Source organism: Marmota marmota, unplaced genomic scaffold (genome assembly GCF_001458135.2).
Source record: "Marmota marmota marmota unplaced genomic scaffold, marMar, whole genome shotgun sequence".
Classification (NCBI taxonomy): domain Eukaryota; kingdom Metazoa; phylum Chordata; class Mammalia; order Rodentia; family Sciuridae; genus Marmota; species Marmota marmota.
This window is the reverse complement of record NW_026000093.1, coordinates 15132285-15199086: the sequence shown is the minus strand read 5'-3', so window position 1 is coordinate 15199086 and position 66802 is coordinate 15132285. Positions and strand designations below refer to the sequence as shown.

The 66802-nt window shown below is 36.5% G+C and overlaps 1 pseudogene; it reads right to left on the bottom strand.

Moving 5' to 3' along the window:
- Positions 1–11558: 11558 nt before the first annotated feature.
- Positions 11559–51261, bottom strand: LOC107142267 (annotated as a pseudogene).
- Positions 51262–66802: the final 15541 nt, after the last annotated feature.

The window sequence follows — 66802 nt, the reverse complement described above, 5'->3', positions numbered from 1 at the left end:
CCTCTAAGCTTTCTTTCTTCAAATCTTCCTCTGTCTGACTAGCTTGAGAGACCTTCTCTTTCGCTTGACCTAACATGTTTTCTACCATAGTCTGGACCTCTAACAATTTACTTAACAGTCTTTTGGTTTGTTTTTTACTAGTTTCTAATCTACTATAAAGGTAACGCAACCCAATAAGATAGCATAAAACAAAACCGAAACAGAATGAAATAAAAACCGAACAAAGAATAGTTGTATCAATTTTCTCTTTCTCAGGGCCGAACAACTTCAAACCTTGAGCCAACCATTTTTCCCAGTTTGCCTGAGAAAATTCTAGGGATAGGCAGCTTGAAACAAAAACAAGATAAATCAAAATGAGAACACATTGTTTTTTGAAATGGTCACCCATTTTGTTGCCTTCCCTCAGGGGCGAGCAATTTTACTCACCTCCAAGCTTCAGGCGTTCCCCGTGCGGGCCACCAGTTGCCGCAGTCTGGCTGGGCACAAAATCACGAGCCACTCAAGCAGGAACAAAGTTTATTTTTTGAAACTGCCGCCAATATCCGGTACCGCCCGGGAAGAATTTTTTCCACCCACGCGGCCTCCTCTCGGAACCGCCGAGAGCGCTCCTCCCCCGGAACTCCCTCCTACTGTACTTCCCCAACCAATGGGAACTCTCCAGGAGTCCTGTAGCCGGCCTAGATGAACAGCAGGAATCCAATATCCATATGAATGCAAATCTTAACATAATCATATCATCTCAATGGCTAGCTGGTGTCACCTTTCGACCAAAAATGCCATGCATCATATACTTGGCTCTTAACAAGGATGGAAATAGTAAAGACAGTGGAATGAATCAGACATAACTGTCCTACGTTAATATATGAATATACAACCAGTGTAACTCCACATCAGGTACAACCACAAGAATGAAAAATCATAGTCCACGTATGTATAATATGTCAAAATACATTCTACTATTGTGTACAACTAAAAAGAACAAATTTTAAAATATAAGATAAAAATAGGCCTTATGAAACCTTCAGAAACTTCAGATATATATGAGTATGTATATAAGCAGGCAAAGTTAAAGAGGCATCAAATAGACATCAGGCATCCAATGACATCACACTATTGGTGGGCACTCTGTAAGTAAGTATTGGTGGGCAATCTGTAACACTGATTTTCTCCACTGTAAGATAACAATCCATGACAGTACAGTATGTCATTACAAAACAAATTAATTAACAAATTGGTAAGTATTTCTTCCAGTGTATTTGTACAATAATGAATACAGTTGACCCTCTGTATACATGGGATCCACAATTTTGATATCAACCAGGCTTGGATCAAAAATATTACATAACACATTTCTTTTGTACTGAATAAATAGACTTTTTTCTTGAGATCATCATTCCCTAAACTATCCCAGTATAGCAATCATTTGCATTTCATTTACATAGTATTAGGTATAATAAGTAGTCTAGTTGATTTGAGATGTACAGAGGATGGGCACAGGTTATCTGGAAGTATTGCACCATGTTATATAAGGGATTTGAGCATCTGTGGAAATTGGTATCTATAGGGTTCCTGGAAATATTTCCCCACAGATACCAAGGGATGATGACTTGTGTCTAGTTATTTATTATACATATGAATCATCAATTGAACTAGTTCCCTAACTCACAAACAGGTAGACATTTAAACAGTTTTGATGAATTTTTATTATTCTAAACAAAGCTTTATGAGTTTTCAAGGGCTAGCATATCAAAGTACCACAGACTGAGCGGTTTAAAATGTTAGAAATGTATTTTCTCACAGTTCTGTAAGCTAGAATTCATAAGTCAGGGGATCACCAGGGTCATGCTCCCTCGGAGACCTGTGGGGGATTCCTCTTTGCCCTTTCCTGCCATCTGCAGGCTTTCTGACAGTTTGGAGGATTTCTTGGCTGGCAGTTTTTAAATCTCTGCCTTTGTCATCACATGGAGTTTTAATAGTGTGTCTGTCTTCACTATCTTATAATGATACCAGCATCTTATAATGACACCAGTCATGCTGGATTAGGGACATACACTATTCTAGTATGACCTCATCTTTACTAATCATCATTAGCCCTCTTGATCAGTGTGTTCTATGTCCTTAAATTCTACCAATTATGGGTCAAAAATATTCAAAGAAGAAGACTTACCTGTACATGGGCATTTTTTCTCTTCATTCTTCCCTAAATGGTGCACAACAGCTGTTTATATATTTATATAAATATATTTCTATACTTAATACAATTACATGTAGTCAATAATATAAGCATATAAAGATGATAAATAGTAGGATGTGTTTAGATTGCATACAAATTCCACACCATTTTAATATAATACACTTGAGCATCTGAGGATTTGGGTTTCTGTGGGAAGTGCAGGTACCAATCCCCCATGGGTGCAGAGATCTGATTATTTTTCTACAAATGAGGTCTCATTCTGAGATATTTGGGTATCAACATATCATTTTTGGGAATGACACAATCCAAACCATAGAAAAAGCAAATCTTAAAATAGATCTGTATATGTTGTAAAGTTAAATAGAAATAGAACACATTTAATTCCACAAGTTGTTTGGCTCTTTGGTCAAAGTGTTTTAATTTCTCTAAAAGTCCCTGAAAGAATGAATTTTTCCACAATAATTGTCAACCTTCCCAATCTGAAACTAGGAGTTTATCTGGGCAGAAAATATTTCTAAGCAACAGGAAATAACTTTGGGATTCTCACATCTCCCAGAACAAGTTATTTATGAAATTGTTGAGCACAATGATATCTTGAGTCTTATGTTTTTTAATCATGTTTTTAAGGGCTGCCTGTGAGGGCTATCTTCTTGATGTGATCTTAATAAGAAAATCCTGGGTAGCGATTAGAGGAGAGTGTTTGTTTAGTCCTTTCAAATGTGTAGTTAAAGTTGAATGAGTATTTTATTTTTAGACAGTTTATTAATTTGGAGTATTTGGGTTTTGATTTGCATTCAGTGTCTTTTTTGGTATCTTTCTTGGAAATATAAATACTATAATAAAAACTTATTATCAAAAAGTGGTTAAAATTCCAAGTAACTGAACAATGGGACAGACATTTGTGTGAATAGTTTTTTTTTTTTTTAACTTCTGAGAGAAAAGCATCAGATTATTGTTTTCATCTCAAAATCTAAAGAGGAATGGAACAGAACATTCACCGTGTGCTTATTTAATGTGCTTTCTTATTGAACATTCCCATGCAAAAGAGTCTGAAAGTCTGAAGAAAAAAAAAAAAAATCAAAGCATGTGCGACATAGACCGTTCCCTGCCTGACACTTAGTGGTAACTGCAGAGAACTGCAGCTTTTGACCTGGGAGAGTTCTGCAGGAAAACTACCTGAGAGAAAAATATGTTTGAAGTTTATTGTTCTCCACATCCACATGAGCCTTGCCTTATTTAATAACCTAAATGGATTACCAAGAACTGGCCATAGAAATCTGAAAGGCAAACTGTGGTAACACAGCCTGGAAAGTGTCTGATTCCCTATAGTGCTGACATAAAGACACCCACAAACAGGGGACAGAAAAAAAATAGGTTTTCCTGTTTGCTCTTTGCTCTCACTTTTCTTATCCAAATATTTTTGAAGAAAATAATAAAAATTAACATAGAGCTTCACAATGAGGAAAAATCAGGGCAAAAACTGAACAAATGTTGGGGCTGGGGATGTGGCTCAAGTGGCAGCGCACTCGCCTAGCATGAATGAGGAACTGAGTTCGATTCTCAGCACCACATTAAAAAAAATGAAATAAAGAACTGAACAAAGGAAAAAAGAGATGGAGTTATTACCTGAAACCCCCTTTTTGGAGACTTACTTGGTAATTCAAATGAAAATGTTTCTGTAAAAAATTGCTTCCCCATTCAGAAATTTCACTTCTATAAGTTTATTCTGATGAATCAATCATTCCTGTAGTTAAAATATATCTAGGATTTGTATAGAAAGATGTCCATTATTTCATCATTTGTTAGCAAAATTGGGATGGAAAGCCAACAATGGAGATAACATGATGCCATTGTATTTTCATTAATGTTTTTAAAATAATATATGAGACTATTTACTGAAAGGAAAATATTAATATGTTTTTAATTGTTTACAAAAATATGAGCCAAATATTGTAAGAAAATATATATGGAATGCAGGCAGAAAAAAAGACTAAGGAAATATAAATCAAAATATTAACAATTGTTATATCTAGAGAGTAATAGTATAAATTGAATTGCCCTTATGAAAAGGAATTCTTTTATAAGGAGGGTAAATACCCAATAAACTATATTTTCTTAAAACAGCAGAGCTTTAAGAATATTGCCAAAGGGTAGTTAGAGTTGGATGGTGTTATGGTTTAGATATGAGGTGTCCATCAAAAGTTCATGTGTGAAACAATGCAAGAAAGTTCAGAGGTAAATGATTGGGTCATGAAGACCTTAAGCTAATCAATACATTCATCTGCTGTAATGGATTAGCTGGGTGGTAACTGTAGGAAGGTAGGGTGTCACTGGAGGAGGTAGGTCACTGGGGATTCACCTTTGGGGTATATATTCCGTTTCCTGATGAATAGAGCTTTCTTTCTCTGCTTCCTGATTACCAGGTCCTGATCTGCTTTCCTCTCTGCCACGCCCTTCTGCCATGTTGTTCTGCTTCACTTCCGGCCCAGAACAACTGGATCCAGTCATATATGGATTGAGATCTCTGAAACTGGGAGTACCAAATAAGCTTTTCCTCCTCTAAAATTGTTCTTGTCAGGTCTTTTGGTCACAGCAGCAAAGAATCTGACTAGAACAGATGGATAGGAGAAATTGGTTATAAAAGCACAAAACTACAAATTCAAAGACGTCTCATTTCAAAAGTGAAAAGAAGAAATACAGTTGAATCCCAATAATTTAAGATTAGGAAGGAAAGTGAAAAGGCAGGAATTCCAACTCATTTGTGGTGAAGCCATATTATATTTCAACCCAATTGACTGTTTAAGTGATTTTCCCATTGTTCTTTAATTAAGACAGCCACCAGGGGGTAAACTAGCCTTAAGTTCCCATTGCTCTGTGACCAAGACAAGTTTGTTAAGTATTCTGGAGTTTACTAGCCCAGTCTGGAACAATCACAACCTCTCAGATCAACTCAAAGTGTATGGTAAGAATATAACAAATGTTAAAAATGCATTAAAAGCTCCAGATTACTATACAAATGAAGGATCATAATGTGGCCTCTTAAGTTTCCCTTATCTTAGAGCAGATGAGCAGAGCAGGAAAATCCAGAAGCTCCCTTGTGTTGTTGACAAATTGCACAAACACCCTTAAAGGAGAAAGGAATGAGTACACTGCATTAGAGCAGAATGTTTTATGAGATTTTCTAACCCCTTTTCTTGGTTTAGACTAAGAAGGCTAGAGAGTGGGTAATCTTGTTACTCAATCTGTAAAGAGGTCTTGGGCCATCTGTGCAGGGCTTATCAACATTAGCCCCTCACCAAAAGCCAAGATCCACTGCCAGAATGATGTGGGGGAACTTATATGGAATGAGTAATAGGAATGTAGTGCTTCCTCAGAGCCTCAAGCCAAGCATGAGTGTGTGGGTACCTCTGGTGAGATGAGGAAGATAGGTATAGTGGCTTTCAAGACCTGTTTCTCACCTTAGAATGTCTACATTCTGGAAATACCCCTTATTGAACAAGGAGAGAAGACCATACTTTCAGGATTTGGGGAAAAGCATTAAGGAATCCCCCTGCATCAGAATGGACGTGAGGGTAAGTAGGTGTACCAGAACTCAAGATACCCAATTGCCACTCCATGGTCCCCACTAGAGACCCGAAGGGTACCACAAGCAAAGAGCCTTGTAATCTTTGTTCCACAATCTTAACTTCCATTTGAGCCCATACTACTCATTCTATAACTGATTGAAAATGACATATTTTCCCCAAAGAGTGGACACCTTTGTGAAAAAATGAATGCCTTCTGAATTCAACTACTAATGATTTTAGAATTAGCCAAGGGGTTAGCCAGTCCAAATTGTAGTGAGAAAGAGTGCCGCAGTCTGGCTGCAGCAAAATAACTGGGGGGTGACGAGCAACTTGTGCACATTGATACAGCAGGAATGGAAGCCGTTTATTGTAGGACAACAGAGGTATTTATACATTTCACACAGCTTATCTTAATTAACATAAACTAGATACATCAGTCAACCAATAAGAAATCTCCACACTTAATGGCTTGCTGGTGTTACTTCACAAACCACTCCCTCTGGCATTTTGCCAGGCGCCATCCAGACTTGTTTACAGACTCTAACATTTCTCTGGCAAAATGCCAGGCGCCATCCTGACTTGTTTACAGACTCTAACAAAAGAGATGCTGCAATGTGGAGCGGCTAACCCATTTCTCAGATCCTACCTTCAGTAAGTCTTAACAGAATGCCAGGTGTGCTCCCAAACACACTTTATTGGCAGATTTGTTGGACATCTGTATTTTTATTTTAGTGATTATCTTAGAGATTTCAAAATGAAGCCTTGACTTATACTGTCCACCTTCATTTAATACCTTTACCCTGCAGTCCTTACACCAGTTCAACTTTACTATTTTAACTTTTGTTATTGTTTTTGCCATACATTGTATCTCTTTATTTACTTATGATAAATCTATCATAAACTCCACAAGACTATTATTTTAAGCAGTCAATATTTGTTTATATTTATCTACTCTATTTTCTCTGTAGTCCTTTATGTCCTCCTGTACATCCGTGGTTTCCATATAGGATTATAGTCCTCTCACTTGAAGAACTTGTTTAAATATTTCCTTTACTATAGATCTACTAACAATAATTCTCCCAGTTTCTGTCTGAAAATGTCTTTATTTCACTTTTATTTGTTAATCATATTTACCTTGATATAGATATTCTATTGTGTTCTAGTTTCTACCATTTATATTAAAAAGTCAGCTGTAAGTTTTTTTCTACAATTTATGTTCAAAAGTCGGCTGTAAGTTTTATTGTTGATCTTTTATAAATAGTGGGGTTTTTTTACCTATTCTTTAACTGCTTTTATGATTTTCTTTCTTTGTTTTAGCAGTTTGGCCCTGATATAATTAATATTTAAACAAATACAAGTATAGTTCTTGTATTTGTTTAAATATTATTTCTGGAATTCACATACTAATCTGGTTCAACAGATTCCATATGTATTTTAGGCTCCTTGCTGTGTTTCATTCTTTTTTTTTCTTCTAATGATCTGACTTCTACTTTTCTAACCTTTGACTCTTAATTGTCTCTTTAACCCCATTTATTAATCTTTATTTGAATATTGTATATTTTAATTCTAGAATTTACATTTGGTTTATTAAATAGGTGCCACATCTCTTCTTTCTGTTTCTTTTTTTCATAAAATCCAGTACTCCATCTTCTCTCCTATTTTCTTGGTTATCATGGTTATTTTAAAGTTCGGATATAACAACTCTAACATTTGAATCACCCATGGAAATACTTTGTTCTTTCATACGCAGCCCTGTTGTTTTATTTTTACGACAAGTAGTTTTGTATAAAATGCCAAAAATTCTATATGAAAAATTATCAGCATTAAATGATATCCTCTACTTCCAAAGAAGGTACATTTCCTCGGTAGGTATAAAGAGTACAAGTAGGACTCCTTAGTCCTTTTAAGGGTTGTTTTTGATGTTAGGCTACTCTGTTTCAATTCTAGTTTTTACTCCTATGCTGTGGCTTTTCTGGGATTTCTACTGAAATGTCTGCTGCAACAGTTGGAATTCAGACCTCTGTTGCTTCATCCAGTGGAACTGCTTGGTCTTCCCCTGAAATTTAATCCTCCTCTTCTAAAACAGATGATGCTTTTAGGGAAAAATAACCTAGGAGTGAATGTAATCCATACCTCAGTTCTTCCTTCCTCTCTGAAGCCAAAGCTCCATGTCCTTTCTGTGTTGGTTACTCCCAAAAGCCTTCAAACTGTTGTTTTATTTATCTTCTCCAACTTTCATAATTGTTTTCAGTGGGAAAATTAGATCAATATGGCCACTCAGTTATGGCTGGCAGCAACTGTCTTGAAACAGAGGCATATTAAAGCAGAAAAGGAGAGTCTGTCAGAAGTCTGGGGAAAAAGTCAAGTTACAAGCTGGTAGGAAGGCTTCTTGGATGGTAGCAACTAATGCCAATGTCACAGACCCTGATCTTAGCTGAGCATAATAAGTGAAGGCAAATATTTCAATTAAGGTGGGAACCTATTATCAACATACGAATTGAAGATTGACTAAAAGAAGCCAAAGCCATATTAGGAAAAAGGAAAGGACTTATGAGAGGTGAAGTGTGAGGAAAGAGATAAGAGTGGGGGATGCAGACAGTTTTCCCTCAGAATTCAAAGGACAATAGTTCCAGGACTCCCACCAACTTCAGAATCTACAGATGCTAAAGTTTCTTGTATAAAATAATGTAGTGTCGGCAGACATCCTCTTGTATACTGTAATCATCTCTAGAGTGCTGACAATATCTTAATGCAATGTAAATGCTACACAAATAGTTGTTACACAGTGTTGTGTAGGGAATAATGGCAAGAAAAAAGTCTGTATATGTTCAATACAGTTTTTTACTATGCACTGAACCCAGGGGGGGCTTGATCTCCGAGCCACATCCCCAGCCCTTTTATATTTTATTTAAATATAGGATCTCACTGAGTTGCATAGGGCCTTGCTAAATTGCTGAAGCTGACTTTGAACTCATGATCCTCCTGCCTCAGCCTACTGAGCCACTGGGATTATAGGTGTGTGCCACTGCATCTGGCACAATACAGTTTTTTCTTTGAATATTTTTGATCCAAGGTTGATGGAATCCATGGATGAAGAACCTGAAGATACAAAAGGCTGATTGAACACACTTTTGCAAGAGGAACAAGGAAGAGGAAAGTTTTCCAGAGAGAAGTCAGGGTATTATTAAAAAGAGTAAGAAGTGTGTCCTTAATATTTGTGAGAGTGGCTTCACTAAACCTCTTCTAGTTGCAAATAACAGAAGCAAATCTTTAACTAATGCAAGCAAAAACCTGGAATCATTTAATAGAGAATAGAACCAAAAACTTGAATGCTGACTAAAAAAAAAAAAAAAAAAAAAAAGCCCAAGAAGCTTCTGTGTGAGTGTGTGTGTTTGTATATTTTTACATTTGAGTAACTTTCAGAAATGACTGACAAACATATTTAAGTCCAAATGTCAAACTTCATGGAGATAGACTCAGAGTGTTTTTTTGTTTGTTTGTTTGTTTTGGTGCTGGGGATTGAACCCAGGATCTTGTACATGCAAGGCAAGCACTCTATCAACTGAGCTATATCGCCAGCCCCAGAGTATCCTCTTCTACTTGATTCTTCCACTAGTTTGAGCAGTTTGGCTGGAAGATCTTGTCTAATGGGGCAGGAACAACAAAATGCCAAGAAATCATTGAGAGATGGGAAGAGATTTAAAATGTGCTGAATTTTGGGGCCCAAATGAATATACCATCTTCACTAAACAAAGATTTACAATACAAGAGGATATAACTACATACCTAAAGAGATCCTTTGTATAAAGCCAAGCCAAACCAAAATCAAACTGAGGCCACCATGAGCAACTCCATGGGACTTCTAATACAAACAGGGCTGTTTCATCTTGTGTCAGAGAAGAATAATAAAGTCTTATTGCTAAACTAAGATTCAGGACTGGGGATGTAGCTTAGTGGTACAGCACTTAGTATGCTAGTATGTGCAAGGCCTTGGGTCCAATCCCTAGCATCACACACACACACACACACAAAATCCAAAATGATATAAAATTCATGGCAGAGATTTCTAAAAACCTCCCAAGTGGTAACATGCAAAAAAGTGAGAAAGAAGGAAATTTGTTTTGCCCACCTTCCATAAGCCCTGTCCCCTGCGGGTAGTGATGCCTCCTGTGAGATTAAAGTGGATATGTTAGGGATAACTTTGTAGATATTTCCTATGTTGGTATAGGATACATTGTGTCCAAAGGAAGCACTGAGAGCATAAAACTTCCAGTTTCTCCCCACACCTCTCTCCTAGCATATTGGAAGGCAATAATAGTAACTAGGCAAACTTATTTTGCATACACTATATACATGTTGTGCTTTACATGTAGACATGCATTCATTTGTCACAAAAACCTTGTGATGTAAGTACTATTATTATCTCTAACTTATAAGTGAAAAACATTATTGCTTGCTGATTTTCCATTCCAAATTACATGTACTGCCTGGAACCAAGTAGAGAGTCTTCTTTGGAAAAGAAATGCCTAAGATTTTGTTCCACCTATAAGATCATACTCCCTAGGACACTAATTTTAATCATGAACCACCTTCTAAAATTGAATCATTATTCTTAAACTTATTTTTGCTCTCTCTGATTTATGGGGGATATTCCAGAATTTCTACATCTTAATCATCTGACTTCTGAAAAATCTATTAATGTTGGAAACTTTATGTAATTAAGTGCCCAAGCTTTCCAGGATTATAGAGTCACCCATCCCCATGGAAAACTCAGACATCACCCTTAAATACTTGCAAGAATTCTTAAGAATTTATAATTCCCAATTCTCTTCACCAGTTATCCCCTTTGCTCTGGTCAATTGCCATGTTTTATTTTATGATTTCTTTTTCCCATTTTCCCACTTACTCATATATTCAGACCCCAAGTATTTAATAAAAGTGTATCCCAAATATCCTGACCACACAAGGGAAATGGAAGCAAAATAAAGAAAAGCCTGAAGCTTATTACCAGATATCACTGCTCTATTGTCCATTATTTTTGCCCTTTCAGGTGAGTTCCTTTATTGTTCTTAAACTCAGGTCAGTATAGTTGAGAACTCCTACCTTAAAATTGTAAGAACTCTTGAGGCCGTGGTTAGCTCAGTGGTAGAGTGCTTACCTAGCATGTGTGAGGCATTGGGTTTGATCCTCAGCATCACATAAAAATAAATAAATAAAATGAAGGCATTGTGTCCTTCTACAACTAAAAAAATTTTTTTTTAATGTAAGAACTCTTAAATTATAAGACCTCTCCTAAATTCTAGGACATATCCAAATATTTTCAGGGTTTGCCAAAAATGATGAGCTCAAGTAGGTAAACTCTTTTGAAAATTTTCTTCTCCAAAATTAAGATGCAGGATCTTATTGGCCAACTGACCCAAATTTTACCATTTCCAAAGTGATATGTCATTTAGTCAAGTGGCCCATGGCAGTACTTTCCCCAAAGCTTACAGCTATATAGATTCCAGAAGGATTAAGAACACAGCCTCTTGCAAAAATGAGAAATGGCACAAGTGTTGAGGTTATAGTTTTTCTTAGAGCCCATGCTAATTCCCATGCAGAGGAATTGGAAAAGGATATTTCTTCCTTCCAAAGCTAATGCTTTTTTCTCCCCTCTGTTAATATTTGTAATTTTTTAGATTAGATTATCATCCAGTAAATATAGAAGAGAGACATGGAAATTATTTACATGATGAAAGACTTCAGAACTTTAGTGGAATGGATAGCTTCACACAATGCCATTTTAGTAGTGATTTATTTCACTCTACAGATTTTCCAAGAATGTCCCCATCTCTAAAGAAACAATCCTTTGGTGCCTCCATGTTTGGGCAGAAGAGCTTCATCTCCCACTGTTGCACTTATTATTTGGATCTCCCTTCCCTTTCCTTTAGAGCCTGATCCCACAGCTAATCATTGTAGCTTACAGTACTTTTCCTCCAAATTTTTCTGGAAGCATAATGCCTCCTTTGGTTACGGTTTAGCTGCACTCCTTCCAACCAATACATGTTCAAAGAGTGAAAGAAACTTGCCAAATGCTCATCCTGTCTTGACTCTCCTCACCACTGCAAGGAGACACCTATGTTGATAATTTTTAACAGGCATTTATGTTTCATTTCACAATATGATGGATGAAGTGATACGATACGAGTTATATATGCACATCAAAGATGTTAGATAGCAGTAAAAGTTCTATAAGAAAGTTGAGAATTTTCTTAGAAGCCAGAAAAGATAAGAAAGTCTGAATCCATAGGGATAGGTAAAGGATGGCTGATCCTGGCCCCTGAGATGTTTGCTGATTTCTGGTGGCCTAAAGTTAGACTTTTTATTTACCAAGTGTGGAATGGAAGACAAATCTTAACAAGCAGGTTATTGAAGTTTCTCCCATGAACTGGGACAATAAACCTATCCAGACAAACAGTGGAATGCATGCACTAAAGTTTTTTAAAATAAGAAGTAAAACTCTAAAAACATCATCATCTTTCTGCACCTTTTCCCTTCCTCTGCCTTTCTAATTAATCTCAGCACAAGTTCTTCACCCATTGGCTCCTGCCCCCACCCCCACCTCCACCCTGGCAAAAAAAGCAGCCCAAGCTAAGGTATTTTGACTAAGATAAAAAGTATTCGAGCAGCTTGTCCTTGTCTGGTAGAAGCTTGATCATTTGATAGGCCTTCTGGAGCCTGCACTGCCCCAGCTTCTCCTCCTTGCTACAAATTCAAGCTGCCCAGCACACCTTTATTGCTCTGAACTCAGCTATCCCTCCCTAGTCCAGACCCTCAGCCCAGAACTCTTAATATTTACTCTTCCTAACAGTGCTCCCTGACTCTAAAACTGGAGACTTTCTGTGATATTTATGGTAGTTCTTTCCAAAGTGGATTAACAAAATGAAACAGTATGGGGATCTATGCCCCAGATAAACTCATGTGTTATTTGGGATTCTTTAAATTGCAAGTGACAAGAACTCAGTTTGGAGTAGCTTAGGAATGGGAGAAGTTACTGCAAAGAAGATCTGGCAGAAGGAGAAGACTGCTCTGATGGATCTCAGGATATCTGGAAAGAGGAACCTCAATGCCAAGGAGATTCTCTTCTACTATTGCTTCTAACACACACACCTGCACATGAATGCACACTGTTGTGGTTTAGATCTGGAATGTTCCCCAAAGGCTCATGTGTTGGTGGCTTGGTCCCCAGTGCAGAAATGTTCAGAGGTGAGGCTTCTGGGAAGTGACTGGATTATGAGGGCTCTTGATCTCATCAGTGGATTAATAACTTGATAACATTATTGGAAGGTGGTGGAAATGTCAGGAGGTAGGGCCTAATTGGAAGAAGGTCACTGGGAGCAAGCCCTGCAAGAGTAGATCTTGCAAGGGCCTCTTTCTCTCTTTCCCAGTCTATTTTGTGGCTGCCATGAGCTGAGCAGCTTTCTTCCACCTTCACCCTTCACCCTGATGTTTGTGCCTTGAAGCCAGTCAAGCACAGACTGAAAGCTCCTCCAAAGCCAGGAGACAAATCTTTCCTCTTTTAAGTTGTTTTTCTCATGTATTTTGTCCCAGTTTTGAAAAGCTGACTCCTCCCTCTCTCTCTCTCTCTCTCTCTCTCTCTCTCTCTCTCTCTCACACACACACACGCACACACACACACACATACCTACCTCTGCTTCTCTGCTTCTCTGTGTGTCACCTCTGCTCTCTCCTCCTGGGAACTGCCTTCTTTTGCTCAACAGTGACCACAGTCACTCTTGGCTTCCAGACTCGTATGTTTCCAGATTACCTACCTTTTCCATTACCCTAAAGGAACTGCCATTGTTCCCTTAGTTTCAAATATAAATACTCCAAGCCCCCAACAAAAAGGACTCTCAGAAGACTCAGGGAGGTAAGAATCTCTCAGAAGATTCAGGTTCCAAGTTCCTCCCAAAAGAACATTATTAAAAGAACATTTCTTAGCAGAAAAAGATAGGGGTGGAGAAGGGATGGATTCAAGCAAATAAAACAGTAGCTATTCATTTTGATATTCAGAATATATTTCCTGTCTGATTATCACACAATTCCTGAGTACTAACTACCTGCTGGATTTCCCATCACTATATTCACACCCCCACTCCCACCCCTACAGAATCTGGCTTATAATTAGGCTTGTAAATCTTTAGATTCCAGTTGAACCCTTGGCTACTTCTCCAGAGCCTGATGCAGTCTCTACAGCACTGCTTCTCTCAGGTGTGTGTGTGTGTGTGTGTGTGTGTGTGTTTTCTGGAAGATCCTACCTCGGCTCTATCTTGGATCCTATTCTGAAAAACTCACCTACCTAAGACATCTTCTCAAAACACTATTTCTTATCACTGAATCACCAGAAGATCACACTAAAAGTTGGTGTGATATTCTTCAGTGGCAGTAATAACAGTTGCTTTTTACTGAGTTACTATTCCATGGCAGATGACTTAGGTAGGTGAGCTCCTCAGAAGCAGACCCAAAACAAAGATCTGAGCACAAGTAATTGATTTGGTAAGTGATTCTAAGAAGGATCATAAGCGATGGGGAAGTGAGACAGAGAAGGGAAGAAAGCCTATACAGGATGTGTTAATGTGCAGGGTACAGGTGTAGAATTGGGACTGGATCCCACGGGGATCTCTGTGAGATGGTATGGAACACATCTCAGTGTGGTTCAACCCAAGAGTCAAGGAAGTTGGATATTCTCCAACTCCTTCCCATCACTGGTTAAATGCATCCCTGAGAGCATTAGCCTTCCATGCCAGCCTTCCCTCTGTCCAGAGAGCCTTGAGGCACAGATCCCTGCAGTGAGAAGCTATTGGCATATAAGGGAACATAAGGACCAATGGGATGTGGATGATGTCTCACCAGGATCCTGATACCTTAGGCATTAGGCATTTGTTGCCTCTACTTTATGATGATGATCTGAAAGGACAAGATAAGAACCCCAAAGGTCACAGAGCAAGCAATTGTCCAACCCAAGAGCCAAAAGTTGAATTCATATCTGCTTCTCACATTCATCATTACTTTTCTTCTGTCATGCCTCTTTTCCCACTCAAAAGGGATATGCTGAGAGAGCAAATTTCAGGTTATAGTTGACTTGGACAGGGGGAAGCCTGGGAGGGGAAGTGGTGATGGTAGCACAGAAAAAAAAAAAAAAAAGACTATCACTGAGGTCCAGAGCCTGAAGGAGGAATGGGAAAAGCATTCCAGTCTTGAGTGTAGCTGGTACTAAATGCTGAGGATGTCTGAATAAAGGAACAAATGAATAACGGTCACAGATGCTTGGGCAAACTCAAGACATCTACATTATACTACGATTGGTAACACTAAGGTGGATCAAATACAATGACATTTCTATAGCAATTCATTTATTTGGCAGGAACAACCAAATAAACCAAGAGGATACACTGGCTTTTCACATTAACAAATATTGAAAATTTGTGTCAGTGTGTTTTAAAAGTCATTTTATTTGAAAATTTAAAAATCAGAAGTAAAAAATGGAGAGAATAGCTGAATAGTAGAGTTAATTTACATACACCCATCATCTACCTTTAACATTGATTAAAATTTTTCCATATTTGTACCTTTCTATTGGTTGAGATAATTTCAAGCCGACATCAGATATCATTATTTTATCCATAAGTACTTTCACAAGCATCTCTAAAAATACATTTTCTTAAAACAATATCTTCATCATAACTAGTAGAATGAATAATTGCTCAATATTATGTCATACTAAACCACATTTAAATTACTCTAATTGCCTTGAAAGTTTCTCTTTCCTGGTGATTTGTATGAATAAGTATCAGAAACAGGTCCACACATTGCATTTGTTTGTTATGACTCCAGTTATTTAAACTTATAATTGCTTCCCCCATTCCTTTTTTTTTTTTTAAAAACTCTCTCTTTATTTATTTTAGTTTTTTTCGGCAGACACAACATCTTTGTTTGTATGTGGTGCTGAGGATCGAACCTGGGCCGCACGCATGCCAGGCGGACGTGCTACCGCTTGAGCCACATCCCCAGCCCCCCCATTCTTTTTATGCCATTGTCATTTAAGGAGACAAGATCAGTTTTCCTAGGGGCTGGGGATATAGCTCACTGGTGATATAGCCAAGCATGCACAAGGCCCTGGGTTCAATCCCTGGTCCCACAAAAAAGATCAGTTGCCCTGTAGAATATGGAGAAACTTCCCAAATTCTGACTATGTTATATCAACATGCTTTTATCACAGAGACATCCACTGACCTAGGCTTTCCATTGTGACTTCTTGGTATAGCCACAGAAATCTCAGCCACATGTTTCTGCAGCCTTATGCAAGCCCCAGGTTGATAGATGATAGCAGGAAGGACAGAACTAAAGTAGATGCAACTACAACTAAGACCTAAGTGTGTTTTGTTTACATTTATGTCTGCATTCAGCACCTTTTTATTGGAGAAGATCAAAAGAGATTTGCACAAGGACAGAGTCATGGCTGGAGCTTTGGGGGAAAGCCTGCTTCTCCATAATACAGTAATGCAATTTTCATCTTTATTTGGAGTTTGAGAAATGCTACTTTTTAAGGTCCCAAGAGTCAATAAACTTAAGAGATACCAAAATGACTTAAAGATGCATCCATATCAGACATTTTAAAACACTCCCATAATTGGGGCTTCTAAGCTTCTAGTGGAATGACATAATCTATTTTTCTAACTTAGTCTAAGATAACTCAGCTCAGCCTGTCTGAATCTAAAGGAAAGGGCTTTCCTGCCTTCAAAATCTCACTCCACTAGGTATCCAGGTCCTCACTCACTTTTCAACAGGTTTATGTGCTCTGGTGTTGAGAGAGAGCCTATCCACGGTTGGTTACAAAGCATCCCTTGATAAGATGCTTGGTGTTAATGAGTTGAATGTCTCTCTGGACCCTGAGATACTAACGCACAACAAAAGTCCCTGGTGAAAAATTTAGCATACTATAGTAACACAGCCATCAATGTTTAAAGCAGCTCAATTCACAATAGCTAAACTGTGGAAGCAACCTAGATTCCCTTCAATAGATGAATGATAAAGAAACTGTGGTATATATACACAATGGAATATTACTCACCATTAAAAGAGAATAAAATTATGGCATTTGTAGGTAAATGGATAGAGTTGAAGAATATCATGCTAAGCGAAGTAAGCCAATTCCAAAAAAAAAAAAAAATGAAAAAGAAAGAAAGAAAAAAGAAAATCCAAAGGCCGAATGTTCTCTCTGATAAGTAGATGCTGATCCATAATGGTGGGGGGTGGGGGGGAACATGGGGAAAATGGAGGAACTTTGATGGGGCAAAGGGAAGGGAGGGATGTGGGGGTCCACAGGGGCAGGAAAGATGGTGGGATGAGGTGGACATCATTACCCTAAGTACATGTATGACTGCACATATGGTGTGATGCTACATTGCATTGTGTACAACCATATAAATGTAAAGTTGTGGTGTAACTGTGTACAATGAATCAAAATGCATTCTTCTGTCATATATACCTAATTAAATTTAAAAAAAATAAAAACAGAAACTAGTATGAAAGCATTACAAGCCCCTGAACTTGTACATCTTAATGTCCCTCTTGTTTAACAAAGGACATCCACCAAGTCCCCATCCTGATTGATCCAGCTGTATCTCACAGCTCTCTCTCTCTTGTCTCATGACTTGTTGCCTCTGGAATGATGTTGCCAAGAGGTGAGGCCTCAGAGCTTGGGACCTGACTCACAGGCTTCTCTCCAACACCCCTAGTCTGGAGAAAGTCCCTTAGTCTAGAGTGTGAGGGTAAAACCCATTTTCCTTACTGCTTGCCTAACACATTGTGTCCACACCACTTAATTTTCCCTTTTCCTTCAGTGTTCTAATCCCCAATATGAACTACTCTCTAATTGCAAAAGTCTTTAAAAACTCTTTAAACTAAAACTCCCCAAATAGCCTTATTCTTCTTCCCTCAAAAATGGAGGAATTTACATTTTGATTCCTTTTAATGTAGAAAAAAAAAGGAAGGAAACATTTTCATGTGAAAGTAAATCTGAAAAATCTCTGTCTATCCACACATTCCCTGTGTTTTTCTTCCTGTTTCTTGCCAAGGAAAGTTAGGGCTATAATCCCTACCCTGGTGATTTGGGCAGAGGCTAACTGCTCCCTTGGAAAACATCTCATGAGCTTTGAATCAACTCACTGTAGCCACAATTTCACCATGCTCCTTTGGGAGGAAAATTTTACCTTCCCCCATCCAAGTTAAGAAAGCACAATCTTATTCACTATACCTAAGTTTGTGAAGTTATCTTGTTTTGTCTTTTACCCAAAATTAGAAATATGGTGTAACTTTGCTGTAAGTCTTTAAGTTTTCTGTGATTGCTTTTCTACTTGTCAAAATGAAAGAATTATATCCACCAATTTAAAATTATTGTTTCCTGCTCTAAAATAATGTATCTGGAGCCCTGCCAACATCCACAGAACACAGGCAGGCCCAGGACAGCCCTGCCAAAATGCAGCACGGAACCCGCACTGGATCCAATCTGCATCTTGAATACATTGCTAAACACCACTGCCTGGCACCCCCACCCAACCTGACACTCCATTGCTGAAATCAGCTGCCTCCATCTTGGGACACCACTGTCGCCATCTTTAGTTGTGGCAACTCCCAGCTTGGAATACTGGCTTTGCAGGACAGGTATTGGAACCCTGAAGGGGCACTGTAAACCTAAAGCTTAAAAAACAGTAACACTGTGGATCCTCAGTGCTAGAAGGAAAGACACACAAACAGCATGAAAAAACAAGGGAAAAAAGGTGCCCCCCAAAATCAAGATACTACATTATTAGAATCCATGGCTAGCACAGAGGAGTTCAGGATGAACATAATTAAAATGTTCTGTGACTTAAAAGATGATGTAAGAGAACAAATACAGGCAGCAAAAGATCATTTTGATAAAGAGCTACATAAGCAAATATAGGAAGCAAAAAATTACTTCAATAAGGAGATGAAGGTTCTGAAAACAAACAAACAAACATAAACCCTTGAAAAGAAACAATAAACCAAATTAAAAGCTCAATAGACATCACTACCAACAGATTAGACCACTTGGAAGGCGGGGCCTCAGACAATGAAGACAAAACATATAATCTTGAAAAGAATGTAGATCACACAATGAAGATGGTAAGAAACCATGAACAGAACATTCAAGAAATATGGGATAACAGTAAAAGACCAAATTTAAGAGTTATTGGGATAGAGGAAGGCATAGAGTTCCAAACCAAATGATTGAGCAATCTATTCAATGAAATAAATTCAGAAAATTTTTCAAACATGAAGAATGAATTACAGGATGCCAAACGTACAAAATCACAACAGATCCACATGAAGTCACATTATAATGAAAATGCCTAGCAAAAAAAATAAGGAGATAATCTTAAAAGCCACCAGAGAAAGGAATCAGATTACACATAGAAGGAAGCAATTAGGGTATCAGCAGATTTTTCAACCCAGGCCCTGAAAGTTAGAAGAAATTGGAAAAATATATATCAAGCTCTGAAAAAAATGGATGTCAATCAATAATCTTATATCCAGCAAAATTAAGCTTTATATTTGATGATGAAATAATAACCTACCATTATAAACAAAAGTTAAAAGAATTTATAACTAGAAAGCCTGCACTACAGAACATCCTCAGCAAAATATTCCATGAGGAGAAATTGAAAACAACAATGAAAATCAGCAGAGGGAGATATTACACTAAAGGGAAAACTAATCTAAGGAGAAACCAAATCAGTTAAATACCAAAAATAAACAAGAATGGCTGGAAAAACAAATCATGTCTCAATAATAAACCTGAATGTTAATGGCTTAAACTCACCAATCAAAACACATCGACTGGCAGATTGGATTTAAAATTAAAAAAGACCCAGTAATATGCTGCCTCCAAGAGACTCATCTCACAGGAAAAGACATCCACAGACTAAAGGTGAAACGCTGGGAAAAAACATACCACTCACATGGACTACAGAAACAAGCTGGGATTTCCATCCTCATATCAAATAAAGTAGACTTAAAGCTAAAGTTAATCAAAAGGGATAAACAAAAACATTTCATATGCTCAAGGGAACCACTTTTCAACAAGACAAACAATTATAAATATATATGCCCCAAACAATGGAGCATCTATGTTCACCAAACAAACTCTTCTCAAGTTCAAGAGTCAAATTGACTACAAACAATAATTCTGGGTGACTTCAATACACCTCTTTTACCACTGGATATATCTTCCAAACAAAAGCTGAATAAAGAAACTATAGTACTCAATAAAACAATCAATAACTTAGACTTCACTGACATATACAGGATATGTCATCCATCAACGCGCAAATACACTTTCATCTCAGCAGCGCATGGATCCTTTTCTAAAATAGACGTAATATTATGCCACAAAGTAACTCAAAGCAAATATGAAAAACTAGAGCTACTACTATGCATTCTATCAGATCATACTGGAATGAAATTAGAAATCAATGATAAAATAAAAAATAGAAGCTACTCCAACATATGGAAACTAAATAATATGCTATTGAATAAATAATGGGTTGCAAAAGACATCCAGGAGGAGATTAAAAAATTCTTAGAGGTAAATGAGAACACTGATACAACATAACAAAATCTCTGGGACACTATGAAGGCAGAACTAAGAGGAAAGTTCATTGCATGGAGTTCATTCCTTAAAAGAAGAAAAAGTCAACAAATAAATGACCTAACATTACATCTCAAAGCCCTAGAAAAATAAGATCAAATCAACACCAAAAGCAGAAGACAGCAAATAATTAAAATCAGAGCTGAAATCAATGATATTGAAACAAAAGAAACAATTGAAAAAATCGACAAACCAAAAAGTTGGTTCTTTGAAAAATTAAATAAAATTGACAAACCCTTAGCCATGCTAACAAAGGAGAGAGAAAACTCAATATCCATGATGAAAAGGGAAATATTATGACAAACATACAGAAATACAGATGATAATTAGAAATTATTTTGAAAACTTGTACTCCAATAAAATACAAAATATTGAAGGCATTGACAAATTTCTAGAGTCAGATGATTTACCCAAACTGAACCAGGATGATATACACATTTTAAACAGATCAATTTCAAGCAATGACATAGATGACACCATCAGAAGCCTACCAAAAAGAAAAGGATGAAAAGGATACACAGCCAAGTTCTACAAGACCTATAAAGAAGAACTAACACCAATACTTAAATTATTTTATGAAATAGAAAGGAAGAAAGACTTCCAAACTCATTCTATGGGGTCAATATCAGCCTGATTCCAAAACCAGGCAATGACACATCAAAGAAAGAAAACTTCAGACCATTATCTCTAATGAACATAGATGCAAAAATTCTCAATAAAATTCTGGCAAATAGAATACAAAACCACATCAAAAAGATTGTGCACCTCGATCAAGTGGGGTTCATTCCAGGGATGCAAGGTTGGTTCAACATATGGAAATCAATAAATATAATTCATCACATCAATAGACTTAATGATAAGAACCATATGATCATCTCGATAGACACAGAAAAAGTATTTGACAAAATACAGCACCACTTCATGTTCAAAACACTAGAAAAACTAAGGATAACAGGAGCATATCTCAACATCAAAAAAACTATCTATGATAAGCCCCAGGCCAACATCATTCTAAATGGAGAAAAAAATGAAAGCATTCACTCTAAACACTGGAAAAAGACAGGGATTCCCTCTTTCACCACTTCTATTTAACATAGTTCTTGAATTGCTAGCCAGAGCAATTAGACAGATGAAAGAAACTAAAGAGACATGGATAGTAAAAGAAGAACTCAAAAGGCACTATTTTCTGACAATAAGATTCTATACATGGAAGATCCCAAAAATTCCACTAGAAAACTTTTAGAACTGGTAAATCAATTCAGCAAACTAGCAGGATATAAACTCAACACCCATAAATCAAAGGCATTTCTGTATATCAGTGGCAAATCCTCTGAAAGGGAAATGAGGAAAACAACCCCATTTACGATAGCCTCAAATAAAATAAAATAGTTGAGAATCAACTTAACAAAAGAAGTGAAAGACCTGTACAGTGAAAACTACAGAATACTAAAGAAAGAAATTAAAGAAGACTTTAGAAGATATAAAGAGCTACCTTACTCTTGGATAGGGAGAATTAATATCATCAAAATGACCACACTACCAAAAGCACTATATAGATTTCATGCAATTCTAATCAAAACCCCAATGACATTCCTCATAGAAATATAAAAAGCAGTAATGAAATTCATCTGGAAAAATAAGAGACCCAGAATAGCTAAAGCAATCCTTAGCAAGAAGAATAAAGCAGGTGACAGCACTGTACCAGAGCTTAAACTATCCTACAGAGCTATAGTAACAAAAACAGCATGGTATTGGCACCAAAATAGACTGATAAACCAATGGTACAGAATAGAGGATACAAAGAATCACCCTCATGAGTGTTATCTTGTATTTGATAAAGGTTCCAAAAACATATATTGGAGAAAAGATAGCCTCTTCAACAAATGGTGTTGGGAAAACTGGAAATCTATATGCAACAAAATCAAATTAAACTCCTACCTCTCACCATGTACAAAATTCAACTCAAAGTGGATTAAGAACCTAGGAATTAAACCAGAGACCCTGCACCTAATAGAAGAAACAGTAGGCCCTAATCTCCATCATGTTGGATTAGGCCCAGACTTCCTTAATAAGACACCTATAGAGCAAGAATTAAAATCAAAAATCAATAAATGGGATGGATTCAACTCAAAAGCTTCTTCTCAGAAAAAAAAAAAAACAATCAGTGAAGTAAATATAGAGCCTACAGAATGGGAGCGAATTTTTACCACATGCACATCAGATAGCACACTCATCTCTAGGATATATAAAGAACTCAAAAGTCTTAACACAAAAAAAATCCAATCAATAAATGGGCCAAGGAACTGAACAGATGCTTCTCAGAAGATGATATACAATCAATCAACAAATATATTTTAAAAAATGTTCAACATCTCAAGCAATTAGAGAAATGCAAATCAAAACTGCTCTAAGATTTCATCTCATTCCAGTCAGAATGGCAGCTATTAAGAATACAAACAACAATAAGTGTTGGCAAGAATGTGGGGTAAAAGGCACACTCTTACATTGCTGGTGGGACTGCAAATTGTTGCAACCAATCTGGAAAGAAGTATGGGGAATCCTTGGAAAACTTGGAATGGAACCATCATTTACTCAGCTATTCCACTCCTCAGTTTATACCCAAAGGACTTAAAAACAGCTTACTACAGTGACACAGCCACATCAATATTTATAGCAGTTCAATTTACAATAGCTAAATTGTGAATCCAACCTAGAAACTCTTCAGTAGATGAATGGATAAAGAAAATGTGATATATATATATATACACACACACACACACACACACACACACATACATATATACACATACGTACATACATACATACTACACAATTGAATATTATTCAGCATTGAAAGAGAATAAAATCATGGTGTTTTCACATAAATGGATGGAGCTGGAGAATACAATGCTAAGTGAAGTAAGCCAATCCCCAAAAACCAAATGCTGAAAAAGGAGGCTGATTCATAATGGGGATGGAGGGGAGCATGGGAGGAACAGAGGAACTCTAGATAGCGCAAAGTTTAGGGAGGAGAAGGAATGGGATGCGGTAGGAAAGACGATGGATGAGACCGATATCATTACCCTATGTACATGGATGAAAACATGAATGTTGTGACTCTACTTTGTGTTTAACCAGAGACATGAAAAATTGTGCTCTATTTGTGTAATAGGAATTGAATTGTACTCTGCGGTCATATATAACTAAGAGGAATAAATAAAATTTAAAAATTTTTAAAAATAAAAAAATCTATCTGTGCTATATTAAATAGCTCATGCCACTTGTCCTGGAACTACACAAAAGGCAACCTCTACAATGTGTGTGCAAACACATGCACATACAAACATATATGCACATACATGCACACACACAGAGCTCCTGAAAAAAAGTAAAATATAACATATTTAATCCTCATAAATTTGCTATTTTTCTAACAGTTTGATTTGGTTTTTGAAAATTATGAACTCTTAACACCCAAAGACTTTCATAACCCTATAAGGTATTAAAGTAATTGGAAAGAAACTTGCCAAAAGTCAGACAAAATCACTCCCTGTGGAAGAAGCTTCATTAAAAGCATGAATTTGAGTTAATCTCTAGGTAATAATTAGAAATTATGCATGTCTTTTAGTTTGACTAATTTCACAGGCTTATCATTGCTGGCACATTTTATAATTTAATTCAAACTTGTCCCATAACCCTACTATACCAAACAAATACTTCATCAGAGAATTACACCTTTACAAACCCCACAGTGCTTCAATAATGGTCCTTCTTAAGTAAGTGAGAGAATTGTAGAATGCCCGTATTCACTCATCTCCATACAGTACAAGTTGCTTACTGGGTTACTGATTTTCTTGAAACACAATAAGACTTCATTATATGAATTACTGCCTAAACATCAATCTTAGAAATAAGCTCCACTGGGCATTATTTATGAATGTTGAGGTCTTAAATGATTCAAATACAGCTTTGCTCACATCCCTGATAATTGTTACCACCAAATAGAACACTTTTAGAGAACAAGATGTTAAATTATGTTCTGAAGAATTTATAAAATAAAATCTGTGTTGCTTTCTTCCACAAATTTCTTAATGAATCATTACAGACTTCTAATGACCTCATCAGGAAACTTCTGTTTGAGGTGAGGTGTGAACTTAGGGACAAATTATAGTGATATGTGGCATAATATTTGAAAAATACAGAAAACACCGTTCTATTGCCCCATTCTAAAGGCTTAATGAATGTCAGGAAATGTTTCAAAGCACAATTTATATCATCCTCTGAAAGCATGGAAGAAAAATGTCCCTTTCTCCACTCCATGTACACTTGAACTCCCCTTGTAAATCTTAGTAGAAGCTGTACTGCATATACTCAATGTACATTTATGTATTTGCAAATCTGGATTAGATAAGGGGATTGACACAGAGAACAAATTCAGGCAAAAGTGGTGATCCAGTTGTTTAAAAGGCAGTACTTATGAATAATTATTCATATGCCAGCTAGAATTCAGTAGGTTCTATTAGCAGATGAGGAATTCAATAGGTTCCATATGTCAGATGATGAAACTGAGGCAAAGGGAAACCAAGTAACTTCCCAAAGGCCACATTCATCAAACAGGCTCTAATACATGATGAATCACCATGCTCACCTTCAGTCATGCAATAGAGAAACCATGGTCACTTGGGCCAGGGGGTGGCAAGAGAGATGGAGAGAGATTGAGAGACTGAAGATAGGTTTATGTTTACTTCATTTGCAGGAGCAACATTTGGAAACAATGTAAAATTTCCAAATTAGGGGTTTTATTTCATAAGTTTTAGTATTCCTATATAAAAGAACAACGTATAGCTACTCAGAATCATTTTTCCAATCACTTTAACAACAAGTATGAAAGGTATTGTTTATTTTTGACTAAGACTTCCATGTATAAAATACACATTTTGGATTATTTCAATTTTGATAAATGTGCACATGCATGCATGTGTCTACATTTTAAAAATATACTAAAAAGAAAGTCACACAAAATGGGGTAATACTGAGATGCATGGCTAGGAGCTGGCAATCTGCATGGCTTATATTTTCTGTTTTTTATCTTTCTTTATTTTCCAGTTATTTCTACAAGAGAAGGCCCTGTTTCCATAATGAGAACAAAAGTGTTTGGGGAATAAAAAGGATAACCAAACCACAGTTCAATCATGAGAACTAAAAATAACAGTGGATATTTGGGACACGGGTGGACAGGATGAGAGCAAGACCATAGGATTCATGCCAGGTCATGAATCCTGCAGCTACAGGATCCTCAGGGTGTCTACCTGGCATGGTCAGTGCTGCTCTGGGCTCCAGGTGAAACTGGACTTGCAGCAAAGTAATCTTCAGCACCTGCACCCAGAAAGCACTGCAAGCCACAGTGACAGAAACAGAAGATAAGACACACAGGGCCCCATAGAGGACCAAGAAGTTTGTGCATTAAAAATGGGGGCAGGAGAAGACAAGGAGAGAAGGGAGCAAGAAAGGACAGGGACTGGAGTAGATAATTCAAAGCCTTGTCATTTATTTCTCTCCTGGCTAGAGAGCCTTTATCATATTTGCAAAAAGCTACAATATGCACTAGTTGCAGTCAAGACCAGCAAGATGAGCCAAAGGCACAGATGGAGGCTCTTTGGAATCCAAAGTCATCAAAGGTAAAGGCCCAAAGTTGGAAGAAACTATTAGAGGAAGGAGTCATGAAGGTTGGGTAGGATCTATACTGAAAAGATGGGCAGAAGAGAAAGCAATTTAGCACTGCAGTGAAGAGCAATTTAAAAATTGAAGCTCAAGGTGAGATCTAAATAGATTTTTAAAAATCCAAACTATTGAGAAAGCAATATTTTTAGTCTGAGAAACTCTGAGATGTTGCCACTGAAGGTATGGACACATTAGCACAAAGATGATTACATTAAAATATCACTATCCATAGATGCTCTCTCTTCTTCAAAGGTTTTCCATGTGCTCCTTCCCAAACTATCAGCCCACTGATTAGATTAACTTTTGGGGACTGGTATCAAGTTCAGACTCTCTTTTGCAGCATAATTAGAATTCCAGTAAGACACAGGTGCTACGTAAGGGGCCACATTCTCCAACCTGAGCTCCATTGAGCTACAACCCCACCCACCCCTGGCACCTAGCCAGACTACTTACTGTGTCCAGAGAACCTGGAAAAACTGATAAAACCTTCGTTCATCATTTCAAAGGTGTTAAGTTGGGACTATGCTCATTTCTCCTGGACTGGATTTGAGCAAAAATGTCTTTCCCCACACAAATGCAATCTCTAGTCAATTTGCATGCTGTTAGCCTGCCTTTTTTTTCTGCAGAGCATTTTATCGCCAAGCACATTCCCATGATTTATTAGCTAGTCCTTCATTAAAAGCCAAAAAGTTTTTATTTCCTCCATGTTTATGGATGATAAAAAGAGCTAGAGATTCGTTAAGTATCTTCCATAAGGTGACCCCACAAGTTTGAAGGACAGAGCTGGGGTTAGAATGTGTGCTCCCTGACTCGCCCCACCTGAGAGGTGCACTAGGCCACACTGCCTCTCTGCACGACAACATAACATGCCGTCAGGGGCAGATGTTGCCTGTCACCCTGACCATCCATCATGCCCATAAGAAGGTGCAATCACAAAGAGTGATTAAAAAAAAAAATAGCTCTCATCCAGGTGGCTAAAATCACTTTACTGAAATAAAGGCTTAGAAATGATTGTTTTTTGAGTAGTGGTCATATTTTAATCCCCACTATCTTCCTCCCTGCTAGCCCCCCACCCAGCATGGATCTGAGACACCTTCCCCTGACATTAGTGACAGGTACTCAAAGAATGAAAAATAAGATCTTCTGAATATTTGTCCAAGCAATTAGGAAAGGGAAACATGGTGAGGAGGAAAAGCCATCTGCTAAATTACAAAAAGCAAGAAACAAGATTAGGGTATGATCCACCACCCCAGATCTTTCAGAGCCACTTCTCAACCCTGCTTCCCCCTCTCTGTCCTCTTCCTTTGTTAAAGAACCATTTATCATGGGTGATTGGGAAATGACTTTAAATGTCACTATGAAAAATATGCCATATAATTGATCTAGAAGAGGACAGCTACTCAACTCTTTTATCATAGCAGTGAGGAAACTGAAAAGCAAATTCCTGAGGATTATATGGTGAGTACCAGATGCATCAGGTCTATGGCAAAGATCCTTTGCCTGTCAGCCTAGGGTCTTTTCTACCACACCCCCCAGATACAACTGTATTATCACAATTCAATCATTCATTCAAGCTCACCTACTATGTCTTAACACAGCCTTTGCTTTCAAAACATTCAGTCTAAAGGACTGACTGCAGTATACCATCTGATAAATAACGTAACAGTTTTCAAATGCTACCATAGATAACTGGGCGAGGGGATAAAATCAGTTTGGGGCTGTCTTAAGAGACCTCTTCTGTTCCTAACAATTTCAAATTACGGGGAAAACATCTCTTGGAGAGATGCACAGGGAAAAGGAATTTAGCACAGTGTGTAAAAGCCCACATCCTAATCATTTGTTCTTTTTGTTTATTTGTTTCATCTATAAAATACTTGAAAATTTTTTACCTACAAAAATTCTATTGAATGGATAAATGAGTCAGGTAGAAAGAAGTTTATCAACAATAAATGCTATGTCTATAGAAATAAGGAGAAATAAAATATAAAACTGAAAATATTCAAGAAAATTAAAGGGTAAACTCCTTTGGCATATATTTTAAAATAGAAAAGTAGGTACACATTATTCATAAAATATTACCAATAATCCATAGAACCATAATATGGAGTGGGGTGGGGGTGGGGGGGATAGAGTGCTTTGTGCTTGAGGCTTACTTTTCTTTCACTTATAATGAAGTTCTCTTGCTTAGCTTCCCCTGTCTGACTTCAAATTTTCTTTCATGGGCATATAAGAACCAGGGTCTGGAGCTTCATCTCCCCACTCTCCTGTGTCAGTTTGAAGACATCTCCATTGTCCTGACACATCCTTAGACTGTTTATGATTACAGTTTTCATAGAGACTGCCTAAGTCTCCTAATTTCCTGCAGGGGAGTTGTGAGTGAGGTGATGAACTTCCCAGTTAATGTCAGCACACACATCAGTGACACTCCCCAGGACCACCCACCCAATGGCTTTATTGGCAGAGATAAATGGTGATGATTTGATATTTCTTGTTTTTAAGTATTTAATGATGATTTCTACTGATTATTATTTCCTTTGCAGACATTCAAAATTCACCTTTTTTAAAAAAATGTTTTAGTTGTAGATGGACACAATACCTTTATTTTTATTTATTTATTTTTATGAGGATTGAACCCAGTGTGTCACAAGTACAAGGCAGGCACTCTACCACTGAGCTATAGCCCCATCTCCAAAATTCACCTTTTAAATAATTTATTCTAGCATTTTTCTGGTGATAGAATGAAATTTCATCAGTACTTTCAAACACACACACACACATGCACACACATACACATTTCCTTTATTTAAATGAAGAAAGTATTTTTTTCATCTCAAACAAACATTTTTCCTTGACCTTAAAGATTTGCCATGATTCCTAAGATATTCAGTAATTTTTCCAGGATCACCTTTTCAAGTGTTTTCCACTACAGAGAATATAAATTGCCTAAACTTGGGTTGCAATTCCATAGATGTTTTGGTTTGTTTTAGCCATTGTAGGATTTAGCCCTTATCTTCTTTATTCTCTTAACTCCCTGATATTCATATACCTCTGTACCTTCAGGTCTTGTGTGTATGTCATATGTGAGAGAAAAATCATGGGGACCCATTTCTCATTCAGGAACTAATTCCCTTGGGTAATCCTAATGTGAAGGGTAATGACTTCTATTAAGACAGTTGCTCCAAAGCAAAAGAGGTGACAACTCTGGTTGAAGGCACTGAATGCCTGTGTGAGTAGCATTTCTCAAGATTTACAAATTAAAACAGCAAAGTAAAACCTTTTTTCTCTAATTTTCCAAGAAAAATAGAAAGCACTTTTAAGAGCATGTATCCTTTGACCCACACATTTCATCTAAAAACATTTATTACCAGAATCAATTGGACAAGTATGAAAAAGACAGCTATACAAAAACATAGTCTCTAGCATATTGAACAACATCAGAAATTTGTAAATAGCCTTAAATTTCAACAATTGATAAATATAGCATGGTATTTACAAATTATAGAATGTCATGTATAATATTAAGGTGCTGATATGAAAAATATATATTGATATGGAAGATGTTCATATATACATATTATGCATATATATAGATAAGTGGGGAAAATAGTTTACAGAAAACAACTTTGTGTTATTGTTTCATTTATTTCTATGCATGTGGGTAAAGTATATATAGAAATAGAAATGGAACACTATGCCACAATATTTAATATCTAGAAGTATAATTATAGTAAAATAGCTTTCTTTTTACTTATATGCCTTTACTATTTTTTCTACAAAAACTAAAATTTTGTACTATAAGATCAATTTTCTTTTAATGAGGAGGAGACAAATGAAAACCTAACATGACTTTTGAGTAATTTGATGCAGGGAAAAAGGTTGACTATTGTCATGGAAACATATGGATAAGTGGCAGTGCTTTTTCCTACAGGAAGAAAAGTGGCAATTCTTTCTTTCTTTCAACCTGTGGTACCAAATAATGAACTAATTGCCTTTCTCCTTTCTGGCCCATTTCTACCCCTAACCTTGCCTCCTCCCCCAACTCCATCCAGGAGTTGCTGAGCAGGTTCTGTAAGGAAATGGGAAAAACACAGGGCAGCTTCAACACAGTCCCCAAGGCCACATTACAGTGCCATTTTATTACAAAAGCTGAACTTACAAAACAGCGGAGCAGTGTCAGCATGAGCCAGGCTGAGAAAAAGACCACGATTTTACTCTTAAAAGCATTTCCTCGGATACATGTTTCACCAACCCAGAGAAACCTATGACAAATGAAACCTATGATGCTGACTGCTCACAAAGGCTCTGTCATTCAGAGGTGTGCAGAGGTGAGAGGTAGATCATGACTTCTAAGAGAACCTATGCAAAAGAGAGCTCCACTTCCCATCTCCATGGGAGTCCTGAGATCCTTCATCTGTCACTCCTGAGAGCAGCCTTCTGCTAGCCTGGGATTGACAGAACTGGTGGGCGTGTGTGTGTGCGTGTGTGTGTGTGTGTGTGTGTGTGTGTGTGTGTAAGCACGCATATGCTGGGGTAGAGGAGGAACAATGCAAGAGGAGAAAATTAAGACAGCTTCCCCCTCTTTCAGAAGGTGAGAGCTTTCTCCTGCAGGTCTCAGTAGCATCTAATAGGGCAATATCTTCAGCTATGAAAATATTACTAACCTGTTTCTAACCGCCACAAGGTACCTCTATCATATGCCATGACATTACTAAGCTTTTATTGCATTACTTTAAAACTATTGCATATATAAAAGTCCACTCAGAAACAGCTTTTCCATATATTAAAGATACATATTCTGGCTTTCTGGATTATGACTTCACCCCTTCCCATGTATTCATATTGAAAACTTGACCATAGGGATACAGTGAAAAGGACGGGAACTCTGGTAATAAAATGGTAAATGTTGATATTCTGTCCATCAAACTCTGTTTAACTTTCATAATGCCTGTGAGTTCTCGGTTTTCTCATCTATAAACAGCTGAGTAAAGCACTGCCACACAGGGATTGAGGAGACATTGAATGTGATCCTATATATATAGCACCCAGCATGATGTCACCCAGAAAATGATCCTTCCTCCCATGACCTGGGCACCATTACTGCAACTGCAAAAAGAGTAGGAGGTATCCCAAAACTCCCCCCTTGATAGGTATTCAAATCTTTATGGAAATTGCCATGTCATCTGCAGGAGGCATGTAATAACTTGCAGCAGCACAGAAAAGAAAGATTAAAGCACTGATTAATTAAAAGTGTCAGGCGCATGTTAAAATTCCTGTTGGATGTTAAAACAGCTAGTGACAGGATTTGTAAAAGAGAATGATTTAAGGAATTCACTGGCCATGGCACAGCCATATTAAAATGCTGTCTACCTTGTAGACTCTACCAGGAAATGGCATGTTGAAAGCATGCAGGGGCTCCCTTCAATTCCAACCTTCACAATTTCATTATTTTCTTCAACTTCATCACTCCCCTTATAAACTAAACAAAACTAAATGATTCAGGTGTAGCTTTTGTGTTTTTTATGCTCAGACTTATGTTGCTGCCTGACCTAAAAGACAATTTTATCTAACTAAGTTATAGATCATTAAGCTGAAAAAAAAAAAGTTTTCCTGTTACTGCTGTTTTACCATCTTGCCCCATCTTGTCTCATTAGCAGGAACTGATTGAGCATGAAGGTGTTCTCTGGCTGTCAGTAGATAAAGTAGGTGCTCTTGGCTTTCATCTGTTCTGAATTCTCCTTGTCTCATTATCTTCCCAAGGTCAGATTCTCTGACACGGCGGCTGCTTGCTTAGCACTCCATCCTGGCAATTACTCGCCAGGCAACCTTAACACTATAAGGTTCTCATCGGCAGCATCAAGGTGGCATGGGCCCTAGAATCCCTGATCTGATCCCCAGCCCATCTGCCCCCCACTCACCAACTCAGCTTTCAAATACAATGGTATCAAAGATGAGTGTGGCTCACTCAGGGTTGTATCCTGTCACCTCCAAGGCACCATCACATTAAGACATTCTAAGTAAGCCACAGTCCCACACAGGTCAGAAAGTCATGATGCCCAATCATATTTTATATTGGGGCCAGTTATTATATCTCAGACCTCAAACTCTAGGGTCCCATCTTTAAACTTCTTTGCTTTTCTTCAGTGAAAAAAAGTACAACTGCAAAATTATACAATCTTAGTTCTTAAACCCATTTTCCTTTCTCCATGATTACTTCCTGCCAGACAACCTGCCCCCTTTTGAGGCTGTCAGAAAGATCTAAGTAAGGAATGTATGTTCAAAATCTATGAGCACAGTTCCAACCAGAGTGCTTGGTGAGGTAAATGTTGTCACAGTAACTCTGTTCAAATTGGGTTCTTGCTTTCCCAGGGTAAAGTCCCTTAGGGATTTTCTTTACATTGTGAATTATCTGTGTAGTGAAAAGAAGGAAACAGATCTCCAATCCATTCCCTTCAAGGTATATTTTATTAGTGTGTCATATTTTCCTTTGAATATTGGAACAGGAAGCCAGGCACAGGGGTTTACACACTTGTAATCCCAGCAACTAAGAAGTCTGAAGCAGGAGGATCTCAAGTTCCAAGCCAGCCTCAGCAACTTGCAAGTCCCCTAAGCAGCTTAGGGAGACCTTGTTTCAAAATAAAAAAAAAATAAAAAGGGGTGGGGATGTGGCTCAGTGGTAAAGTATCCCTGGGTTCATAAGAAAGAAAGAAAGGAAGAAAGAAAGGAAGAAAGGAAGGAAGGAAGGAAGGAAGGAAGGAAGGAAGGAAGGAAGGAAGGAAGGAAGGAAGGAAGGAAGAAAAAAAGTTAGTTGGGAGAAGAATCTTAGAAATTTATACAGTGTACAGAGAAACACAGCTGCTAGGCAACATTTTGCTCAGAGTAAGATTTCTCCTCAGATTAGATGTCAATCCACCCTAAGTGTCCATGTCCTTTTCTAGACTGAAAAGACATGAGCAAATGCACACTCCCCTTTGTGGATGAGTGGTGACCAAGTCACCTGGTAGACTTCCAAGCAGCCAGGCAGGAGGGCAACCAGGTGCAAGCCTTCTGTGGGTTGAGCAATCTGCTCACTGGAAAAATTCAACCATCTGCCCTCTGTCCAACACAGCCTCCTGATCCTTATGTGCAAACAGAATGTTCCTTAGACCAAGAAGGGATATGAAACCACTAGACTTACTCTACAAACTCACAAATCTCAGGGCACTCTGCTCAAAATGTCGCAATCTCCTGTATATATATTTATACTCTGCTCATCACAAAAATAACTCAAACAAGAGAATTTTAAATATTTCTTATATCTTGCCCAAGAAAAAATTCACACCAAAAAATAATAATAACAATTCTGAAGAACTCTCCTTCAGTAAATATCCCCACTAAGCACAATGAGAGATCCCAATAGCTTGAATATCTACATAACAGTTACAGGCCCATAGCCCTGTGGTTTTCTAAAATTCTGCATAGGAAATTACACAGGCAGGTGTGTAAAGTATAAGACAAGCTCTTGAGGTGTCACCACCTCAAGAATGCAGAAACTTTAGCTAACAGGTGAAATTATTCACTGCATCATAGGAGTACTGAGAAAGGAATATGTTCCTCTGTCAGAAAGCTAAATCTAAGTGAGTTGGCCATAGAAGGAGAGAGAATTCAGAATCTTCTTTTGTGGCATGGGAAATGCCTGCATTCTGAGGACCCTGGCATTTTTTCCTTATAATTTTATTGTGAAAATTTCCAAAATTACAGGCTTGTTGAAATAATTACATAACAAACCTCCAAAACAGAAAACCTATCAAAGTTATCTTAACATTCTACTATACTCATTCATGTAGCATCCCTCTGGTCTATTGAAAGTAAATTATTGCAGATATGTTCATTCCCCCCTAAATACTTCAGAATTCGTAACTAATGAATGAAAGTTCAGTAATTTTTAATTGTATTATACATATGCACATTAGTAAGGTTCATTTTGACATAACTATATACCTATGTAATATAATTTTTGAGGAGGCTACTTTTGTTTATCAAGATACCTGGTAATAATTACAGATAATATTTAATCAGCATTTATTCTATGCCAGACAAAATACTAAATACTTAAAAATATCTCATTTGGTCCCACCAATAATCCAATGGCATAAGTGCATTTATTATTCATATTTTTTAGATTTGATTATTATTATTTTTCAAAGGTATTGTAGCCTGCAACGTGTAACACAGATTATAAGGCTATAGATAAGTTTTAAGATAAGTTCTGACATAAAGGATATATTTAGAAACATCTAAGCCTGGCAAGAAACCTACAGAAATTTTTCAATCCTTAGACACTAGAAGTTAGTAAGACAGAAACAGAAATCTTTGTAAGGCTCAATAGTTCTGATATTCTTTATATTTCTTTATCTTTTCTGTGCGTTGATTTCCTTTTTGTTTTCCTATGAATTTTTATCTGCCTTAAATTAGGCAAGAGAAACCAAGAAAGGGATTGATATAACTTTAGATCTAAGGATTAGAATAAACAGATTCTTATAATATGCAAAAATGACCACTTAGGAAGCCAAGCTTATGGGTGGGATAACATAGTGAGTCATTTTATAGGCCCCCTCTCACTATCTAGGTATCCTTTTTGCAAAAATCTTGCCTATGTTTTCTTTTAACAAAAGATCACATTTGGTTTCTTTCACCAAGCTGGGAAGGAAGGTACAATGGAGACATAACTTGCCCTAGATTTCCTTCTGCTGTGACTTCCACACTTTCTGACTGCCCTTTAAAGGAGAGACATCATCTCATGATCTTGGAGAGGAAGCCCAAAGAGAATCTATTGCCATAAAACATCACCCAGCAGTCTTATCACATCACCTGACAGTATCACTTTAGTTAACGCTGAGTTAGTGTTTCTATTATAAACCCAATTTACTGAAGGGGGGAAGGGCACCAAGGACACATGGACTCATAAGTCAACTGTGCAAAATGATATGAGGCTGAAAGCAGGTTGCCAAGTGGGTAGAACTTTTAAACCATGACACTGAAGGGAAAAAGAATTCCTGCTCCCTACTTGCATTGTTTAAAATAGGGCTGCATAAACATTATCTTAGAGATTTCTACAGTAGCAGCGGGCTTGCTTAATAATCTCCTTCCTCTCTCTGGCTGATGAGAGGGGGTTCATTATACAAACAAAGGGAAGAAGAGGTAGAGCAAGACATAATAGCAATGGAAATAAACTAGGGAACATAAAAACCAAGTCCAATCCTGATTCTGCCATTGATTAGCCACATCATGACCAAATCAGTTCACAATTTACATAAGGAGTCAAGGTCTTTTCACTCCATAAAATAGAGCCAATTACATCACCAATGTTACCCACCAGGTCTTGTGAAGTTCAAATGAGGTGAGTCTGGGAGTGCACACTGAAGCTCGGGAACCGCAGTTCAAATGATGAAGGCCATCACGGCTCTCACCAGGGAAAAGTGATCCCCCATCATTTAGACTTGGCCCCAGCCACCCATGATATTGAGACTTGCTCAACACCTGTCACTGTGCTCAGAAGATATCACCCCGAGCCTATTTGACCCTCTGCTGGCTGTGCTCTCTGTTTATCAGTGGGAGAATTTTCCCAGCATGTCAGGGAGAGGGCCAGAGATTATAAAGGTATATCTCTGTGGATGAGCAGGACCTTTGAAGACATTCCAGTGCTTCCAGACAAGGGTACCCCAGGTTTTATTTAAATGTGTTATATCAACGAAGGATGATCCTTCTAAGATCTCTTAGAGTCAGTACTAAGTTCTTGGCAATAGCATACCAGGGAAAATTATATGTGCCATTTCTGAGCTAAGCCCTTAAAAGGAAAGCATGTCAACTTCTGGTCCCTTTTCTGACTTTCTTATAGCTGAATGTGGACAAGGTGTTGTAGGTCATCTTAGTCTGTGTGAAAAGGATAATCCCCTAGAGATATAGAAGGAAAAATTAGAAGGCACCTAGAGATATATAGATATAGAGATATAGAAGGAAAAATTAGAAGGCACCTGTATATGGGAATAGGAAAATGAACTCCAGTTCACAGCTGCAAACAATTAAATCCCAGCATGCTGCCAGCTGTTTACCTTAAGATCGGAATCTGCCATCTTCTCAGATGTAATCCAGGAGAATAGAGGAATCAATGTATTGAAGGCAGCTGTCAATCAAAGGGAAATGGAATTGGAAGATGAACATCTAGTCTCCCCATCCATCACTGAAGAATTTTAAGTATTTCCTCATGGCTTTTCTGATTCCTCCAATCCATCTGGATCAGCTGTCCCCTATTTACATTAACACAGGCTTTCTTCACTTTCCTCCTTTACCTGCCTTACTTTCCCATTTTGTTTCTCTTCTACTTCCTCTGATCTCCCACAGACAAACCTCATCACTGAGTCTCTGTTTCAGAATTTGCCTTAAGTGGAAACCAAACCAAATGATCCTGTTTTCTTGCTTCCCTCACTCCAAGGACCTCCAAAGGCAGTTACTAAAAGAGTAATAATTGACAAAAAAGAAACTTTAGAAAATAATTACCCAGTTTTATCTCCATATTGTTTGTATGAAATTTCTCAACTTCTATTACATAGATCCTACTAGATTACTCCAGTATGCAAGAATTTGGGGCAAAATATTGCTCACTATATTAAAAGATTATAGTAAAACTTTCTGTTGTAAGAAACAAATATCCCCAATACATAATGATCTATTTAATAAAAATATTTGGGATCCAAATCAAATTTTGATCACCCAATAAACTAAGCATATATACAATGCTTTTTCAAGGTTTTCATATGCTTTCATAAAATTGTACATATTATCTAATGAGATTATTTCTATTCAATTTCTTCCAAATCAGGAAAGAATAAAGAAATGACTTCCTCTATTTTCCTGAACTTACTATTGAAATACCTTTAGACAAAACCAATTCTTAGCCTTGGTTTCCCTGCACTCGAAGGAATTTCTTGTATACACACTTAACTATGCTTTGCATTAATAGCATAGTTTACTGGTGGGTGTTAGCATTTTGATTTTTTGACTCTTAGTAAAGACATAATTCTTATTAATAAGAGAATCCAACAAGTATAAAAATGAAGGAAAGAATAGTTTCAAGCTATTCATTTCTAAAATGTTTTACTCATGTTGCTTTATATTTTATGTTCTTAATTCACAGATCTGATTCACCCTTGACTCTAAGAACTGTAAATTATTGAAAACATAACTGTCACATTACAGAGGCAGAATATTTTTTTCATGTATCATCTTTACAGTTAGATAAAAGATGTACAGACACTAACCTTATTGTGACATTATTCTGTGTGCAGTAAACTTCATGATAACAACTGTTTTTTAAAAATAGAGCCTTGGGTTGGGATTGTGGCTCAGCGGTAGAGAGCTCGCCTAGCACGGGCGGGACCCAGGTTCGATTCTGAGAACCACATAAAAATAAAGGCATTGTGTTGTGTCCATCTACAAAAAAAGATATTCTCTCTCTCTCTCTCTCTCTCTCTCTCTCTCTCTCTCTCTCTCTAAAAAAAAAAAAATAGAGCCTTCTAAAACATGTAGATGCAGAAAATTCAACCCCACTAACTCCAGAGGTCTAAGGTTCTTGTCGTAAAGTAATGAATTACTAACCAGTACATTCAAATTCCTACTTCTAAAGAAAAGTAATTCAACAACAAAGGCAATGACTCTGTGATAGCATGACCCCTTCAGAGAGAGATACATTTGATAACCACACTGCATTAAGTGGGTCCAGGCATAGATTAATCTTAAAAAATGCTCATACTTTCGAACATATTAAGCCAGGGCATGATCTTTGGTGTCATATTATTTTTGTTTTCTAGAACTAAAAATTAGAACATCATTTTTCTCAATAACTGTACCCAGCGTGGGATAAATTTTACTAACCTGTGCATACAATTGAGGTTGCATTCACACCATTGCTGAATTATAAACACTTGAAGATCCACCTCCCAGGCAAGACCTTAGCACCCTCTGGGTCACCTCTGACAGGACTTAGGTGTGTACTTCCATTTGCTTTTTCCAACAGGTGCTGATACTTCCTGTAGGTACTCAGCTCCACCAAAAAAAGTCTCAGGGGTCTGTACCATATTTTCCCAGTTTCTGCACCCAGCAATATCCTGTGCCTTGGTCTGAAAAACCGATCCTACCTCAAAGTATCACCAGGGGTCCTTGAAAAATATCACTGAGCACCATCTGACCAAGTCAATGCGGAAATCAGTTCCTTCAGCTTTCTACCTCCCAGCATCCAGTCTGCTGTCGGCAGCCACTCCAACAAAAGAGAAATCTCACTAAGGCAAAAGGGGAAAAAAATGTTCCCCTGAACCTTTAGGGAAAAAACAAACCATTTCTCTTAAAGAGATTTAAATGCACAAGAAATACATTTCGGATTTTAAAATGTGAGTTTATCACAAGTGATACCACTTTAGTCCTTTAGAGCAATATCACCTATAACAGCTTTCCTAGCTGCAATTCTTCACCATTCCCCATAGGGAGCTTTTCCAGATCAAAGGAACAGACTGCCCTAGACCCACAGCTTGCAGCACAGAACACATAATTCTCATAGTTTGAAATTACTTTGTTTTTAGACGTCTACCATCCTCATTAATATATTAAAAATAGTAAGGACAAGTTTCAAGGAACACTTGAGCTTAATAACCAATCTCTACATCCCACCCTTTCACACATTTCCTACTGATCAACTTGGAGTTCCATTCTGAAATACTGGGGTACACACTCATCATATCTTGCTTTGAGGATGCTGCTGCCTTTTGTAATCTAGCCATTAGATCTAATCTAAGATCACTGCTAAAATAATACACAGATAAAAAATGTTTAAAAAATGGCTTGATGACTTTGAATGATTTCTAGAAAAGTCTTTCTACTCCACCCACATGAGGTTAGGATTTCAACTTAGGTCCTTAGTATAATTCATATCCAATTATGAAATATTCTAATAAATTATAAAATAATTTATATTGATATTATGATCTTTATATGGCTATTGTATAAATAACATATGCTAAGTATAAAAATTTAGACATTATAGAGAATTGAAAATAATGTAATATCAAAATACAGTTAGCCACTAATTCATTTTGGCACATTTCAATGCTTCTCTATAAACACTTTCATACAGGGAAGATATTAAAGTCTTACAATTTCCTAATCTTCTTTTCTTACCCCAAGTATATAATAAGAATCTAACTATGATTCCTGTTTCTCAAAGACTTTTTAAAATGACTCCATAATATTCCATCAATGAACTGAGTATAGATCATTCAAGTATTACCCTATTGTTAAACATTTAGATTTTCTTGGTTTGTGCTATTATAGAAAATCTTATATTGTCTAAGTTTCTGTATAAATCTATATCAGTATTTCATATTATTTCCTTAGAACATATTCTGTGAAGTGGAATTTGGGGACATGGACTGTTTGGTATAAATATATTGTCAAAGTTCTTTTCAATAACTTCTAACAAATTAATAACCCCATAAGCGTATGAGTGCTCATTTTGCTATATCCTGATTAACACTGAATACTATTATATTTAAAAAATATATCTCTATGTACAAAAGAAAAAAAAATCTCCCTGCTTCCATTTAAGATGGAGTGGCAAGGCCTGAACAGAACCTCTACCTAAAACAACATCAAACAAAATAGATGGACCATGACAGAAGAACATTAGAGATCAGGTAGCAGAGGATGCTGATTCTTGAAAGATGGTGAACAAGTGAGGTAAGTACTGTGATCACCTGTCTGGAGGAAGTATCCAAAGAGGGGGCAACCAGGCAGATCTCAGAAAAGACATCCTGAGTTGAGGATAAGGAGGCAACTATCTAGGAAACCTTGGAAACTAAGTTCACGAGGCAGAGTGCCACAGAGGCCAAAACTAAATAGAGAGAAAGTCCCAGAGGTCTGCATGTGGTCCCCTCAAGTCTTGAGCTGAGTACAAGTTAGATAATACAAATGAGGAAAGGCCAGGGACAGAACCAGCCAAGGTAAGTGGAGGGACAGTGCTCAGGTCAAAACACAGAGCTGGAAATACTACTTACTGCCAATAGCCAGAATGGGACACCTCATATTTGGGTATCCATCTGTTAGAGTACTGAGAAGAGTCATGGATCAGTAATGTGGAAAATTAACCTTAAACTAAATGCAGTTTTAGTCCCATCTCACCCAGCAAAGCTTAAATGCAAGCCCTGAAAGTCTCAAACTGTTTCCAAGAAGTCTGATCACATCCCAAAACAAAAGGTCAACAATAATTGTAGAATTAGAAAATGAGTAACACCTAGTAGGGCAAAATTCACAATGTCTGGTAATCAACCAAAAATTACCCAACATGAAAAGAATAGAAAAATGCAACCCATGAATAAGAAGAAAATCAGTTAATAAAAATAGCACAAATGAACTCATTAACAAGGACATTAAAACAGTGACATATGCACTCTGTGTTTATGAAAGCAGAATATTGAACATATTAAGTAGAGATATGAATGATGTAATGCAGACTGTAATTGAAATTCTGAAAATAAAAACTAAAATATCTGAAATGAAAAAATATACTAGATGGGATTAACAGCAGGAAAGATATTCTGGAAGGGATTATTGAATTTAAAGATATCTATATATCTATATCTATATCTATCTATATCTATATCTATATGTGTCTATATAGACATATATATAGAGAGAGAGATATAGATATGAAGTCCCATACAAAATAAAACTCAGAGAGAACCAAGAATGAATAAAAATGAAGAGAGCTTCAGCGAACTGTTAGGGTAGCTTCAAGCAGCCAGAAATACTGCAATTAGAATCCCTAAGAGATGAGTAAAGGAAAGACTGAAAAAGGTATTAAAGGAAAAAATGGCCAGATTGCTTCCAAATTTGATTAAAACTGTAATCCCACAGAACAACTCCAAGCAGAAAAATCTTGAAAAATTATACCAAGGCAAATAATAACCAAATCAACCTATAAATTCAATGCACCCCCATTCTTATCATGTTTTGCTCAGCTTTTTTACTGCTGTGACCAAAAGACCTGACAAGAACGATTAAAAGAGGAAAAGTTTATTTGGGGGTTCACTACGGTTTCCAGAGTTTCAGTCGTAGACAGCCGACTGTGTTCCTTGGGGCCTGAGGTGAGACAGAACATCATGGAAGAAGGGTGTGGCAGAGAAAAGTATCTGGGATCATGGCACCAGGAAGCAGAAAGCAAGCCCCCCTCCCCATGGGGACACAATATAAGCCCCAAAGTCTCGCCCTCAGTGCCCCACCTCCTCCAGCCACACCCCACCTGCCTATGGTTCCTACCTAATTGATCCCTGAGGGGATTAATACACTGACTGGGTGAAGGGTCTCATAACCCAAAAATTTCACCTCTAAACATCTTTGAATTGTCTCACACATGAGCTTTTGGGAGATGCCTCATATCTAAACTATAACACATCATAACATTTTGGGGGTAGGACTTGAAATTAGTTAATTTTAAGATTTATATAGAAATATAAAGAACCTAAAAGAGTTAAAATTAAGTATAACCAAGTTTGGCTCTGTTTTGACTGACTTCAAGTCCTGCTTTAAGGCTACATGTAACAAGACAACATAGTATGATGTAAAGATAGACATCTACATTATTAGAACACAATAAACATGACAGAAATAGATTTGCATATACATGGTCAACAGGTTTTTGACAAAAATGCTATAGATATGAAATGTCAAATGGACTTTTATAAAAACAAATTGCACTGGACAAAATGCATGCCTGTATTTTTAAACAGAAGAACCTTAACACTTACTTCACACCAAAACCCAATATTAACTTCAAATAGATCACAGGCTAAAATTCATTTGGAAAAATAAAAGACCCAGAATAGCCAAAGCATTTCTAAGCTTAAAAAAAAAACCCTCAATGCTATAGGTATCACAATACATGACTTGAAATTCTCCCATAGAGCTATCGTAACAAAAACTTCATGGAAAAAGCATAAAAATAGGCACATAGACCTATGGTGCAGAATAGAAGACATAGAGACAACCCCACACATCTACAGTCAACTGATCCTTGACAAAGTTACAAAAAACATACATTGCAGGAAAAAAATCAGCCTTTTAAATAAATGGTGCTGAGAGAACTGGTTATCCATATGTAGAAGAATAAAACTGAACCCTTATCTCTCACACTACACAAAAATTAATTCAAAATGGATCAAAGACCTAGAATTTGGTTTGCATTTCTCTAATTACTAGAGATGATGAACATTTTTCATATATTTGTTGATCAAATGTATATCTTCTTCCAGTAAGTGTCTGTTCAGCTCCTCAGCCCATTTATTGATTGGGTTGTTGTTTGGGATTTTTTTGTTGTTGTTTTTTTGGTGTTAAGTTTTTTGAGTCAGAATGGCAGTTATCAAGAATACAGACAACAATAAATGTTAGCAAGCATGTGGGGGAAAAGGCACACTCATTCATTGCTGGTGGGACTGCAAAATGGTGCAACCAATATGGAAAGCAGTATGGAAATGCCTTAGAAAACTTGGAATGGAACCACTCCTCAATCTATACCCAAAGGACTTAAAATCAGCATATTATAGTAACACAGCCACATCAATGTTTATAGCAGCTCAATTCACAATAGCTAAACTGTGAAAGCAACCTAGATGCCCTTCAATAGATGAATGGATAAAGAAATTTTGGTATATATACACAATGAAACATTACTCAGCATTAAAATAGAATAAAATTATGTCATTTTCAGGTAAATGGATAGAGTTGGAGAATATCATGCCAAGTGAAGTAAGCCAATCCCCAAAAGCCAAAGGCCGAATGGATGCTGATCCATAATGAGGAGGGGGGAGGCATGTGAAAAATGGAGGAACTTTGGGCAAAGGGGAGGGAGGGTGAGGAGGGTGCATGGGGGCAGGAAAGATGGTAGAATGAAGTGGACATCATTGTCCTAGGTCCATGTGTGACTGCACATATAGTGCAACGCTACATCGTGTACAATCATAGAAATATAAAGTTGTGCTGCAGTTGTGTACAATGAACCAAAATGCATTCTGCTGTCATACATACCTAATTAAGATAAATCAATTAATAAAAAAGAAAAAGGTTCTAAAATTAAAAAAGAAAAAGAAAAATCACAATGAGATACTATTTCACATCTACTAGAATAGTTAAAATAAAAAAGACTAAGAATAGTATTTGAGGGGGAAGAAGTAGGGCAAATCAAATCAAATCAAGTCATTATGGCGGACGAACAAGATCAGCAGTTTCCTAAGAGACTAGGTATGTAGTTACCCTTTTACGCAACAATTTCACTCCTAGGCTCTGACATCAAAGAAATGAAAATATATTATAAAGGGTCTGACTCCATTTTTTATGTTTCAACACTGACAGCTTTCAGATCCTATTATTCCCTCTTTCCCTTTTGCCTATATCTGAGAAAATCAATAAGAAAGTTTGAGCCTTCTCTCTTTTGGTGCAGAAGTGGAAATTCACCGAGTGCAAAACTCAGCCACGGGCATATTTATTTTGGGTCCACCCCCAAATTACAAAAGAAACAGCCCGCCCCTTTGCTCAAGCCATTCTGCAAAAGTTTGGGTATTTGACTTCTCTTTTAAGAAATTCACTATTTGTGAGTAACAAACATTATCACACCTTTTCAGTATGTGTATATGCATGTGTGTGTGTGTGTGTGTGTACAGCTAAAAAAAACTAGTTTAGCAAGTTTGTGGAATACAAGAACAATATATAAAATCTTTATATGATATTATTATAGCCATTGCATCTCTTTTTTAGTTACTATTTTCATGGTATATCCATTTTCATCTTTTTACTTTCAATATATTTTATACATTTGAATAAAAAGTATGTCTGTCATGGATAGCATATAATAAGATCACATCTCTTAAATTCATTCTGCATTTTCTGTCTTTTAATTAGAGTGTTTAATCCATTCACAGTTAATATATTTCCTGATAAGGTAGGATTTATTCCTGTCATTTTATTTGTTTTCTATATCTTATCCCTTTTTGCTCTTTCTATATTTACTGCTTTCTTCTATGTTAAATAGATAAGTTTAATATATCATTTTAATTTTCTTATCACTCTTTTACTGTATATTTTGAGTTAGTCTTTTAGTGATTATTCTGAAAATTTTAATTAACATCTTAATTTATAACAAACTAGTTTAGATCAATATCAATTTAATTTTATTACTATATAAAACTTTGTTATGTAACTCTTTTTTGAGTTGTTATTGTCATCTAAATTACACAAATGCCATCAACACAAATGTATAATAATTGACTAATTCAGTGATCTTTTTAAAAAAATATGAGAAAAAAAAGAACTACAAGCAGAAAATATATTTTCATAGTCCTTTATATATATATATACCTATGTAATTACCTTTACCAGTGCTCTTTATTTCTTAAGAATGATTGATTTATTGCCCAAAATCTTTAAATTTGACTTAAACTTCCTTCAGTATTTTTGTGCACTGGGTTTGCTAGCAATGGCTTTTCTGTTTTTTTTTTTCAATCTGAGATTTCAGTATCATTTTTGAAGAATAAATTTGCTGGATATAGAAACCATGTTGACAGCATCCCACTGCCTTCTGGCCTCTGCGATTTCTGATGAGAAATCGGCTGCTAATCATGTTAAGGATTCCAGATACATGATGAATCTTTCACTTTCATGAAAGATTTCATGATTTCCTTTTTGCTTTGGTTTTCAGGGGTTTAATTATGATGTACTCTAGAGGTGAATCTCTGAACTTATTCTAGTTGGATTTTGTTGATGTGTCACACTCAGGTGTATAGATTCATATAGACTGTTTTTTCTTCAAATTTGGAAATTTTCAGCCATTATTTCTTCATATATTGGTTCTATCCCCCCCCTCTTTTCCCTGCAGTTTTTATTGTGCATATTTTGGTACTCCTAGTCGTATCCCATAGATCTCTAAGGCTCTGTTCAATTTTTCTTGTTCTTTTTCTTTTTCTTCTGCAGACAACAAAACCTTGGTTCACCTGTTTTTAGGTTCCCTACTTCTGCTTTCTACCTTTGCAAATATGCCTTGGAGTACCTCTAGAGAAATTTTTACTTCACTATTGTTTTCTGAAGTTTTTAGTTTTGTAATTTTTACCTCTTTATTAATACACTTAATCTGGTGAGACGTCATTATCTCTTCTCTTTAGTTCTTTGGGTGTTACTTCTTCATTTTTTTCAATATTTTAAATGACTGATTTAAAATCTTTATTTAATGAGTTCAGCATTGGGGCTTCCTCAGTATCAGTTTCAACTGACTACTATTTCCACTGTATGGACCATAGTTATTGTTGTCTCTCTTTTTTTGGTTAAAAATGAATATTTTACATTCAATCAACAAATATATGAAATAATGTCCAACATCTCTAGTAATTAGAGAAATGCAAGTGAAAACTACTCTAAGATTTCATCACATGCCAGTCAGAATGACAGTTATCAAGAATACAGACAACAATAAATGTTGGCAAGGATGTGGGGGAAAAGGCACACTCATTCATTGCTGGTGGGTCTGCAAATTGGTACAACCAATCTGGAAAGAAGTATGGAAACATCTTAGAAAACTTGGAGTGGAACCACCATTTGACCCAGCTATCCCACTCCTCAGTCTATACCCAAAGGACTTAGAAACAGCATACTATAAGGACACAGCCACATCAATGTTTACAGCAGCTCAATTCACAATAGCTAAACTGTGGAAGCAACCTAAATGGCCTTCAATAAACAAATGGATAAAGAAACCGTGGTATATATACACAATGGAATATTACTCACCATTAAAAGACAATAAAATTATGGCATTTGAAGGTAAATGGATGGAGTTGGAGAATATCATGATAAGTCAAGTAAGCCAATCTCAAAAAACGAAAGGTCAAATGTTCTCTATGATAAGTGGATACTGAGCCATAATTGGGAGGAATATGGGAAAAATGGAGGAACCTTGGACAAAGGAAAGGAAGGTGGGGAGGATGCATGGAGATAGGTAAGATGGTGGCATGAGGTGGACATCATTACCCTAGGTACATGTATGACTGCACATATGATGCGTCACTGCATCATGTACAATCATAGAAAGGTAAAGTTGTGCTATAATTGCGTAGGAAATGAACAATGAATCAAAATTCATTCTGCTGTCATATATACCTAATTAAAATAATTTTAAAAAGGAAATTGTATATGTTAAGGATATTGAGGATACAAAGTACTTTTTTTAAAAGAGAGAGAGAGAACTTTTTTAAATTTATTTTTTAGTTTTCGGTGGACACAACATCTTTATTTTATTGTTATGTGGTGCTGAGGATCGAACCCAGTGCCCCGCACATGCCAGGCGAGCATGCTACTGCTTGAGCCACATCCCCAGCCCAAACAAAGTACTTTTTGATGTGCATCTTAAATTAAAATTTTAGATATATACATTCTTAATTGAAATTTATTCTATAAAACATTAACATAAATTCCATTAACTAATTCTTTTTTAAAATATTTTTTTAGTTATAAATGGACACAATATATTTTTATGTCTTTATTTTTATGCGGTGCTGAGGATCGAACCCAGTGCCTCAAATATGTGAGGCAAGCACTCTACCACTAAGCTACAGTCCCAGCCCCTTCATTAACTAATTCTAATTGAGCACCTTATATTAATTTACATGATTAAAATGTTCAAATTAAAAATTTGTAAATGAGCATTTTAAAAAATTAAAACTATGGAAGTCAGATTCTAATCCTTCCCCAAGGTTTGTCTTTATTACTATCTGTTGTCACTTACTGTCTTAATGACTTCTCTGAACTAATTATCTAATCTGTGTTCTTTTTCATTTGTAATCACGGAAATCTCTACTCATTTTGCTTAGTGGTCAAATAATGATTGGACAGAGATATTTCTAAATGCCCAGAACCAGTCAAGCCTTCCAGTCTTTGCCAAGATTCTCTACGTGTCTGTTGTGGAATGCCTTGGATTCATCCAGGATATTTATAACTCGACTTCAGCCTTCACTTCCTACTCAGGAATAGTCTAGAGATTGGTCAAATGTGAGGACAGAGATTTTCCCCGATCTTTTCTCAACACAAGTTCCTAGACATATGCAAAATCCAACATACGAGTGTTGACTTCTTTATTTCCAGAAATACCTTACAGTTTTTCAAAGTTCTTTACAGACATATTCTTCTCTGGGTTTTCTTCTTAAACTTTTTGGTTAGCCTATTTGCCCCCCATTGTTGCCCCCCCACCTGGGGCAGGCACAGTGTTAAATAATTGCCTCCCATTGTTTTCTCCTCTGGAGAAAAGACTGTCCAGGCTAAGTGATCTAAGATTGCAAGATGTTCTTTTTCAAGGTTTTCTCAGAGGTGGGTAGGGAACCCAGAAAAGGTCCAGTTAAAGTGTTCACAAATTTCACATTCCCTACAGAAATAATAGTATTGTTTGTTTGTTTGTTTTTATTAAAACTCTAAAATTCTGATAATGAATACTCTTTTAAATTTACAGGTTTTTTTAAAAAAATGATTTGGGATGTTTTAGCTATTTTTCAATGATTTTATGGAGAAGATGTTTGCAACTCCTTCCTCTGCCATTATCACTGAAGTCCTCTACCTATCCCCAAATTTGATACATATTTTTAAATTCATCTATCTGATGAATTTTTTTTTGCTCAGCTTTAGAACATTGAGTTTTCTACATATCTCATTTAATACATATCACTAATAAATTTTCATTTATATCTACGTACATATGTAGTTTTGTACAAGTAGCCACAAAAGGAGACATATTATTTGAAAAATCTTCTAATAATCATGGACACACACACACACAAATACAAAAGTGACCTCCTTAAGCCCATTGAGTTCCCACTGTGCTCCAGCATTGACTAATTTCTGTCCTTACATGCATATCAACTGAATGGACTCCAATTTTTCAGATGTCAAACAAGTGGAGTCTCCAGTGTGGCAGCTGCAAAAATTCCTGTAAGAGTAATGATCTTCCCAGTTCATGTCACCATCCTTCAACCTTCACCATACGTTTTGGTCTTCAATACTTGAAGAAAAAATAAAATGGGAATGCAAATAGTCTCCCTTCATATTACACACCCACGCCCCTTTAGGTGAGAAATAGGAAACAAAGATCTAGGACTTTATTTTAGATATGCTGAGTAGCTTCTGATGTGGCCTCTGTCTTTTCATATCACCCAACTCTTGTTCTACCCAATGTTGATTCTTCAACTTGAGACTTCACTAAAAACCTTCCTTTGTGCAAGACAAAGATTACAATACTTACGTTGGGCCAATTTTAGTTATGCTAATTGCTAACCAAAGAAAGGTGCTAAACATTGAAATATACAGGTGAAAGAAAGTAATTCCTATTTGCATCAAACATGTCTGTCAAGTGTTAGCAGAATGATGTTGTTCTACAACAAGGAGTAGAAAGTTTCTGTACAGTGTTGTGTGTTTATAAGATGAGGCATATTTGGAGTTTTCTTTCCTAGTAACTACAATAATGCCCTCGCACCAGAACTTATAAAACACACAAGTGAAGACCCTTGGATCTGGATTCAGACTTCCAGAATTTCAGTAATACTCCTTTTAAACAAAATAATAACTTTGTAGACTAGGCAGTATTCATGCAACTGAAAACAACATATGGCCATCAATAAAGCGAAAGGTAAACTAGGAAGGGTCAGCCTTAAAGAATGTTTTTAAGTAGTACAGGTAGAATTAAATTCAATATTCCTTTACTAGTTAGAAAAAAAAGATATATTTATCTGTTTTTATCCTAATAGATTCATGAAGGGAAAACTTATGTGGTTTCCCCTTTTCCCACCCAAAAAATATGCTCAGAATACATCTTAAAATAAGACATATAGAATAACCATATCGAAGAGAGAGGAAAGCAAAATGTTTAAAGTCTGTTCAGAGGTATTAGAATCCAATTCGCTAGATACAATTCTATACTCTCCCACCTTTATCTTCTATTTGAGGTCTTACACGTACAATATGTATATCCTATCACAGAACTCATCTTAAAAATATGAGAAATCATGGCACATGCCTGTAAACCCAGCAGCTTGTGAGGCTGAGGCAAGAGGATCGCAAGTTCAAACCCAACCTCTGCAAAAGCCAGTCCCCAAGCAACTCAGTGAGATCCTGTCTCTAAATAAAATACAAAATAGCGCAAGGGATGTGGCTCAGTGGTCGAGTGCCCATGAGTCCAACCCCTGGTACTTCAAAAATATATATAAATATAAGAAATCATGCTTTAAAAATTGACTTCTTGTTTGTTCTGTATTTGTAATGTGGTGACCACAATATACCATTTGCCCAGGAGGTTAAATGTCTCTGTTACTTTCTTGTTTCTGAAAATACTTTATAGTGTTTTTTTGTAAAAAATCATTTACATTTAAAATGTAACATGGGGCTGTGAAATGTAGTCATGGAAACCATGACAGTAGGAGAAAAAAGAGATTGGAGGATTTAGTGAGTGTTTTTGATTTTTCAAATACAATAGTTCCCTTAGCAAAGTCAGTGGTGCCATATGGTGAACTGTGTGTGGTAATTTTCTAAGCTTGCAAATAGAATTCTGCAAAATGTGATCAACTGCTAAGTCAGTGCACTCCAAGTGAGCCCAAACTCCACTCCTGCTCACCATTCCCAGGGGAATTAGATGCCAACATTTTACATACTGCAAACAAACAAGCAACACTTAGTGTTAAATTTTTAAAAAGCAAATAAAGGTTCATGGAATTGGACAGAAGTTCTTCAAAATCATTCACCATAAAAAGTAGAGAAGCATTTGATTTCAGAAGGTCACAGACTTCGCAAACTCACTGCTGATCATCTACCTGGAACTCTTGGTTGAATTGAGATTTAGTCCCTGCCCTCTCTCCACAAGCAAAAACCCTTAATTTTACGATTGCTCTCTTCTTAAAGGAAGCATTGTCTGTACCATAGTCTTTAAATGTAAATCAGCTTTTGCTGCAAAGTAAAAAAAAAAAAAAAATCACATCTCATTTGCATAACAAAGAGCATGTACTACTCTCTCATGCACCTGCAAGTTGGCTGAGGCAGATTTGCTTCAGGCTGCAGGGCTGTGGGTTGAGACAAGTCTGCTTCACTCATCTAACACTGGTGCCCAGACTGGAAGGCCAGCAGGTCTTCCCAGGGTAATGGCCAAAGTGCAGAAGGATAAACCCAACCATGCAAATGTATTTCAAGCCTCTGTTTGCATCAAATTGACAAAAGTTACATAGTCAAGCCTAACATCAGTGAGAAGCAATATATGTTCTTTACATCTAAGTAGGATGATAGAGTAAATATTTACTTAATAACAAATTTTGCCACAATACCCCCTTTTGTTCTCAAATATTCTGTCTTCCCATATGCAAAATATCATTTGTATAACAAACAGCATCATATTCAAAATCCAGAACCTCATCATCTATATCTCTATATCGGTCTGGATGCAGTTTTTTAATTCACTGACCTAAGAACTAAAAACACAAGTTATCTGCTTCTACATACCTGATATATAGAATATATAGTTGTGTAACTTGGATATTTCCACAATAGATAATCCTGTATTTAAAAGGGGTGGAAAGGAAAGCACCTAATGGTCTCAAGTCCATAGTAATTTTAGAACCTCTAGAGTCAATGTCATCAGATCTTCAAACATTAGGGAGCTTAAATCATTGCTTGCTAACCGCTCTTACTCTAAAGATTGACCAAAATTAGAGGTCTTTTGAATGGCACCTGTGCATCTTCTCATAGGAGGAAGATGAGTCGCTTTGAACAAAAAAATAATTGGGAACTTGTATCTGCACAAGTATACGAGTTGACACAAAGTGATCGAATTTATCCTCTGCTAATGTTTTATGGAGATCATAAATAACGGAATTATGAGTATATTTTTCAAAAAGATCTAAGTTTTGCTCCTTGAGAATAGCTTTCACTTCACTATCTCCACAGATTTCGGTTGGCCCCCTTGGAGGTCCTTTCTCTCCCATCGTTCTTTTTGACTATGTCTAAGAAGGCACTTGAAAATAATCCCCTTTTGGTGGTCCAACAACTTTTTGAAGTTCAATTCTTCACAATATAAATTTGGGGAGCAAGAGATTTTTTATATCTATAACAGCCTTGGTGTCTTTCAGTCTAAGTTGATGGGTGCTTTGCCAATATAAATCTCTCAAAAGCTTGTTTTCCCCCCCATGTACTTAAATATAGTTTAATACAAGTGTCAAGAACCACAGACACAATTCTTTGCAAGGCATATCTCTGTCTAGACTTAATTGTGGACACTTTGAATACATTAGACATCTGTGTTATCTAGCCTGTGTTTTTCTAGAAGCCTTTTCATTTAGCTGAAAAGACTTTAATCTGCTCATATGTCTTAAAAAATGATACGAAAGCAATCATTGATTTAGTCTCTATAATTAATTACCACATCTCTGTTTTGATAGGAAACCAATTTATTTTGCAAATCTGAGATTTCTAGGCTTTCTAGTATCTAAATCTGTTTGCAAACCAACCAGTTTTTGCTGAGCTCATATTCTTGAAGCATTTTATCACTCATGATTAGCAGGTGTCTGCTCATGCTTTTTAGATCTGCAAGTGTTGTAAGTTTATTAGGTGCCTTTTCTATTTTCTGGGTAATTGGAAGCAATAGTTTTATCAACTGTTTTGTCATTTTATAACGTATGTTACCATTTTCCTTCCTCCTTTAAATTTCCTCATCACTTATTCAGTGAGCCCAAAGCCAGTCAAATATTTGAGGTTTTGATATGATCAAACCTCATTTCCATCACTAATTTCCATATCGATCAGTTGTTGCTATTACAATATATTTTTTAAGAAGGCACTTGAAAATTCAATAATTTAGAGTAATTAATTCCCATATTTATGTATCTTCATGGTGACTATAGTTTAGCTAATTCAGGATAAATTTGGCTGTGATGACTCTATGTCAGGGTGTAACTTGACGGAGTTTGGCCCCACATAGCAGCAGATATCTGGGAAATGTTTTCCTGGCAGAGTTTATGTTTGTAAACAATGTTTCATGAGTCATTTACACTCCTGCACATCTTGTGGACAGAAGTGATGACTACCTTTGTTCCAGATTCTCTTTTCTTTTTTTTTTTAAGAGATTTTTTTTAATATTTATTTTTCAGTGGACACAACATCTTTATGGGGTGCTAAGGATCGAACCCAGTGCCCCGCGCATGCCAGGCAAGCATGTCACCGCTTGAGCCATATCCCCAGCCCCCAGATTCTCTTTTCAAAGAGATATGGCAAACAGCCTTGTAAGACAGAAATAAGTTCTCCCTTCAGAATAAAAGGCAGACATTCTGGCATATAACAATGGGTTTTATAAGGGGCATTATAAAAGATCTAGATTACCTAAACTCAGAGTTTCTTTCCTGTAATGCAACTCACTGAATATAAGCCTAAGGTGGCCCTCTTCATACAAATCAGTGGAAACTGGGTTTGGGCGACCAAACCAAGAAATATGGATAATCTAACTTATGCTTTTACCATGAATAATAAAGTTCTTCAATTCTGACAGGAGGTTCATGCCTCTTTCCCACCTCCATGAAACTATGCTAGCTTGTAAATAGGGTGAAATATCCGATCTTTTACAGTTCCTGACCACCAGAAGCAAAGAAAGTCACAAAATCAAACCCAACATCAATGGGTAAGGAGTATAATCTCCCATGGAGACAGGAGGAGTAGGACATGAAATGAATATTTGCTGAATGACAACCTAATATACCATAATATCTACCACTGCATCTTTTATTTCTGCACATTTAGAATAGATAGATTTTATTGGGAAAATAATAATACACCAGTGCTAAGTTTTAGCAAAACTGAGAAACAAGTTGAACTTTGGGACTTCAATTTCCATAGTATTTATCTTTTAATATTGATTATGAACACTTACAACTCCCATCCCCATTTTGTAAATCTCCATTTCTCCCACATCTTTTCTCAGATTTTTAATGTCCCCAGAGGTTTTAAATGTAGACAGTATTAATGAAAGTCTTCAAAATAAGAAGAAATTATAAAAGTGCCATTTTAGGGTTGAAGTTGTGTAGAAAAAAGTGGACCTCCTAGGGGTTCTCTAAAATGAAAACAAAAAGCCAGTAAATATTTCTCTTGATGCCTTCTCCACCATTTGGACTCTGGAACTGCAGCAGGTATTACCAGCAGGTATTAAAAAAGACAAGATGGTTAAAGCTTATAGAGTATGTCCTGATCTTATGCACTTAATCCATGATTATTAAGCCAACATGATAATAAATCAAGACTATTTCCTTGCATGCATATAACTACAAGGGATTCATAGAACACTAAATGCAAACTTACCCATCATAGAAAGTTGTTCTATAGTAGGTAATGGACAGGAATTTTCTACTTAGTTTCGGAAATATTAAGACTTTTGTCTTTCCAACCAAACAAGGCAGATTATATTCTAAATTTTAATCTTGTGACTCAAGCAATAGAAAAGTAATTGAAACTCCAAGAGTTTAAGCACATAACCAAAAAATTATGATCAAATGCAAGATTTGTAGTCCATTGTTTTGTCTCCTATATCAGCACACATTCTTTATGGAAGAAATGTAGAAAAACTAACAAAAATCAAATTCTTACCTTTTATCCAATTTATTTTTTTCTTTTGTGTGATATTAGTATCATAATCTCAATATTTATTTGCTTTAAATTTCAACTTCACTGAACAGGTATTTTTGTTTTTGTTTTAATTTTTTATTGGTGCATTTTAATGATATGTAATAGGGGGATTTGTTGTTATGTATTTGTGTGTGTATATGATATAACAGTACAATTTGGTCAATTGCATTGCACAGCTGAACAGATATTATACAGACAACCCACTATTTTAAGAGGAAATGCTATTCTTGGCATTCTAACTACCAGTATATACCCAACACCTACTTACTTATTAATTATTAATATATTCAATATTAGCCTTACACTTACCTAAGGCTCCAAGATAATAATGACTCCTATTAGGCAATTCCCCAAAATGAACAAGCAAAGTGAAGTCATTCAGTTTTGCATTCATTTTTCGAGTGTAATGGACAGCATCAGTGCAAACACTGAGAAAAGCATGCTAGGTAAGTTTAGGCGGGGGAGATCAAGTGGGCTATGTGACATCAACATAGTGTCCTGCAGTGGGAGAAAGACCAAAGGTAAATAAGAAATAAACTGTGATGTCCTTTCTAGGCAAGACTGGCAAGTCTCAACTTCATCTAACAAAGTAAAAAGACCTTGCTGGGCAGAGAAGGAGATAGCTTGGAAACAGCCAAGCTTAAATTTCAGGACAAATAGAAGAACTCACTGAACCTTCAAGAAATTTAAAATATATAAAAATATTTAGGAATAATGAAGAATCAATAATGACCCTTCTATTTTTAATAAAATGTAAAAATACAGAGAAAATATATGTCCCTTTACCCACCACCTAACTTAAGAAATACAATTTTACAAATATAAATAAATCCCACTATGTCTTACCTCTTACTCAGAGGATACTTCTAGCCTAAATTTAGCATTCTTCCACAGTCTATTTTTTCTCTTCCACTTATCCCTTTCATTGACTGCTGTCACCACTACCTTTGTTCAGGGAAGCAATATTCACTTGCTAAGCAACTCTAAATATTATAGTATATCTGTAAGAAGAAGTTTCTAATTTTCTTTCTTTATAAATTGTGATCTCATACTGTGATCATTGCATCCCTCTTCTTCACATGGATTAAACTAAACACATTTGAACATGTGTAATGTGCCAGTTAGTCCTCTAATGACTGAAAATACAGTTTAATATTCATGATAGACCCCTAGCAATTGCTTAGTAAGTATTTCTTTTTTAATTTTAATTTGTTATATATGACAACGGAATGCATTACAACTCATATTACACATATAGAGCACAATTTTTCACATCTGTGAGTGTTACAAATTAGAGTCACATCCTTTGTGCCTTCATACATGTACTTAGGGTACTGATGACCATTGTATTCCACCATCTTTCCTACCCCTATGCCACTGCCCTTCCTCTTCCTCCCATTTTTCCCTTTGCCCCATCTAGAGTTCATTTAATCCTCCCATCTCTTCCCCTACATCATATTATGAATCAGCATCTTTAAATCAGACAAATCATTTGGTATTTGTTTTTTTTTTGGGGGGGGGATTGGCTAATTTCACTTAGCATTATATTCTCCAGCTCCATCCATTTATCTGCAAATGCCATAATTTTATTCTCTTTTAATGCTGAATAATATTCCATTGTGTATATATACCACAGTTTCTTTATCCATTCATCTACTGAAAGGCATCTAGGTTGCTTCCACAGTTTAGCTATTGTGATTTGTGCTGCTATAAACATTGATGTGGCTGTGTCCTTATAGTATGCTGTTTTTAAGTCCTTTGGGTATAGACCAAGGAGTGGGATAGCAGGGTCAAATGGTGTCCATTCCCACTTTTCCAAGGAATCTCCATACTGCTTTCCATATTAGCTTCACCAACTTGCAGTCCCACCAGCAATGTATGAGTGTGCCTTTTTCCCCATATCCTCACCAACACTTATTGTTGTTTGTATTCTTAATAGCTGCCATTCTGACTGGAGTGAGATAAATCTTTGGTTTGCATTTCTCTAATTGCTAGAGATGTTGAACATTTTTTCATATATTTGTTGATTGATTATATATCTTCTTCTGAGAAGTGTCTGTTCAGTTCCTTGGCCCACTTATTGATTGGGTTATTTGTTTTGTTGGTGTTAATATTTTTGAGTTCTTTATATATTCTAGAGATTAGTGCCCTATGTGCTGTGGAGGTGATAAAAATTTGCTCCCAAGCTGTAGGCTTTCTATGCACCTCACTGATTATTTATTTTGCTGAGAAGCTTTTTAGTTTGAATGATTCTTGGTATTAATTCTTGCCCTATCGGAGTCTTATTTAGGAAGTTGGGGCCTAATCCAACATTATGGAGATTTGGGCATACTTTTGCTTCTAATAGACAAAGTGTCTATGGTTTAATTCCTAGGTCTTTGATCAAACACTTTGAGTTGAGTTTTGTGCACAAAGAGTGGTAGGGGTTTAACTTCATTTTGTTGCATATGGATTTCAAATTTTCCCAGCACCATTTGTTGAAGAGGCTATCTTTTCTCCAACGTTTTTTGTGCCTTTGTCAAATATAAGATAACTGTAATTATGTGAGTTAGTCTCTGGGTCCTCTATTCTGTACCATTGGTCTACAAATTTATTTTGGTTCCAAAACCATACTTTTTTGTTACTATTGCTCTGTAGTATAGTTTAAGGTCTGGTATAGTAATGCTATCCACTTCACTCTTCTTGCTAAGGATTGCTTTAGCTATTCTGGGCCTCTTATTTTTCCAGATGAATTTCATGACTGCTTTTTCTATTTCTATGAGGAATGTCATTGGGATTTTGATTGGAATTGCATTAAATCTGTACAGTGCTTTTGGTAATATGGTCATTTTGATAATACTAATTCTGGCTATTCAAGAGCAAGGGAGATCTTTCCATCTTCTAAGGTCTTCTTTAATGATTCCCAAGTATTTTATTTTATTTTTTTGATGCTACTGTAAATGAGTTTTTTCCTCATTTCCCTTTCAGAGGATTTGTCACTAATATACAGAAATGCCTTTGATTTATGGGTGTTGATTTTGTATCCTGCTATTGGTGAATTCATTTACTAGTTCTAGAAGTTTTCTAGTATAATTTTTTGGGTCTTCCATGTATAGAATCATATCATCAGCAAATAGTGCTAATTTGAGTTCTTCTTTACCTATCCATGTCCCTTTAATTTCTTTCATCTGTCTAATTGCTCTGGCCAGTGTTTCAAGAACTATGTTAAATAGAAGTAGTGAACAAGGGCATCCCTGTCTTGTTCCAGTTTTCAGAGAGAATGCTTTCGATTTTTCTCCATTTAGAATGATGTTGGCCTGAGGCTTAGCATAGACAGCTTTTACAATGTTGAGATATGCTCCTATTATCCCTAGTTTTTCTAGTGTTTGGAACATGAAGGGGTGCTGAATTTTGTTGAGTGCTTTTTCTGAATCTATTGAGATGATCATATGATTCTTATATTTAAGTCTATTGATGTGATGAATTACATTTATTGATTTCCATATGTTGAACCAACCTTACCCTGGAATGAACCCCACTTAATTGTGTTGCACTACCTTTTTGATATGTTTTTGTATTCAATTTCCCAGAATTTTATTTAGAATTTTTGCATCTATGTTCTTTAGAGATATTGGTCTAAAATTTTCTTTCTTTGATATGTCTTTGCCTGGTTTTGGAATCAGGGTGATATTGGCCTCATAGAATGAGTTTGGAAGTGCCGCCTCTTTTTCTATTTCCTGAAATAAATTGAAGACTATTGGTGTTAGTTCTTCTTTAAAGAACTAACCACATTGTCTTGTTCAATGTGGCTATTGTACCCATCCAGTACTGGGCTCTTCTTTGTTGGTAGGCTTCTGATGATATCTTCTTTATCAATTTCATCACTTGAAATTGATCTGTTTAAGTTGTGTATATCACATTTGGGCAAATCATATGAGTAGAAATTTATTGATGCCTTCAATATTTTGTGTTTTATTGGAGTTTTCAAAATAATTTCTAATTATCTTCGGTATTTCTGTAGTGTCTGTTGTGATATTTCCTTTTTCATCACGTATGTTAGTAATTTGAGTTTTTTCTCTCCTTTTCGTTAGCATGGCTAAGGGTCTGTCAATTTTATTTATTTTTTCAAAGAACCAATTTTTTGTTTTGTCAGTTTTTTAATTACTTTTTTGTTTCATTTTTAAAATTTCAGCTCTGATTTTAATTATTTTTTTTTCTTCTATTGCTTTTGGTATAGAATTGTTCTCCTTTTTCTAGGGCTTTGTGATGTAATGTTAAGTCATTTATTTGTTGATATTTTCTTCTTTTAAGGAATGAACTCCATGCAATGAACTTTCTTCTTAGAACTGCCTTCATAATGTCCCAGAGATTTCAACATGTTGTATCTGTGTTCTCAATCACCTCTAAAATTTTTTAATCTCCCACTTGATATCTTCTGTATCCCATTGTTCATTCAGTAGCATATTAGTCTCCAGGTGTTGGAGTAGCTTTTATTTCTTCTAATATCTAATTTCTAATTTTATACTATTTTGATCTGATAGAATGCAGAGTAGTATCTCTACTTTTTTATATTTGCTAAGAGTTGCTTTGTGACATAACATATGGTCTGTTTTAGAGAAGGATCCATGTGCTGCTGAGAGGAAAGTGTATTTGCTCATTGATGGATGAAATATCCTGAATATATCAGTTAAGTCTAAATCATTGATTGTATTATTGAATTCTGTAGTTTCTTTATTCAGCTTTTGTTTGGAAGATCTATCCAGTGGTGAAAGAGGTGTGTTAAAGTCACCCAAAATTATTGTGTTGTGGTCTATTTGACTCTTGAACTTGAGAAGAGTTTGATGAATGTAGATGCTCCATTCTTGGGGCATATATATTTATAATTGTTATGTCTTGTTGGTGTGTGGTTCCCTTGAGCAGTATGTAGTGTCCTTGTTTATCCCTTTTGATTAATTTTAGCTTGAAGTCTACTGTATTTGATATGAGGATGGAAATCTTGCTTCCACAGTCTATGTGGGTGTTATGATTTTTCCCAACCCTTCACCTTCAGTCTGTGGATATCTTTTCCTATGAGATGAGTCTCTTGGAGTCAACATATTGTTGGGTCTTTTTTTTTTAAATCCAATCTGCTAGTCTATGTCTTTTGATTGGTGAGTTTAGGCCATTCACATTAAGGATTATTATTGAAACATGATTTGTATTCCCAGCCATTTTTGTTTATTTTTTGGTATTTAACTTGACTTGGTTTCTCCTCTGATTAGTTTTCCCTTTAGTGTAATATTTCCCTTTGCTGATTTTCATTGTTGTTTTTCAATTCTTCCTCATGGAATATTTTGCTGAGGATGTTCTGTAGTGCAGACTTTATATTTGTAAATTCTTTTAACTTTTGTTTATCATGGAAGGTTTTTATTTCATCATCAAATCTAAAGCTTAATTTTGCTGGATATAAGATTCTTGATTGTCTCCCATTTTCTTTCAGAGCTTGGTACATGTTGTTCCACCATCTCCTGGCTTTGAGGGTCTGGATTGAAAAATCTGCTGAGATATGAATTGATCTCCCCCTCCCCGAGATGTGATCTTATTCCTCTCTCTTGCAGCTTATAAGATTCTATCCTTTTTCTTTATGCTAGGCATTTTCATTATAATGTGCCTTGGTATAGATCTGTTGTAATTTTGTACATTTGCTGTCCTGTCAGCCTCTTGTATTTGGCTTTCCAATTCATTCTTCATGCTGAGAAATTTTCTGATATTATCTCATTGAAGAGATTGTGCATTCCTTTAGTATGAAATTCTGTACCTTCCTCTATCCGAATCACTCTTAGATTTGGTCTTTTGATGCTGTCCCATAATTCTTGGATGTACTGATCATAGTTTCTTACTATCTTCACTGTGTGATCAACTTTATTTTCCAGATTGTACACTTTGTCTTCATTATCTGATGTTCTTTCTTCTAAGTGATCTAGTCTATTGGTTATGCTTTCTATTGATTTTTTTAATTTGGTTTATTGTTTCCTTCATTTCAAGGATTGCTGATTGGCTTTTTTTCAGAGCCTCTAACTCTTTCTTGAAGTAATATTTTGCTACCTGTGTTTGCTCTCTTATCTCTTTGTTGAGTGATCAATTTTTGCCAGTATTTGCTCATTTAGGTCATTCTTTAATTCACAGATCATTTTCATTATGAAACTTTGTACTCCTTCTCTGACATTTCATCATCTTCACTGTCCATGGGTTCTGTTATTATTGTATCCTGGTTTGTTTGGGGCACTTTCCTCCCTTGTTTTTTCATGTTGTCTATGTGTCTTCCTTTCTTGCAGTGTGGATCTAAGGTATTACAGTTTCTTCCCTACATTCTTGTGGTACCCGTGCAGATTGTCTGTATCTCACCTTGATATTGGGTTCCAGACCCTGCTGGTGTCCCTCAATGGATGGTGGTACAAGTAAAGGTGGTGCCCCAAGATGAATGCAATGTCTTACAGAGATGGAGCTGAAAAGGTGGGCCTTACACTGTCTTGGGGATGCCTGCTTTGAGATGTAGCTGCTTCTAGGCCCTGTCTATTGTCAAAAAAGTAGGAGCTACTGCATGGGGAAAGCTATGGCAATGTATGCAGTGTCCCAAGATGGAAGTGGGTTAGGCTTGAGCTCCCAGGTGAGGGGAGGGTGGCGAACTTGGACCTACCCTGGGCCTGGGTCCCACATATGTCAGTGTGGGCAGATCTGGACTGGGCCTGAGCTCCTGTGGTGGTCTGCTGATAGGAAGAGGTGGTCCTGTGCTGGAGCCTGAGCTCCAGCGGGTGTCTGCTGGTGGAGGGATGGATCTAGGCCTACCATGGGCCTGGGTTCCACACAGTTCGGTGTATTTCTTGAATGAATGAATAATGGACTCTCTATTACTACCCTCAAGAGCATCCAGAATAAACAAAAGAAAAAGACACAGCAATAATTTGATAAGCAATATTGGAGGAAAGAATGTAAGGCTACAGGAATATAAATGCAGATATTCCATAAAGGTATTTCTTTTAATCATTCTAGGGTGTAACAAAACCTTGCCACTTAATCTAATAACTGTCACTTAAACATTTGCAGAATGTTTCCTATGCTTCCACGAGGCAGAAGCATAAAGACAACGTGCTTACTAGCCATCAGGACCCCATAGAAAGTATTCTAGACAATGTCTACTTCCCCAGAGTGTCAACAGGAGAGACAACCCCAGCTCAATGCCAGGCATCAACTTGAACCCCATCTTGATCAGTTCAAAGAGTTCTGTCCAACCAAGGGCAACTCCGAAAATGTTTTCTTCTCTTCCCACTTTCAATGGTGGGGACCCACCATCAATGCAGAGTGGGGAGGATCACTTCCTCCTCATATCTATCCAATAACCACAACAAAAACAACAACCATAAACAAACTAATAATAATGACTGGCATATATTAAGCACTTGATATGTGATACATATACACATTTTCACATGTGCTATCTCCTGTAAGCCTTACAACCCTTTATTAAGCATCAGTCTCATTATTGCCCCAATATTACATTAAAATTTTCCATCCAGTCCTGAAGTATGTTAAGTAAACTACCTAAGAACATAGTCAAAAAAGCTTATCTGAAAGCTACCTGTCCTTTATGAAAAAATTATGGTCGTAAAAATAAATTTTAGCGTCATTAACAATGAATTATTGACAAAACATTAGTCATAATAATAATAATAGCATAGTAACTGAAAATGGGACCACCTGGGCAGAAAAGGACCCTTGATGGAGAAGGCATCGCATTGAAATCAAGTTCAGGGGGCATATTGATAGCATTGCTCATTTGTTTAATATACAACTAAGAACAGGACAAGAACTCACCTTCTTATCACTTGTCACACCAGGTTGTAGTTTCACATTGCCTGAGGCAGCAGGGCTCCCGCTGGAGTTTGTGTTAGTAACAGAGTTATTTCCATGGTTCCCTTATGGTTTCTAGAGACAATAATATATATTTTTAAAGCTTGGCTGATTTTATTCATGGAATCCACCCAATAGTTGACACATTAAAAGTGGCATAAGTCCATATTTTGTAAAGTGTATCAACATGTCATAATTATGAAATACTGTATCGTAGACTAAAGAGATCTTTTAAAAATGATATGCATCTACAATTGTCCTGCTCAGAGCTGCAAACCAGGGGACCTCATTTATAACAGGATCCAGGGTATCCTTGGTGGTCCTTGCTGACCAGTCCCACAGAGGTCCCCTGTTAAAGCAAAGATGCAGAATAGCCAATGCTCTCACCTCAGGTATAAATGTTTATGGATGGTAGAGGCTGCAGAGAATGCAGAGAGAGAAAAATGTAAATTTTTAGATTAAAATGTGATTTATTCTTCAGAATAGAATGATATGCTGTCCTACATACTACTTTTCCAGGAAAACTTACCCAGAAGGCATTGTATTTAAGGTAGGTTTTGGAGGAAAAGCAAAGGTTCACCAGGTGGGGAAGAGGGTGAAATCTTAGCAGATGTGAAAACAAAGGTAATAGAATTTTCTCAGCCTATATGAAGTTGAGTCAAGAGGTGTATGCATTTTTATGTGAGATCAAATTATTTAGCATTATTTATGTGAGATCAAATTATTTTGCATGGGGATTTTTCTTAAATAGTATATCAGAGTTATATCTAAAATTCTTGAAAATGCCTTTTTAGAGATGATAATTTCATTGTATATTTGGACCCCAATTTCTTTAACCTTTCATTTAGTTTAAGTTATTTAGATTTTTTTCTCCAACGTTTCTGCATTATGAGCAATGCTGGTAAAAATACCATTGAGTATAAATTTCCATCTGATTTTCTGATCATTTATTTAATATTCAGTCTTAGAAGTAGAATTTCTGGCCAAAAGATAATAGAAATATATGAGCTTCTATACTGACAGATTGCTTTCCAGTAAGTTAGTATCATTCCATTTTGTGTCCATTTCTATGAAAGAGTCTTTATTTCACCAAGCCACATCCATCTGTGGGTACCAACTTGTATCAAAACTTTCTAATATGATAGAGGTAAATTGTATGTCATCACTGGACATATTTTTAAAAATATTTTCTTCCCATATAAAATAGTCATTAAGCTTTTGTATTGTACACTGTTCATAATAACAGCCTTCCTCTTTCAGGGAGAAGATTAATTTCTGCATTGCTTCTATCTGCAGAATCCAAGGAGAGGAGAGAGTTTGACCTAGCATTCTGATTTGGCCCAAGAGAGGCAGAGAAGGAAGGTAGAGTGAACATTAACTTCCAAACTCTTGTTTTATGTTTCAGTAAGTAAAGGTTTCTAGGTTTGTTGTTTAGTAAGTCCTGGGCATAACTTGAAAGTAGGATGAAAAAAATATATAATTAACATTGCATAATAAGTGAGGCTCCACAGTATCTGTAAGAAAAGTCTCCTCTTCCTTATTTTCTGAAAAATATTGGCTGCCTGTGGGAGATGAGTGTGTTCTTTTCACAATTACATAAATCAAAATTTACACAGTCACATGTGACAGAAACTGAGCTCAAAATAGCTGAAGCAATAATAGGCATTTGTTGGCTTAAGTAACTGAAATGCAAGAGCTCTATCCAGTAATTAAAATCATGATCACAGCCCCGCCATTTTCCTTTTTTTAAAAACATTATTTTCTTCTCTGCTCATTTTGTTTCCAAGTAGGTTTTCTTGACATTGTGATCAGCAGGGCTCTGAGCAGCTCCAGACATTTCAGGGAATTTGTGTCCTAAGTCCCAACAAAGCCCTTGAGGTCTGATTAGACCTAAGCCCCACCCACTGGCACTCCACTCATCAAACTCTGCAGCAGCCCCACCCTGGGAGCACCCAATCTGGTCTGAGTGGACAGAACTGTAACTGACAGTGTTTCCTAATCCACCCCACCTCATACTGGTGAGAAGGGAAGCTGAAATTTATGTCAAAGAGCTTCAGTCTTCAGTCTCTCCAACTGGCAGCTCAGAGAGCGATACAAAATCAGGAAGGGTTAACACACCCAGCCCTTGCTCTATCCGTATGTAGATCAAGAAGAAATGGAAAGAAATAGAGTTGAACACAGACAGTAACCATCCATTCTGATCAATAATTTTGACAACCTTACTGGAGGTGTTTCCTTCATTTTTCACTGAGAATCGTTTGTGTGTCTGTCTGTGTGTGTGTGTGTGTGTGTGTGTGTGTGAGAGAGAGAGAGAGAGAGAGAGAGAGGGAGGAAAGGAGGGAGAGAATTCTTGCTGGTGCTCATTGGTTCAGGGACATATATACATGCACTTGTTTCCTTTTTATTCTCATTTTTAGCATTTTTAAAGTGTTTTTTTCCCTTGCCTTGTTTTTTGAGAGTTCGGGTTTTTTAGTTTGTATATTTTGTTTTTATTTTGTTTTCAGTCATTTGTTTCTCTTTCTTCTTCTCCTGATAATGGCAAAATTCTATTGTTCTGTCTTCCTCTTTACTTTAGTCTCCTATTTTCTCCCTCCTTCCTTATAACCGTCACCTACTACCTCTCTTCTGTATTCTCTCTGTCCACTTTTTGAAACTATAAAGTCTTTTGTGTCTTCCTACTGCATTTTTTTCTCCAAATTTCTGTATTTTTGCCATGTTTCAGAACTAATTCGTTTATATAACTCCTGCTCCCACCATTAATGTTGATGCAATCATTACTGCTGTGGATGACATAGTTGACACCTGCTGTTTACTTTAAAGTAAGTATAGTTCATGGTTATTGTTTTTACTCTTAACAATTGCTTACCCCACCATTCCTGTTTATTTGTGGTAATTAATGTGGAGGATGTCAGAGGAGAAACTATAGGTGTTTATTGTAATGCTGTGTATCATTTGCAATGGTTGTTCCTAATTTTTTTGCCCCACTTTTTAAGGTGCTAGGAACTTACAGGGACACTGTTATAGTTTAGATATGATATGAGGGGTTCCCCAAAAGATCATGTGTGAAATAACACAAGAAAGTTTAGAGGTGAAATGATTGGATTACGAGAGCCTTAATCCAATCAGTGAACTAATCCCCTGATAAGGATTAACTGAGTGGTAACTGTAGCTCGGAAGGGTAGGGTGCAGCTGGAGGAGGTGGGTCATTGAGGCATGCCTTTGGGGTATATATTTTGTACTCAGTGAGTGGAGATTCTCTCTGCTGCCTGATCATCACGTATTGAGCTGCTTCCCTCTTCCACGTTCTTCTGTCATGATGTTCTGCCTCACTCAAGCTCTAAGGAATGGAGCCAGCAATCTATGGACTGAGACCTCTGAAACTGTGTGTCCCCAAATAAACTTCTCCTAAGATCGTTCTTGTCAGGTTTTTTTAGTCACAGAGGTGGAACAGCTGACTAAGACAGGCACTAAAAGTTCACAGGGCAGAGTATCTGCTGCTGAAACACACTCAACAAAAAGACAGCAAGACTTGCCGCACACAAAAATTAATGACACTTGGTCTTCAGCTATGCTTTTATGCAAAGAATAGAAGAAACCAAGAACAAAACTCAAAATTATACTATGAAATTCCTATACCCCATTCAAGTTGATGTGACCATTAATATGCTAGACAACATAGTAGACACCTGCTGTCAAATTCCTGATCTAGTTCATGTTTCTTTTCTATTGTTGGTACTGTTGTTAAATGCTGACCACACCATTTGTGTATACGTGCAATTAGTGTTATAAATGTCAACACAGACACCAGACATTTATTATAAAGCAGTACATCTGTTGCTGACATTAGTGCCACTCCTGGCTCCGAGTTCCCTCGGAGAAGGGCTAGAAAGAGATTGTGACACTTAAAGATCACAGAATAGAGACCCTACATCTGAGAAATACATCTCAACCATGTGGAGTGAGATTCATTCCACACACAATTTATCCCACAGAAGCCCTGACATTATTCCAATTCAAAGAATTCAGGATACAAAAGCCTCAAACCAACATCAAAGGACCCAAAGAAAACAATGAGAGAGGAACCTCAGATCTCCCCCCTGAACATATACTCATATAACAAAAAAAAGAATAAAGTCCCAAAACAAATAACATAATTACACACAAGAGGGCACATGTAAAAAGAAGAATTCATTTAAATTGATGTACAAGTCCAAGACCTCTGAAAACATGAAGAAGCAGGCAAACAAATCTCTCCCCAAACTTTATGATCCCCCTACAAAGAATCCCACTGACAGTGATGTGGATGAAATCCCAAAGAAACATTAGTTTAAAAAAAAAACTGATTACCAAAATGATCAATGAACTAAAAGAAGATCCAAAGAAGGAATTAAGAGAGCAAATACAGAGATAAAAGACCATTTTAATAAAGAAATAGAAATAGTGAGAAACCCATCAGAATTCCTAGAAATGAAAGACACAACCCATCAAATTTTAAAGTTCACTTGAAAGCATCAATAAAATATTAGATTCAATCCTTAAAAGATAGAACTTCAGGCCTTGAAGACAATGTATATGATCTTGAACATAAAGAATTCAATAATGGGGAAAAATTATAGAACATGATCAGATTACACAAGAACATGGGACAGCTTTTAAGATCAAGCCTGAGAATCATCGGGATAGAAGAGAACGTGGAGATACAAACTAAAGGCATAAAGAAAAAAATTTCTTTTTTTTTTTTTTTTTTGGGTGCATTTTATTTTATTTTATTTTACTTTTTTAATTTTTTATTGTTGGCTGTTCAAAACATTACATAGTTCTTGATATATCATATTTCACACTTTGATTCAAGTGGGTTATGAGCTCCCATTTTTACCCCATATACAGATTGCAGAATCACATCAGTTACACATCCATTGATTTACATATTGCCATACTAGTGTCTGTTGTGTTCCGCTGCCTTTCCTATCCTCTACTATCCCCCCTCCCCTC